The 71320-nt window shown below is 48.0% G+C and overlaps 1 protein-coding gene across 1 annotated transcript; it reads right to left on the reverse strand.

Moving 5' to 3' along the window:
• Positions 1 to 1271: 1271 nt before the first annotated feature.
• ANP32B (acidic nuclear phosphoprotein 32 family member B) lies at positions 1272 to 28377 on the reverse strand. Its single transcript, XM_062207897.1, has 7 exons — positions 28063 to 28377; positions 16524 to 16673; positions 12455 to 12577; positions 6943 to 7132; positions 3946 to 4070; positions 2647 to 2722; positions 1272 to 1717 (listed from the first exon to the last, which is right to left on the reverse strand). Exons 1-7 carry the CDS (start codon positions 28114 to 28116, stop codon positions 1650 to 1652), a joined length of 786 nt encoding a protein of 261 aa, XP_062063881.1. The 5' UTR covers positions 28117 to 28377; the 3' UTR covers positions 1272 to 1649.
• Between the last annotated feature and the right edge of the window lie 42943 nt (positions 28378 to 71320).

Genomic DNA, 71320 nt, shown 5'->3' on the forward strand with positions numbered 1-71320 from the left:
CTGCTAATGCACCTGGGAAAGCAGAAGATGGCCCAAGTGTTGAGCCCCTGCACCCAGGTGGGAGACCCGAAAGAAGCTCCTGGCTTCAGATCAGCCCAGCTCTAGCTATTGTGGCCATTTGGGGAGTTAACCAGCAGATGGAAGATCTAACTCTGCCTTTCAATTAAACAAATAAATCTTAAAAAAAAAAAAAAAAAGATATTGAAGGTTTGCTAAACGGCCTTGTAGTCAGAAAGTAAACACCGGCTAAACAGAAATTTAAGTTCAATTTTCCTTAATTTCTTTAGCAAAAAATGCAACCCAATTTAAAGCCTATGGGAAACTAAACAATGCAGGGGGCTCCATTCAGACGTTTCTGGTTATAAATTCAAATTAGATCCCTATTTTTCCATTTGGTTTTACATTCGTAAAAACCTCACCCAATCTGGTAGCTAATATTTACTAAAACACCCATCCCACCTTGGGTCACAGAACACCATAACTGACAATGTCATCATACATATATTTTCTAAGTGGTTGAACCACGGGATACAGACTGCAGAATACCCTTCCCCTCCCCCCATTAAGCTAAGAATAGAGAAACCCTCCATCCTCTGGGAAGCTGAGTTGACCTTGGGCAGTGCCCACCCATTCCTCAGTGAGGCTTTTCACATGTCACTCCTCCTTAGCACGCCTGTCTCGGTAACAAATGCAGCTCTGTTCACCTGTCAGTCACACCCAAACAGCTTCAGCCTTCGTGCAAAGCCCATTTTTTCCCTTCAGGCCTTCTTGTCAGTGAGGGTCACAGACTCTCAGTGCTGCATGAGACCTCTAAAGCCATGTGGCCACACCCCCTCAATTTAACTGACTGGCAGGCAACCAAAGGTCAACACAAGGCCACATAAGAAATCAGTGGCAGAGTCAGAATTAGAATTCAGATCCCCTGAGACCCTAGTTAAGGACTTCTCCTTTACGTTAACCTTTCCATTAATCCATGTATATCTTGAACCTAACACTATTTTACTGACTTGCAGGGGCAGTTGAACATTCAATTTTGGCCATTATCTTTTTAAAAAAAAATCACCAAAGAAAACCAGTTCTTTAATGTGTTTTAACATGAGCTTACAATTAGAGTCTAACTTAAAAATGTAAGCATACAACTTGGCTTTACCAAAGAGTAATGTGTTTATTTCACTTAAAGACTTAAAAATACTTTTTTGGCAGTTGTCATATAAAACGTCCTGATGTTAAAAAAAATCATTAAAAAAGAAAAGCATGAAAAAACAGACCCAAAATGTTAAGATTTTATTTACAAAGCTTCTTGTTGTACAGAAAGTAAAAATGCTGTTACAGTCTCGGCGTAACTGGTAGCCACGGACGGCTGACTCACCAATCACAGCTGCCCACGCTACAGCAAGTCTCACACACAAACCTAACAACGCTTACAATTTTGTTGGGGTGAGTCCCCGAGCTTGGTGGTGGGTGACCAAGAGGGACTACATGGAGGAAGGTGGAATGTCACAGGAACTATTCTTTGGCTCTTTGGGTGGGTGGGTGTCCTGGGGTCTGTATCACAGCTACCTTTTTTTTTCTTTTTAAAAAACAGCTACCAAATCCATGAGCAGTCCAACCAACGCTGAGCAGTTCTGTCTTGGCAGGTTACTGGGGCCTTAGTCATCTTCTCCTTCATCATCTGTTTCTCTCTTCCTCTTCTCACCTTTCCCGCTTTCTTCTTCCTCTGTAAAATAACAAAAATTGATCTGAGACTCCTGGAGAGGCATTTTATCCAGGCCATTGCCAATTAAGACAACAACAAACTCTTTGATGGGTGGAAAAAAAAACAAAAGAGAGACGCAAGCTTGACCACAGCAGCAGGTTGATTATGCCGCAGCCCTTCAAAGGAAGTCTAAGTGGTGACCAGAGCCAAGATGGGCAACTGCAGCGGCATCCAGGCGCACACAGCTAATCCGGTTTTCTTCCAACTACTCATTATCCTTAAACTTGCTGGCACCGACAATTAGACGTCTAGCAATCATTAAAATGTACAATAAAGATTCTGTAGTTGGCTAGCCTGTTTTTGAGCCATACTTATTTACAAATGGCCTTAAGCAAGCCACTTTAAACCTGTTTCCTCCTTTGTCAAGTGGGGACAATGGGACTTTTTTGAAGGGCATTCTAAGAATTAAATGAGATAACACCCAAGTACTTAGCATAGAACAGATTACAACTTAAACTAGCAAATAAATATTAAAAATTTATGGTCATTTTAATGAACTGAACTAAATCGACATTAAATCATGTTCTAAAAAGATCCCTGAAGGCAGTAACAGGTCCTATGTAATATATATTTAGTCCAGTGCATGGCCCATTGTAGATCCTCAGGAAGGATAAACCAGAGAGACACACCGTCAACCAGCCAGGCTACCTGAGACTTAAACACTGAGAGGATCTGTACTTTCAGAGCATGAAGTAGATAACAGGTATTGCACTAGTCTCGGCTGTGGTGGGAAAAGGAGTAACGCTGATACAACTGGGAAGATGCTATTTGTCTTGAAAAACTAAAACTCAACAGCATTTTACTTTTTTTTAGTAGTATCGCATTCTAAACATTGGGTACTTCCATCTAGTTTTTTAACCGGAGGACCAGAGTGCACGCATTAGACCCACCCTCATCCTCATCCTCATCCTCGTCCTCGTCTTCTTCATCTTCATCAACTTCTCCATCATGTCCAAACTCTTCTTCCTGAAGAACAGGAAACAGCCTAATGTCAGATCAATTCTGCCAAAATGAGACATACAAGGAAAATACACTTTGTATGTAAATAGAATATCCAGTAAAAACCTGTTATTTTTATCTATTTGATGTACTTACATCTACTGATCAAATTTTAAAATCCAAGACATGTTTGAGATACAACTTAAAATGGATAATTTAAGAAATGGTTTTAGAATCTTGAATTCTGGGCTGGCGCTGTGGCATAGCAGATAACGCTGCCGCCTGCAGTGCTGGCATCCCATATGGAAGCCGGCTGCTCCACTTCTGATCCAGCTCTCTGCTAATGGCCTGGGAAAGCAGTAGAACATGGCCCAAGTATTTGAGCTCCTGTATCCATGTGGGAGACCAGGAAGAAGCTCCAGGTTCCAAGCTTTGGACTGGCCCAGCTCTGGCTGTTGCGGCCATTGGGGAGTAGAAGCTCTCTCTCTCTTTTTCAAATAAGTAAATAAATCTTCAAATAAAAATCTTGAATTTCAATGCTGGTTTATACAGATTTCTTTCTTTATCACTCCTCAAAGACATGAAGCTTATACGAAAGGCGCAGTGGAGAGAGATTCCATCTTATGATCCACTTCCCAAAGCAACTAAGCCATCATCTACTGACGACCCGGATATAGTAGCAGAAGGCTGGATCAGTAACAAAGGTGTCTGGACCTGAATGACACTGAATGGGATGTGGACATCCCAAGAGGCTGCTTATCCTGCTGTACCACAATGACCACCCCACAGCCTTAACTGCTTTTTGTTCAAAGAATTTTCTCTTCTGCCCTTTTCCCAAACCTCCTTGAGGGTCAAAGTCAAGTCACTTCTTTCTCCTGTCCTCCGACTGCATTTGTTTCCTCGGAGACACTGTATTACTGGGTATCCCATAAACTAGACTACCTGTTTTTTCAGGGGAGGACCAAATTCCTATGTACTGAACTAACGAGTACACAAGTTCAGACCTGGTAAACATACACTCCCTCTACTACAACGAAGAAACAAACCACCGATTCTCAATGTTTTCAGTATTCTCACCCTTTTGAATACTCGACCCATCCCTTCCTCCCAAGGGTCAAGGGCCAAAACCTACCTTGCAGAGACAAGCACTGTGTCTGACTCAATAGTCTACTCAGAAGCTGTTTTCTGATCTTCACCTGCACTCCGTCTTACCTACAAACAGGAAGCAGGCAGAAAACTGGTACACTGACCTCTCCACTGACTTCATCTTCATCTTCTTCCCCTTCTACGTCTTCATCTTCGTCTTCATCCTCTTCTTCATCAAACTCTTCCTCCTCGCCATCTTCATCCTCTTCATCCTCCTCATCTTCTCCTTCTGAAAACAGTCCAAAAAGGAACCTGTTAAACACCCTAATGTGCTACAGGGCACATCTGCAAACAGGCTGGGAGCCACAGGCTGCACCCATGTCAGGGGAGGCCAGGAACCAGTCACCCTCTTCTTACCAAGTGCTCCAGCTCAAGCCCTGGTCTAAGGGAGTTACAAAGGCAGGAGAGTGTAAGTGCTAGTGCACCAGACACACTACAATTCTTACCAGTGCCTGAAATTTTTCCACAGCAGTTTCAAGAAACCATATGCTCCTTCCTTCTCTCGGGTAATGGTATCACCAGTGCCAGACCTCAAATCAAGAACCTAAGAGGCCCATAACTTCCCCTGTCCTCCACGTCACCAGGTTACTAAGGCACCGTGCCTGTTGCACCTCCTTGCCACCTCTGTGCTGCCCTGCAGCTCTCCCCATCCCAAGAGCTCACTGTGCCCTCATCTCCGCTTGGCTGACTTGGACCCACCCGAGTCTGTTAACATCACGTTCTCAGGCACTCTGGCCACACAGCTCAATCCTAGAGTAAAAGCTCTCAAATGAGCACTCAGTGCTCCTCCATTATTGCCCACTTGTCATTGTTAGTGATTTCTGATTAGCTTTTTCTTCTTCATTAAGATAGTAAGCTCCAAGAGGATCAGAACTGTGTCTGCTTTTTAAACCACTATCTCCACAGGGTCCAGCACACACAAAGTGCTCAAATATTTGCTGTCTGATTGATCTTTGCTCTTGGAAACTGCCCTTCATCCTCCAAGGAATGTCCTGAGCACCTAGACATGCAGCTGTTCCACTTGTGTAACTTACATGAGTACTAAGCGGCACTATCATTTTTGGAAATAACTGACAACCTGCAGTGGAGGAGTGAAGGATGTAAACATTTCAAGTCAGATGAGATTTCCTACTCTGTCCATTTACCATCTTCTATCTCATTGTTTCCTGTCTCAGTCTGCAGCTGGACAACACATTAAGAGTCCTCCCTGTGTATTCCATCATTGAAACACTTAAGCTGCTGGGTGGCTCTCTTCCTGCATTTTTTTTTCATTTGACAGGTGGAGTTATAGACAGTGAGAGAGAGACAGAGAGAAAGGTCTTCCTTCCGTTGGTTCACTCCCCAAATGGCTGCTACGGCCGGCGCCGCGCCAATCTGAAGCCAGGAGCCAGGTGCTTCCTCCTGGTCTCCCACCCAGGTGCAGGGACCCAAGCACTTGGGCCATCCTCTGCTGCCCTCCCGGGCCACAGCAGAGAGCTGGACTGGAAGAGGATCAACCGGGGCTAGTACCTGGCGCCCCAACCTGGGACTAGAACCCGGGGTGCCAGCGCTGCAGGTTAAGGATTAGCCAAGTGAGCCACAGCACCGGCCCCTGCATTTTCTTGACCACTTCTGTCTTGCATTAATTTGAAAGGAAAGAGATGTTTAAAACAATGCTTCAGGGTCCTGCACTGTGGTGTAGTGGGTAAAGCCGCCACCTGCAATGCTGGCATCCCATATGGGTGCTGGCTTGAGTCCCGGCTGCTCCACTTCCCATCCAGCTCCCTACTATGGCCTGGGAAAGCAGTGGAAGATGGCACAAGTCCTTGGGCCCCTGCATCTGCATGGGAGACCTGGAAGAAACTCCTGGCTCCTGCTTTCAGATTGGCCCAGCTCTGGCCATTGCGGCCATTTGGGGAGTGAACCAGTGAATGGAAGACCTCTCTGCCTCTCAAATAAATAAATATTTTTTAAAAAATGAGGGGGGGGGGGCACGATGCTTCAAATGTAACAGCACAAACTCAGCAACATCAGGACTTGTAAGACATCAAGCTTTCTTCCTGCTGATGAAGACAGAACACACTTATCAGCAGGGACACTGAGGCAGACAACTTTAAAATGGAACCTAACATAATATTTTTAAAGATTTTATTTATTTGAAAGGCAGAGTTAGATAGAGAGGAAGAGACAGAGATTTTCCATTTGCTGCACTCCCCAAAAGGCCACCCATAGCCAGGAGCCAGGAGCTTCCTCTGAAGTCTCCCTATGAATGGCAGGGACCCAAGTATCTGGGCCATCCTTCTGCTGTACCTAATGAAAGGTGCATTAGCAGGGAGCTGGATCGGAACTACAGTAGCAGCCAATATGGGATGCTGGCGCTATAGGCAGCAGGTTAACATGCTATACCAATGCTGGCCCCAACAGAAAAAATAAATAAATAAGGATTTTCAAAAGACTTATTTACTTATTCAAAAGTCAGACATATAGAGGAGAGGGAGACAGAAAGAGAAAGAGAAAAAGAGAGAGAGATCTTCATCCTTTGGTTCACTCCCCAAATAGCCAGGACTGAGCCAGGTCAAAGCCAAGAGCCTCACCTGGGTCTCCCATGTGGGTGCTGGGGCCCAAAGACTTGGGCAATCCTCCACTGGCTTCCCAGGTCACAGCAGCAGGGACCTGGATCAGAAGCAGAGCAGCTGGGACTTGAACCAGCGCCCACATGGGATTCCAGTACTGCAGGCAGTGGCTTAACCTGCTGTGCCACAATGCCGGCCCCAACAGAATACTTTCAAATCATTACTTCTTAAATTCTAGGCACATATAAAATTCAAGAAAGCCTTTATTTACACTTGACTATAACAAACATGAGCTGAGTGCCAGGCCCTGTAATAAAAAAGTCGCAAGACAGTCTCCAGCCAAGAAGATGAAAGGGTGCCCAGAGGAAGGTAGGATACAGAGTGGCAAGCCTCTCAAGAGTAAGCAAGGGGTCGTTCAGCAGGCACAGGAAACGCCTCCTGCTAATGCTGATAAAGCGGAGTTCAAGGCTTTGTGGGTGGTCACCAAGAGAAGGGACAGGCCTTGATCAGGATCTTTCACAGGGTGCCCCTGGATTTGAGCTCACACACCTTCATCTTCTTCTTCTTCATCTACACCATCCACCTCAGCATCTGAGTCAGGGGCTTCCCGGTCCTCTCGGTCGTAGCCGTCTAGGTAGGTCAGCTGGGGCAGGAGCCGGAAGACACTCTCTCGGTAGTCATTCAGGTTAGTGACCTCACAGTTAAACAGATCCAGACTTTTCAGACAATCCAACTTTTTCTGAAGAAAAGGACCAAAAAATACAACTCCTAAACCAAGGAATATAAGCAACAATCCAACTTCTGAAAGAGGTAAAATGCTAGGCTCTGCATCCAGTTAGCTGCTACCCACTCAGCCTTGCCCCTAGGAAAACATACCCCGTGCAACTTTTATATTAGGTCAGGAGACCGTAACTAGCCACTGCCTTCCTTCAGCTACTCAGAACTGTCTTTCCTAGCAGCAGAAATGTTTGAAGAAATATAAATTTGAAATAATTTCTATTAAAGCCAGACTTTTTCCACCACATGAGACAACCAGACTAATAAATTTAGTTCAAACCAAAGTTTTGATGTTTGAGTGATCAAAACACCCAATAAGAACGCTCCGGGACAGCAGCATATGGGAGAATTCAGACATTTTCATACAATCTTTAATTTCAAGGTACTTACAGCTCTATTTGGGGACATGGATATGAAACACTGGCGGATAGAACATAATAAAATGTCAAGTGTGGCACTGCAAATACATTTTCAGGAAGAAAGGAGTCAATATAGACTAGGGAAAAGGAGGGGGAACTGAAGAGTTGAAATTTAAGAGAAACATAACACCTCATTTTTTAATTTTTTGGAAAAAGATTGGCACTATTACCAGATTATTCTGATGTAAAAACCTTTTCAAGGATTCTACCAGACCTTTAGATTTTGTTGCAATACCTTGTTTGTTTGAAATCAGTTTCATCTACTAACATAGTTAAGATCTAAAAACTTGGCCCAAGAAGCTTTCCAATTAGTCAAGGTAAAAGAAAAATGTCCATACTCTTTACTCAGATCTTCCTTTGTCATTCGATCACGAGGCCCTCTATTAAGCTTTGATTAAAGGTGAGTTAGGAGATGAGGGCAGAGGTGCTGCTGCAGGCACACGGGAAGACAGTAAAGGAAGGGACAGCAGACTCACAGGTGACAGAGGGACACCTATCAACTGCACACACACAGTGTGAAGCAGGACACAGCCTGGCACCTCTCCAACAGGGCAGCAAGCTGGAGGCCGTATCTTTATAAGTCACTTTCAATGGTCCTAAATCAAGAGAAAAGGTTTGGTATTCTCTGGGGAAATGGTATTAATAAACTCAAACAAACCTTAAGAGAATCTCTGCATGAAATAAGTTCTTAAATAAATAAATATTGATGCTTTAAAGATTCTGATGCAGGAGGTGCCAGCACTATGGCTTAGCAAGTTAAGCTGCAGCCTACAGCGCCAGCATCTCATATGGCTGTCAGTTCAAGTCCTGGCTGCTCCACTTCCGATCCAGCTCCCTTCTAATGCACCTGGGAAAGCAGCATTAAGACGGCCTTAGTGCTCGCACCCCTGCAACCACCTAAGAAACCTGAAGAAACTCCTGGCTCCTGGCTCTGGCCTGGCCAGCTCTGCAGCCACCAGGGGAGTGAACCAGCAGGTGGAAGACTGTGTCACTCCCTCTCTGTAACTGCCTTTCAAATAAATAAATCTAAAAAAAAAAAGAGAGAGAGAGAGAGACATTGATGCTTTATTGGGAAAGCTCTTGCAATATTCACAAGGACCTGAGAGGAAATGCAGATAAAGTTAAAATTGTTTTCAGGATTGGGGTCCCTGTATATTTCTGGGGAGACAAAAAATGACATGGAAATCTGCTTTAGAGTGCCACAGCAGCAGTGGGAAAACCACGGTCCTCTGGCCAACTGTGGCTCACTACCTGTTTTTTTGGAGTGAGCTGCATGGGAACGCAGCCACATACATTTGTCTATGCACTGTGCATGGCTTCCCTGTGCTACAGTGGCAGAGCCAAGCAGCTGTGACAGACGGTATGGCCTACAAAGCCTGCTCCTACCTACAAGGTGGTCCTCTTGGGAAATGGGGAGTCGCCCTCTGCACTTTCAGAACCTCCACGTTTTGACCAAGGGAGAGGCTCTCACACTTGTTTAATTGTCACTGAGCAGCCCTCGAGAACACAGTGTCAGGGAAGAGACAGAGCAGGGCTATGGCAACAGCCCAGTGTCTAGCCCTCAAGACATACATGTACAAGAGTCTGCAGATCAAGTAATGTGCTTATGTAAGCCAGCTCCCACATCTCAGGAAAGCTGTCCCCAGCCCTCAGAGCTGTTTCTGTATCAGGTAACTTTCAGGTCAGACTCTGGCTTCCAGAAGCTCACGCGTGACTTCTTGCCAAAGAGGGAAAAAAGACAACAATATCACCCCAGACAACCAGCTAGCACGCTGGCCTTCTCTTCAAAGGCTGGCTCCAGACCAGCTAAGATATACCAGAAGTTAATTTCAGGCAGCTTTTCCCATGGTGGTTCATTCTAAAAATTCACTTAAAGAAAGGGGACATTTATATCTTACAATTACTTCCTGGAATGGATATACAAAAATGCAAACAACCTCTGATATTTATCTAATACTGTGCACTACCCAGAGCCCTTATTTGTACAGGGCCTCCAAGGCTCTCATGGTTCTACAACTACGTGAATCTGAGACTTTTCCCTACTTCTCGACAAAGCACTCATTATTAAAATAATTTGGGCATGCCAAACAGTATGCTAGAAACAAAATGAAAGCAAATAAACAACAACAACAAAAAATCACAAGTAACTACAGTAGTCTGAAATTGTTTAAGGTAGTAAAACTGTGCTTTTAAGGCCTAGTAGGCAAAAAGTATACTACACACAGATTATTCAGGATCCCAAAATAATGTGTAACTGCTGCTTTAAAAAAAAAAAAAAAAAAAATCACAATTTTACCACACCAGAAAACGGACCTATGCTAACAGGCTAGCCATAATAAACATTAAACATTGTATTAACAATAATTTTGCTTGCCTTCTTAGAATTTAGAAGGGCTTTGGGGGATGGTTTGGATGGCCCAGGTCTCTTAAAAAAGGTGTCCAAGGAAGTTTGAATTGATGCCTTCTTTGTCTCTCGATTAATGTCCCTGTAGCAAGTAGAGGCATTCACAATCATTGCATTGACTGTAAGAACTGGGCTCAAAAGTTGACGGTGTTCAAAATGTATGTGGTTAATGAGGATGAGGATGGTATTTTCTCCCCCACTAAAGAATACGTTTAGAAGTCACAATGGTCCCAATACTTCCCCCATGATCTTTTCCTGCAGATTTACTTCATTTCAAGTTAGAACTTTAGAAGCCAAACTAAAAATCCCCAGGAATCTCAACAGCTAGTAAAGCAGACAGGTGGTACCTCAGGTTTTTCCAAACAGCCCTGGTATGTAGTGCTGTGGCTCTCTGCCACAGGGTGTGTAATTCTGGACAAGGGATTCAGCCTCATCCAAGCCTTAGCTTCCTCAATGTAAAGCGAGGGCCATGCAACTATTTCCATCCAATCACTTACCGACACTTACTAATAGGATAACATGTATAGAGAGCCCAGTACAATGTATGGGCACAGCAGATCCTCCCAGAGTGGTAAATACAATGACGATATATTTTCATCTTTAACTGTCCCATGGAACCAAGACTACCACAGCCACCAAAGGGTTCTCAATGGATTACTGACCAGTCAGGAACACTCAAACAACTCCCACATGTTGCTTTGGTTCTGCTCTGCCTCTGCCTGTGTACCAGAATGCTGGCAAGGCCTCTGATAACCAGAAAATTCAGGCTGCCAGAAGAATCAGGCAATATGCGTCGTCTACTATGGAAAGGTGAGGGGAGGGGATTAGGAAGTCCTGTGTTCACAGAAATCCAGGACAGACAGGACTGTCGTTCACCAGTAAACAAAAGCTTAGTGTAGCCCACCTGCCTGGGAGAATGACAGCACTTTACTTAGCACTCCTGTTGCAATCCCCAGCTTAGGGAAATCTGGGTATGGAAAAATTCACAGGAAGAAAGAACAGGTCACAGGGGGCAGTAGAAAGAGCAGTGAACTTGGATTTGAACCCCTACTCTCCCACTTATCCCAGGCAATTATTTAAGTCTCAGACCAGAGTTTCTTCATATCTACAAGGAGGACAGTCATGATCTCTTCTCTAGGTTATCTGAGGATACAACGGCAAATGTTAATGTCCTTGGGCACAGCAAAATTCAGTAACACCTGCTCAACCTTTGGAAAGGGAGTTGGTTTGGAGGATAATTAAGAATGAACTAGTAAAAATGAGCAAGCTTGACTACCCAAGCATTATCTATAACAGAAAAAAAATATGGACCAATAGGCTCCTGATATTCAAGAAACTTCAGTTCTTAAATATGGTCCACTTAATGAAATGCAAAAATAAATAAAGGGACTCAATAAAAGGTAGCTAAATCTGTATTGGAGCAGAATCTGTTATTGATTAGGAGGGAAAAGACCCAATATTTCTGGCAGCAAATACTCTTTTCATTAAAAGAACACACAATTTAACCCTAACATACCTGGAAGTAAGAGCATTCTACACAAATGATACAAAATCCGCTATATTTTAATGTATTATTTCAGAAAAGGTAAGAGAAAACAGAGTTGTCTTATCCTCAAGTTCTATTCTTCTAGGTCCTAAAAAACAGCTCCTGTCTACTGCAAAATGCTTTCCCCAGCGACACCCTACCCTGCAGGAGCCCGCTTCCAATCCTGCCTGTCCAGCCCTTCCACTAGGAAGCCCCACTAAGCTTCCCAACTTACGATGCAAAGTGGATTACCTGACTGCATTCTCAGAGCCCCTAGGGGAGGTGAGTGAGGCTGAGATTACTGTCCTCCCTATTGCCTGAGTGAGGAAACTGAGGCTCAGAGAAGCAGTTTGCCCAAGGTCACAAGTCCATAACCCAAGTGGCATTTAAATTTAGCTTCCCGTAGCTTATCCCAATATACGAGACTGAGCAGACGCTTAGGGTTTCCATGCAAAACGTTAGGCAACAAGGATCTGGCAGAGCACAGATCACAAATAAAACCTAAAACTGACTAGAGCTGTCCATGGCTGCGTCATCTACAAGTCAGATGTGCCACCCAATGTCAACAGTGTTCTTCAACTATGAAAAGTACACAACAGCTCGGTCAGTTTGGGGTAAAAATTTTAAGATGTATGCTTGAGTCTTTCCTTAATGTATCAATTTTTTAAAGGACAAAACAAAAAACCTCCAAAATTTCCCTTTGAAGGAAGCCAACAACATCAGGCAGGGAAAGCAAAGTCACAGGAACACACATGAGGCCCTGATCTTTAAAACTGGGACTCCTATAAAAAGTAAAAAACAACTAGAACAAACCAAGAAACAAAAAGCCAACACTGTCTCAATCCATTATAGTCCCCAGTCATTTCCCACCCTATAAAGAAATATGAAAATGAAAATGACCAGTAAGTCCCAGTTTCCAAATTCTCAGTTACTTACCAATGGCTCCAAGGTGCTGATATCTTTCAGCTTATTTCCACTCAAGTTTAGATGTGTGAGATTTGGAAGTTTTTCTGCTAACATGTCCAGACCTCCATAGATTCTATTGTCACTGAGCTCAAGCTACAAAAGAAAACATACAAGCACATACATATAGACAAACACACTCAGTAAAGTGCTAAACACAGCAAATATAGCCCCCAAATACTTATCAAGGTCAAATACTCCTATTTCTATTAGGGTATGCATGTTCATGTTATTTTGTTTTGAGTCCAAAGTTTACAGACCCTAGCAACTCTGGGGCTGGGGCAGGCAGGACAAGGCGAGCAGCGTGTTAACCAGCTACAACTGACCTCAGTATCAGTGAACACTTTTTCTAAGAAGCTGTCATTTGCTACACTTGTCAGAAAGGGTCAACGGTCTATGCATTCTGAGCAGCTTATTTAGATGCCAAGCAGAAAGTTTCTAATACCTGCTTGAAATATAATCTGCTTCCGGACAGTGCTGACACACTGTGACTTTCCACGTCTGGAACCAATGGGGAATGGTGCTCTGAAGACCACAGGAATGAGTCTACAAAGCAGCTCCATGACTTCAGGAAAGGGACTGGGGGACACTCAGGCTCACGACAGCAGCTCCTTCTTAAATACAGCTGGCACCAGCCTTTGTAAGCACCTACCCTAACTTCTTGGCTGCAGGTCAAGAAGCAAAGGCAGGGAACTGGCACTGTGGTGCAGGAGGTTAAGCCTACTACCTGTGATGCCAATACCCCATTTGGGAGCACAGCTGAGTCCTTGCTGCTCCACTTCTGATCCAGCTGCTCGTTAATGTGACTGGGAAGACAGAGGGACATGGCCCATGCAGATGGGCTCCTTCCTTCAGCCTCACCAGGCCCCAGTCATTGTGACTGTTTGGCAGTGAACCAGTGGAATAAAAGGTTCTCTGCCTCTCCTCTGTCACTCTGGCTTTCAAATATATAAATAAATAAATAAATAAAAATTTTTAAAGATCATTTATTTGAAAGGCAGAGTGACAGAGGCAGAGATACAGAAAAGTCTTCCATTCACTAGTTCACTCCCCAAATGGCTGCAATGGCCGGAGCTGGGCCGATCCAAAACCAGGAGCTTTTTCTGGGTCTCCCATGTGGGTGCAAGGGCCCAAGGACCTGGACTGGAAGAGGAGCAACCGGCACAGAATCCGGCGCCCCAGGCGGAGGATTAGCCTAAGGCCCATCTCCCACTGCTTTCCCAGGCCAGAGCAGAGAGCTGGATTAGAAGTGGAGCAGCTAGGACTTGAACTGGCACTGCTTTACTTGAACTGGCGGCTTTACCCACTATGCAACAGCGCCAGCCACATAAATAAGTCTTTAAAAAAAAAAAAAAAAAGCAGTACCACATGCAAAGCAATGAGCTTTCACCAAGGAATATTCGAATCTCACAGTACAAGGAATCAGAGCCTAGAAAACACTATGAAAACCACTGAATTCAAGCCCTTCTGCCTGCAGATGAGAAAACAGCACAACACTGCTTGTTCCAATTAGTGCCAACAACAATGGTAGCCATCTAACCTTCACAGGGTACTGCAGTGTCAAGCACTGTCAAACCACTGGAGATAATCATTCGACCTCACAACAACCCTATGGTGTACGCAGAATCACTACCCAATTTACTGATGAAAAGGACCTACAAACAAGTTAACTTGCCTAAGACCCCAAGTCCTCCCCTCTTAGCGTGAACATATATATGCTATATATGGAAACTTCATGTAATCAAACTTTGGGCACACAATGTAACACACTGCATGATGCCAACCAACTTTATTTATTTATTTATTTTTTGACAGGCAGAGTTAGACAGTGAGAGAGACAGAGACAGAGAGAGAAAGGTCTTCCTTCTGTTGGTTCATCCCCCAAATGGCTGTTATGGCCAGTGCGCTGCGCTGATCCGAAGCCAGGAGCCAGGTGCTTCCTCCTGGTCTCCCATGTGGGTGCAGGGCCCAAGGACCTGAACTGGAAGAGGAGCAACCAGGATAGAATCCGGCGCCCCAACCGGGACTAGAACCCGGGGTGCCAGTGCCGCAGGCGGAGGATTAGCCTAGTGAGCCGCAGTACTGGCCAACCAACCAACTTTAAAATGTAATTTTTACCGGAAAAAAAATTAAGAACCAAGCCAGCTTAGTTCGTATTAAATATTTTAAAGAGGAAAATGTAACATTAAAAAAATTTTATTTGAAAATGTAACCTTTCAAAGCATTTTTCCTTTCAATGTGATATTCCAGTCATCTATCTAGTCACAGTGTGGATTTAAAAATACAAATCAAGTCAATAAAGATTCAAATGCTAGTTGCATTACTTTAGTAAGTCAAAGTGAAAACAGACTTTTCTTGGTCTGAAACAAGACCACATGTTGATTGTAATACCCCATGTAACATTTACGTCCTTTCAGTGTGAGCAGCTTATGAGATATGGATAATAAGCCAGCCCACAAAAGCATTCAGTACTATGTTTATTTTGAAATGAAATAAATGTGTTAGGAAACCTTTGACTTTTATATCAAAATTTTTTCCCCAATATTTGTTTCCTTTCAAATAAGATGGCCTGTGCTCTGTGGTTGGAAGAAAACGAAGTTCTTACTATCTATGAGAACACTTGATCTGCCTCTAGACATGACCCAGCTTCACAGGCCCTAAAAAAGGAATTACATGTTTAAAAACCTAAGGAAGACTCTATAAAGCGCTTATATAAATGATCACTGACAGGCTGACTTTCTGAATAAATCTGACGGTACACAGAACAAAGTGATTCAGAAAAATACATCAGGATGCTAGGAAAAGGAGAACACAAAACACCAACGAAGAATCTGCTAGCATCAAGTTTATGTAAATAGATGCCAAAAAGCCATTCTATGTTTAACTGGGCTAATCAGAGTTTCCAATGTCACTGACAGCCCATGCAAATATAAAAGGATCACAGTGGAATAGATACTTAAGAAAAGGAAAATTTTCTTTCTCATCAGAATGTGTCACCTAAAACCCACGAGGACTGCCTGATAAATTACCTTAGCCAGGCAAATAAAAACTTTTAGGTCAGAAGTTGCTTACCTGCTCTTTGCTAAATTTGATTATAATTTTTTTATAGTGTGCCTTTGTTAAAATATTCTACCTAAACTGGCTCATAAAGTGGATATTCTGCCAAGTTTACATAACCACACATCTTTCCCTATGTGCTGGAAAAGGTACTGGGTTAGAAGATCTGGGTGTCAGTCGTGGCTCTAACACTGACAACTGTGGGCAGCTCTAGGCACGCTATCTTGCCTTTCTAGGCTTGTTGCTAAGTCTGTAAATATGGCACTGGGCTCTGACATTCCAGGGCCCTGAAACATTTACACGTGCAAAAACAAGGGAAATGTTTTCTTCAGTGTTTTGTCCTTCTTTTGGAGGGTGGGGGTGGCATGGAAGGGGGATGGAATGAGTTGCAAGCAGACCAGTAAAGCACTAACCACAGGCTGTAAACAGGTTAGGGAAATAGGGTAGCTTAGCTACATTCGATTCTTCCAGTCAGACACAACAAACTTCAAAACTAATCATTTCAGAATTATGTAATGGTTTTTGAATTATCATGGACTATAATATAAATCTGAAAGTCTCAAATTCAACTTAATCAACAGACACAAAACAAAGAATGGGAGGGACTGTGGTTCCTGACAGAACTTACTAAGAGAAATTTCTAGTTAACATTATAGCAACAAATTTACAGCATTTAAACAAATTATTCATACTCTTTAACTACTATCTGTGATCATCTGTCATGCATTATTTCCAAACATCACTACAATTCTGCAGATCATGAGGTGTAACCAGTTTACAGGTGAGAAAACCGAGCCTTAGGGAGATTAAGCCGCCTACAGATGATCACTCATCGAAGCAATGACAGAGCTGGAATTCAATCCTAATCTGCTCAGTTCCAAAGGCCATGTGGTTTGTGCTACACTAAGTGCTTCCTTACATGTAAAACCCTACATTTTCCCTTCCCAGGATAGTTCTCTCTTATTGTTAAAGAAAACACACTTACCTTTTTCAATTTCGGTAGCTTGGGGAGATTCGAAACTGAGATCAAGCCTACATTTATTAAACTGAGAAACTCTAAATTCACAAAGTCAGCTGTGAGGCCCTCAATTTTTCCATCATTTGATTTGCAATTGTCCAGGACAAGTTCCCGAACCTGTAGATGACAAAGAAAAAAAGGGACAAGCTCTCAAAAATGTAGAAAACAAAAAAGCAGAAACTCCAACCATAAATATCCTGCAAAAACATCCACATAGGGGCAGTCTCTTATTTAGACCAACATCACAGTTATAAATATATGAGAAATGATTAAGCTATTAGTAGCAATTCACTAATAGATTCAAAGACAGAATGTTACTGCATGGCATAAATAATTGTACTTACACTCTGTAATGTCCAGAAACAGTAGCTCCAGTTATTTATTTGGGCCAGAGTTCCCATCCATCTACTGGTTCACCCTTCAATCTAGGTCTCCCATTAGGATGACAAGAACCCAACTGTTTGAGCAATCACCCCTGCCTCCCAGGGTCTCCAGTGGCAGGAAGTTATTGAAATCTGGTACTCCAGCATAAGGGATGCAGTATCTCAAATGGTGTCTAACAGCTAGGTTAAATGTCCACCCTAGAAACTGTAGTTGTTAAGATGTAGATAGCTGTCTGCTAATGCACCTGGGAAGACAGAGGAAGATGCAAGACGGCCAGTGTTTGGGCCCCTATTACCCACACAGGACACCAGGCTGAGTTCCAGGTTCCTGGCCTTGGTCTGGCCCGGGCCTGCCTGTTGCTGGCATTTGAGAAAGAGATGGGAGTATCTCTCTCATTCCTATCTCTGTCGCTCTTTCAAATAAACATTTTTACAAAACATGTAAATAAGAATTATTCCTTTCCCCAAACCTGTCTGTTCTCCCAAGGGTGGCTTCACCTGAATGCAACTGTGCCAAGATATCCCTTGAGACTGAGCCTACCTTAAGACCAAGGAGAGGACCACTGAAAAAGGGGGAAGCCTTACCTTCCTAGCAAGATAGATTCTGGCTAGATTTCTGTACTCACACACTTAAAAAAAAAAAAAAAAGATTTATTTATTTGAAAGTCAGAGTTACACAGAGAGGAGAGGCAGAGAGAGAGGTCTTCCATCCACTGGTTCACTCCCCAACTGTCCACAATGGCCAGAACTGTGCCAATCCGAAGCCAGGAGCTTCTTCCAGGTCTCCCACGTAGGTGCAGGGGCCCAATCTTCTACTACTTTTCCAGGCCATAGCAGAGAGCTGGATTGAAAGTGGAGCAGCTGGGACTCGAATTGGCACCCATATGGGATGCTGGCACTGCAGGCGGTAGCTTTCCCTGCTATGCCACAGCACTGGCCCCTAACACACTTTGTAACTCTGGTTTTATTCACCTTTACCAAGTTTATTTCCACAGTGGAATGGAATCAAGATGCAAGAGTCCTTTGTTCAGAATAAAGAACGACCTGAGCTATATGTGAGAGTCCTTTCTAGGGTAGAAAACTATTAAGACATAAAATTCAGTTTGTTTTTCAGCATCAAATCCATCCAAGGAGATCACATCTGATGACTCTAAACTAAGAACCAGTAACAGCATCTTTATCCTCCCATGCAAAATCCAACAATGCTACTCTAATAGCTACTAAGGATGGAGTACTCAGATGTTATTCTTTGTACCCCCATTCTCCTCCCCTGTTTACAAAGGAGGACAAGGTCAGCCACACCCACTCCTAACACTCACTCCCAGTCTCAGGATGCTTGTAGCCCTATGATACCATTAACTTCTTTCTCTACATACCTCTGGCACCCCCCCCCCCCCTTCTCTAACAAGCAATCAGCAAATCTGAAAAGTGCAGTTCAACTGTGTGTGAAAGAGGTGGGCTCCAAGCCTGGCTCTCACTTGAAATCTATTGACCTTGGGCAAGTCACTCAACCTTTCTGTGCCCGTTTCCTCTCAAGTGGAGAAGACGTCCGCCTCATGAAGTGGTAGCGAACAGTGCCCGGACTGTAACAGATGCTCAGAAAGACGTCCTGAGGAACAGGAGTAGGGGAGTGTCAAGGGCCTTTGTTGTCTACTTTATCCAGAGCTGTACTTTACTCAAACATTTTACAAGCGGTTATTTCTTCTGAAATGAGGGGGAAAAAAATAGATGTAAAACCAACAAAGGATTAACAACAAAAGCCAGGCCAGGTCTCCGGCACGTTAGGTCAGTTTGTGACAACCACATCCCATATAGTTTCACTCTGGTAATGGGCACTCAGGGAGGTGGCAGATGATGGCTCAAGTACTTGGGTCCCTGCCACCTACATAGAAGACCCAGACAGTTCCAGGTTCCTGGTTTCGGCCTGGCTCAGCCCTGACTACTGCAGGCGTTTGGGGGAGTGAACTGGCAGATAGACGCTCTCTCTGCCTTCCAAATAAAATGAATAAGTAAAACACTTAGGAAATTAATAGTAACCATAAAAAATAATTATTTTTCATTTTATAAGAAAAGCAGAGACATAGAGATTTCTGCAGGATTGCATATGGGTTTGTATCAGGATTGTGGGATTCCAAGATAATGAAATACAGAGAAACTTGGATTAAAGAGAACCCATTTCTGATTATAAGCATAATCACATTAATGAAAAGCATACTAACATTTAAAAGAAAATGTTACCCATTAATGTCACCACTAATATTTTGGTACATTTACGACTAAATTTTAAACATAGCTGAGAGGAAACTATAGTACTTAAAATACTTTAAAATATATGTTACCATACAATTTCCCCTATTGAACATTTCCAATTTTCCCAATTATAAATAATGTCTTTCTAAATAAAATTTCTTCTGTATTTATGATTTTTTCTCAGAATCTACTGCAAGATAAAAAAAAAAAGCATTTGAGAATCTATTATTGAATTAGGAGATCTTTATTTAAGATTCATATTTTTTTTGAGGCTACCTACCTCCTATTGTTTTTACACTAAAGTGAGGGAAAAATCAGAAGAAAAATCAACTAGAGAGAGATAAGCCATAAAATACAAGTAGTCAGTAAACATAAAACAACTGATCAACTATAACAATAAAAAAAAAAAAAGGCTGGGAAGGGTACAGATGTCAGAGTTTGCAGATGAGCCCCTGGGGAGTAAGCACAGAGCAAAGTGGGAATTACTGCATAAATGAGCCCACAGGAGGGTTCCAGGTGGGTGTGACAGGGCCTGAAAGCCCTACCAGCAGCAGTCAAGTCTGCTTCAAGTTCTAACAGGACCTTGGCTGACAGAGAAGCTGCGGCTGAGGTGCGAGAGGAACTCCTCCTCCATGGTACTCAGCTGACAAGACAGATGAACAGGAGACAGTTTACTTATGGGTGTGATGCTACACACACATTTAGTACGGAGGAACTCAAAGGGCAGTTAGAATCTGGGGCTTGCACACTCTAACTTAGGAAAGAGAGGGGAGAATAAAGGCTTTTGGGAAAAACAGGAGTTTATGGAGAACAAATGAGAAACAAGAAAGTTTATGATAAAAATCTGTCTACAAAAGATTGAGTGGCTTTTCGTCTTTTATGAGCCATAAAACTACCCCCCAGATAAGGGATTAATGGTAGCCTATACTTTGTTTCTCCTGGGAGCCCCTCCCCACAAAGAGGGAATTTACCTCAGTCCTTATTTCTCAAAAGTATTTCCTTGTAGTCAGGTAAACTTCAAGAAGGCTCCCCCCCCCCCCCCGCATCCACTGAACCTCAAATGTCTTCAGCTTTAATCTTTAGATCAACTCTGAGGCCCCTCCAGCCCTTCTCAGGAATGAGGGAACCGGACTGCGTTGCTTCAGAAGCTGGTGTTTCAGACAGCGAAGGGCACTAGCCCAACATAATCTCGCAACCTCCCCATCTAGGCCCAGAACACACCAGCAATTCTAAGAAAGAGAAGACCCTAGTTTATTAATGCTCCATACCCTCCCAGGGATGCTTTCCCCACAGAGCGAAGGCTAGACAGCCACCTGTACATTTGTATATACAATTTAGGGAGCAATTTGGTAGAACACGCTTGGCTGGTCTGTTCAAACATGGACAGTTTAACTTTTGGGGCCAAATTCTCTTTCTTTCTCATTCTCCAATTAAACTTGCTTCTTCTCAAAGTGGAATTTAAGGTAAACATTTTAAAAACTAAAACAGGAGTGAGCATTTGGTACAGATGTTAAGACGATGACTGGGACGGCTCATACTGAATTCTCTGGGTTCAAGTCCTGGCTTGGCCTCTGATCCACTTTCTCTCAATGTGCACCCTGAGAAGCAATAGTTGATGGCTCCAGTACTTGGGTTCTATCACCAATATGGGAGATCCAGATTGAGTGCTCTTGACTGGCCTGACACAGCTCTGGCTATTGCAAGCATTTGGGAAGTGAACCAGCAAACAGAAGACCTATCTCTGCCTTTCAAACAATTTAAAAAAAAAAAAAAAAAACAAACTAAAACCAATAATTCACACTACTTGCAATTTAACTAATTTGTTTTCTGTAGTTATCAGAAAAATAGTTTTCTACTTCACTGCTTTTAACTAAAAAAATCTAAACTTCAAATACATTTTTCAGAACTCAAAGATCTAACACTGATAAGCTGCTTCTACGGAAAAGGCACATTTAAGTTCTATCGTCAATGGCTCTATGGTCTGAGGCCCTTTAAAGTTAGGAGGAGTCACAAAATCCCTAATTAAAAGGGCAAATTTGGGGGCTGGTGCTGTGGCATAGAGGGTAGAGCTGCTGCCTACAGCACTGGCATCCCAAATAAGTGCCAGTTCAAGTCCAGTTGCTCCACTTTAGATCCAGCTCTCTGCCATGGCCTGGGAGAGCAATGGAAAATGGCCCAAGTCCTTGGGCCCCTGCACTCGCGTGGGAGACCTGGAAGAAGCTCCTGGCTCCTGGCTTTGCATTAGCACAGCTCTGGCCGTTGCAGCCAACTGGAGAGTGAACCAGTGGATGGAAGACCTCTCTCTCTCTCTGCCTCTCCTCTGTGTAACCCTTTCAAATAAATAAACAAATCTTAAAAAAAAAAAAAAAAAAAAAAAAAAAGGCAAATTTGGGGATTCAAGCCAGGAGCTGCAGGAGACAGAGCAATTTTTTTCCCAAGATTTCATCCTCTCCAACTTGCTCACTCCATACTCCCCCAGCTATGCTGGGGGGGGGGGGGGGAAGAAAGAAAGAAAAAGATCAATTTTACCTAACTGGTTAGGTGGCCTAAGAGCTGTCTCTGCCATGAAGGGGGAAGAGGTTTGGGAGAATTAAATATATTGAGTTGATCAATTCTTCTAATTAGAAAAGTTAACAGATTGGGGTTCATGTTGTAGAGTACAGGGTTAAGCTGTTACTTGTGATGCCTGCATCCTGTACCGGGTGCAGCTTCGGGGATCCAGCTCCCTGCTAATGCACCTGGGAAAGGGGTGAATGGTGGCCCAAGAACTTGGGTCCCTGCCACCCACGTACAGGACTCAGATGGAGCTCCAGGCTCCTGGCTTTAGCCTGGCCCAGCCCTGGCCACTGTGGCTATTTGGGGAATGATCTAGTGGATGGAAGATCTCTGTCACTCTGCCTTTCAAAACAAATAAATCTTTTTCTTTTTTTTGGCAGGCAGAGTGGATAGTGAGAGAGAGACAGACAGACAGAGAAAGGTCTTCCCTTTTGCCATTGGTTCACCCTCCAATGGCCGCTGCGGCCAGCACATCTCGCTGATCCGAAGCCAGGAGCCAGGCGCTTTTCCGGGTCTCCCATGCGGGTGCAGGGCCCAAGAACCTGGGCCATAGCAGAGAGCTGGCCTGGAAGAGGGGCAACCGGGATAGAATCCAGCGCCCCAACCGGGACCAGAACCCGGTGTGCCGGCACCGCAGGCAGAGGATTAGCCTATTGAGCCGAGGTGCCGGCTCAAAACAAATAAATCTTAACAAAACTAGCTCTTAGACGAAAAAAAGCAAAAAAAAAAAAAAAAAAAAAAAAAAAAAAGAAAGAAAAAAGAAAAAAGCGATAACATAGCAAGTGAAAAAAATGTGAATTCCTACTGTCCTTGCCAACTTCCATCCAGAGTTAACCAATGTTCAAACCAAATTCTCTATTATTTTATTTTTTGAAAAAGATTTGAAAGGTAGAGCGACAAGAGAAGGCCAGCATCCACTGTGAGTGCTGGTTTGAGTTCTGGCTGCATTTCTGATCCAGCTCCCTGCTAATGTGCTTGAGAAGGCAATGGAGGATGGAGCTGGAGATTCTGGCTTTGGACTAGCCCAGCCCAGACTCTGAGGCCATTTGGGGGAATGAACCAGGACAGGAAATCTCTTTCCTTTCAAAAAAAAAACAAAAAACAAAAAACAAAAACAACAACACACACACACAAAACCCAAACCAGCTAAAAATTATGAAATGTCACAGTTCAGTATAAAACACAGCACAGCAGCATTTCACAGGGCCATGGATTTTGAACCAAGGAAAGAACTGCTTGGCTTTCTGAATGAAAAACTCCAAAAACAGAGCAAATACTGACGAAAGCTAGCCATCCCCAGACATGCGGTTACATGTGCTCATAACTTAGCAGCAATGTTCAACGCAACAGAAGGATGAGCCCTTCACATAAGGAAGAACGAGTATTCTTTTCCAATTCTGGAATACAACTCAATCAGGTTTTTATCTTGCTAGTGTAGGTCAATGTCTTCTCACCCTACTGACAACACCACTAATTTCTTTGGTGTATGTATGTTGTATCACTGTATGTTTTATTTTCAGTAAAGTAACTGACAATATTTACAAAGCATTTCCCATTCTTACAAACACCACAAATTATTTCCCATCTTGTTTTTAAAATGTTCTTAAATGGTAACCACCATTCTTTAAAAAGATTGGTAAAATGCTATCTTAGGTCATTGCTTTTCCACCATGAAAACACACTCTTATAATGTAAGAGTTACATTTTGGATTTGGAAAAAATTAAATAGCACATCTCTTTACTTAAAAGAGAAAGAAATTCAGACACTATCTGAAAGGCAGAGTTTATAGAGGGAGAGAGAGAGATTGATTTTCTGTTTGCTGATTCACTCCCCAAATGGCCACAAAAGGCAGGAGCTGGGCTGGTCCAAGACCAGGAGCTTTTTCTGGATTGCCCGTGTGGGTAGAAAGGGTCCAAGCACTTGGGCCATCTGCTGCTGCTTTCCCAGGCACATTGGCAGGGAGCTGGATTGCAAGTGGAGCAGCCAGAATTGAACTGGCACCCATATGGGATGCTAGCGTTGCAGGTGGTGGTTTTACCTGCTATGCCCCAATTTACCCATTTATGAGTCCCCCTCTTCCCTTTGGGAAATCAGCCTACCCGTGTTTATAAGGAATAAAGGCATAATAGTAAGTGAAGTGAACCTATTACCTTGGCCCCACTTAATATGACCAAGGAACACAAGAAAGTAAACACTTAAGTGTTATCAGAGTCATCTTCAAACCCCAAAGTAACAACAAAACCAAAAAAGCCTTTTATACAATAAATGCCCATTTGGCATTTAAACAAAACATTTAAAATCAATCCCACACTCAGTTCCTCAAAAACTTAGACCTCACTTGAATTTAAGTCCCATAAGGGCCCCAAATCCTCCCAGGGATGCTATTCCCATGAAGGCCAGACTGGGCAGGCAACCCAGCTCCCTGCTAATAATGCACCGGGAAAACAGCACAAGGTGGCCCACGTGCTCAGGCCCATCACTCGTGTGGGAGTCCTGGATGGAGTTCCAGGTTCCTGGCTCAGGCTTAGCCCAGCCCCTGTTGTTGCAGCCATTTGGGGAGTTAACCAGCAGACAGAAGATCTGTCTCTCCCTCTAACTCTGCCTTTCAAATAAATCTTTAAAAACCCACTAACGTCAAACATGGGCTATACTGTTTCTATGCAGACAGTGTGTCAAGTATCTCAGAGCATCCTATCCATATTATAACCACGCATTCAGTGGGGGAATGGGCTCTTGCTTCCCCCAATGACAACAAACAGTATGCAGCGTCCCATAACTCAAGCCTGACAACAGCTGACGATACCTGTGGCTTTTATGGTGCGTTCTCGCACATGATACATAAGGTGCCATGTGATTAGCTGACTGTAAAGGAGCCATCTTGGAACCTTTCATTTATTCAAAGGATGATGTCTTTTTTTTTTTTTTTTTTAAAGACTTACTGATTTGAAAAGGAGAGATAGGCCGGCGCCACGGCTCACTAGGCTAATCCTCTGCCTGCAGCACCAGCACCCCGGGTTCTAGTACCGGTTGGGGCGCCGGATTCTATCCCGGTTGCCCCTCTTCCAGGCCAGCTCTCTGCTGTGGCCAGGGAGTGTAGTGGAGGATGGCCCAAGTCCTTGGGCCCTGCACCCCATGGGAGACCAGGAGAAGCACCTAGCTCCTGGCTTCGGATCAGCGCGGTGCGCCGGCCATGGCGGCCATTGGAGGGTGAACCAACAACAAAAAAAGGAATACCTTTCTCTCTTTCACTGTCCACTCTGCCTGTAAAAAAAAAAAAAAAAAAAGAGAGAGAGAAAGAGAGAGGTCTTCTATCCACTGGTTCACTCCCCAAATGGCTGCAACAGCCAGAGTTGGGCCAATCCGAAGCCAGGAACCAGGAGCTTCTTCCAGGTCTCCCACGCCGGTGCAGGGGTCCAAGGACTTGGGCCATCTTCCACTGGTTTCCCAGGCCACAGCAGAGAGTTGGATCAGAAGTGGAGCAGCTGGGACTCGAACCAGCGCCCACATGGGATGCCGGCACTGCAGGCGGCAGCATTACCCACTGTGCCACAGTGCAGGTCCCCAGGATGTTTTTATGAAAACCTTTTAAATTGTTTCAAAGTTTTTTCCTTCAAACTCCACAGCATTTTCTGAGAAGCCTTCAGTTTTAGGTCAAAGTCGTACTCTCCCAGCTCCCTTTCCTCTCAGTGCCCACATCAGAGCCCCAGAGGGAGCCATGCAGTTCCCTGCAATCTTGGCTGGCTCCCAGGATACTAAAGGGCTAACACCCCCGCCCTCACCCCCACTTCACAGGCACCAGTGTGGGCGCCACAGGCTCCAAGGGGCTGGAGAGAAGGCACTCTTGTCCTGCCGTGCTGGCTTCGCAGACCCCGGCGTCCTGTTGGTGGTCAACTATTCAATAAGCCAGTGGGTTGTGTGGGCCACTGCAGGCCCCTCTGGCCACTTGTTGCTCTTTGAACAGTAAAAATGGGGCAGGACCAACAACTGGCCTAATTAAAACTTTAATAGTCACATGGATCTTGGCAAGGTGGTCAAAAACTGAACTGATTACTTGAAAAAAATACTTCCACACACACACACACACACATTTTTAAAGCTATACTGCTTCATATGAGAAAGGGCACCGCGGACTGGGAACAGCAGTGGCACTTATTTAGCAGAGAAAACACTACTCGCGCCGAGCATTTCAGTAGGCCTTTGGTTTGAGCATATCGTGAAGAATCCAGAAATTTAGATTTTAAAGACCTATGTGTGGTCTATAGGCTGGTGCCACGGCTCAGGCTCACTTGGCTAATCCTCTGCCTGCGGCACCGGCACTCCAGGTTCTAGTCCCAGTTGCTCCTCTTCCAGGCCAGCTCTCTGCTGTGGCCCAGGAAGGCAGTGGAGGATGGCCCAAGTGCTTGGGCCCTGCACCCGCATGGGAGACCAGGAGGAAGCACCCGGCTCCTGGCTTCGGATCAGCGCAGCGCCGGCCGTAGCGGCCATTTGGGGGGTGTCTCTCTCACTGTCTTAACTCTGCCTGGCAAAAAAAAAAAAAAAAAAAAAAGACCTACATGTGCACCTTTCTTAGGGGGAATTTTAGCCAAATTTAGTTACTCTATTGATTCCCAACTTCCAAGCAATAATGGAAACTCAGGCGTTAAGCCCTGCAGGTGAGAACGAGCTCTTCAAGGTGTCTAACCACGCAACACGCAGCACGTGGCGGGCACAAAATGTCTGACTCGACCCCGACACCCGCCAAAGGGCCACCCGCCCAACTCGGGGTTTCAGGGCGCCACCACGCGCGCCCGCCGACCCCAAGGCCTCCAGGTAAACAGCCCGCTCGGCCGCCGATCCCACCAAGGGTGCAACTTGTTAACCACAGCCACCTGAGCACCCGCCACGCGGCCTCCCGCCGACAGCGACTCACCCGCCGCGGGCTCGGGCGGCCGCGCGCGGGCTCGCGCTCGTGGCGACCGAAGAGGCGACGCTCCCAGGCCTGGCCCGCGCACACGCAGCCGCGGCCCGAGGCCGGCCGCAGCAGGCCGCACCCTGGCACGTGCGGGGGCACAGGCCACTCACCGCCCGGCCCGAAGACCGCGCGAGCGCCCGCGCCAGGCCGGAGGCGGCCGCCTGCCGTTGCCCTTTTAAGAACGGGGGAGGGCGCCGGCAGCGCGCCCGCGAGGGGACGAGTCGGCTGCCGCCGGAGCGCGCGGCGACCGCCAGTGCGAGCCGAGCCCCGGCGGGACGGCACAGACCGAAGGCTCGGCCCGGGAAACCGCGGCGGCCGAGGGCGAGCGGGCCGCGCCGCAGCTCCGAGCCGCTCGGCCGGCCGCCTCACGCGGCGGAGGGAGACGGGCGCCCGCCAACATGGCGCTGTGGCGCGCCCGGGCTGGCGCGAGCGGCCGCCGCCCGCCCACACCGAGGGGCCAGCCTCCCGGGGCAGGGGCCCCGGCTCCGCGGCGGCGGCGGCGGCGGGGGTGGCGAGGGCCCGGCCGTCGCCCACAACGCCCGCCCGTGGCCCGCCCTGAGCGCGCCGCAGGGAGGATGGCTGAGGGCGTCTCAAAGGAGAGCGAGGGCAATGGGGGAAGAAAGTTTTATTTTTAGGCTTGAAAAATGGCGGGAACCGCGTCCTTTTTTCAAACTTGGCCTCGGCAGGGGCGGCGGTTGCGCCACCTCCGCCGCCCGGGCCCGCCCCTCCCCCGCTCCGCGCGCCAGGCCGCGCCCGCCCGGGCCCCCCAGCGCCCGAGGGGGCTTCTGGCCCCCTCCAGCCTCGCCGCCGCGGCCCCGGCCCTCGGCCGCGCCGCCGCCAGCCGCGAGGCCCGGCCGGCGCAGCCCCCGCCCTGCCCGCCGCCGGCTCCCGCGCCCGGGGCCGGGGCGTGCGGGGTCCGGCGTGGCCGGCGGCGGGCCCAGCCGGGGATGGCCGCGCGGCTCCCGGGCAGGCCCGCCTCCGCCCGGCCGCGCATCCCGGGAGGCTGCAAACATGGCTCCCAGCGTTACACAACCCCCCGCCTCCTCCTCTCGCCGCCGGCCACCCGCACACGCGCTCCCTCCGGGAGAGGACCCCGGCGGGCGAGGAGCTCAAAGTTTGCGCTCCCTCACCCCGTCGCCTTCCCCGGGCGGCCGCGAGGGCCCGCGGGCGCCAAAGAGTTAATCCCCGCGCGCTCGCTCCCCCCTCCGCCCGCGCCCGCCCGCCCGCCTTCCCCGTCCCAGCCCGCGAGCTGCGCCCTTCCCCGCGCCGGAGCCCGCGAACCCGCGGCCCGGGGCCCCGCAGGTGGCCACCATTACATGCAAGTCATCGAGGGGGAAAAGGGCGCCCGACGGGGGCTCTGCTTACAGCTGCCGGGGTCCGGTTCCTCAGCTCCAGGTGGATCCTCCTCTTCATGTCCATGTTCCCCTCTTCCCCCCTCTTCAAACTTAACTTTCCGCGGCGGGGGCGGAGGGGGGAGAGGCGTCCCGGCCTGCGCAGCGAAGGCCGTCGGAAGCGGGGGTCTGCTCGCGGCGGAGGCCGGCGGCGCGGTCCCAGGCGGCGGGCGGCGTGCGGGCAAGGCGAGCGGAGCCCCCGGAGCCAAGTTACTCACGGGAGCGGAGAGAAACCATGGAGGGAAAAGGGGGCTGGAGCGCAGCGCGGGTCTCACTACCGCCGCCCCCGGCCGCGGCCTCGCACTGCGCTTAAACCGGCGACGCGGCGCGGCGGCTGCTCGGCTCCACTCGGCCCCGCGCGGCGCCGCTCGGCTCGGCGGCCGCGGCTGCTCCGAGGACGGGGCGGGGAGGGGCGGGGGCGGGGGCGGCGCAGCCCCGGGGAGGGGAGCCACTTCCTCCCTCCCTCCGCCCGCACGTGGGGCGGCTGATGTAAGACCTCGGCCGGGGGCTCCTCCGCCTGCCGCCGGGCCGAGACCCCCGGCCCGCCTCGCCGTGCCGTGCGGTGCGGTGGGGTGGGGCAGGGCTGGCGGGGGGCCCTCCTGTGTCGGGCGTCGGGGGGTCGCGAGGGCCAAGTCGGCGCGCGGAGGCTGCCCCCGACGCCCGCGGAGGCGCGAGATGGGCAGAGAACGCGGCGCGGGGGGCTGGGGGCCGCCTTCCGTTCCACCGCCTTCCCCCCCGCCCCCGCACAATCGGGGGCCGACGGCCCGAACCCGGGCGCCTGCTGGGCCCGGTGGCGTCGGACGCGCAGCCCAGGCCCCCGGGGTGGGCGGCCTCGCGGCGGGCCCGAGCTGCAGCGCGTGGCGGCGGGCGGAGTTGGCCCCGGGCCCGGCCGCCTGCCTCAGCTCAGAGCCGCCGAGCGGCCCCGTCCCCGCGCCGCGGAGGCTCTCCCTCGCTGCTCTGACATTTTGATGCCCGAGAGGACTTCCGAAGGAAACAATGAGCATTTCCGCGGGCGGGGGCGGGGGGGGGGTCGCAGTTACACCGTTCTCCCCGCAGACGTCTAGCTCGGTTACGACCTAGGGCCCCCGGTGAGGTACGCCGAGCCTCGGTGGTCTCCATTTTGGCGACGCCTGTCAGGCCGCCTTTGTCATGCTCCGGCTCCAGGGGTCCCGCGGTTAGAGCCCCAGGTCCGGGCCGTATAGTTACACTCAGCAGAAAGTAAATAAACAGCATGGTGTGTCAAGCCGGACACCTTCTTATTTCTGGTGTGGACAAGAGGCAATTTGTTACAGAAAAACTCCATGCATTAACTGAGGTAATTTTATGGGACTGAAGCCCCTTCGCCCGTGGTTTTACCCAAGTGGCAGACTATAAATAGCCCAAACTTAGTTTTGAAGCAATTACATATCAGTTTTGATGATAATGAATTCTCATTTCAAGAGGACGTTTTAGAAGGATTACGGAAAGAGGCGGAATCTTCCCAGTTTGGAGTTTCCTCCTCGCCTTGTAGTCTCAGCCACACAAGCCATGGAAAGGGAAAGTGGAGAGGGGTGTGCTCCTTGGGAGGGCACCTGGGGAGCTGTCATTGGGGACCAGGCAATGAGGGCTTTTACCAAAAAATTACAGGCAGTTACCAAGCATCCACCTTTAAGGGCTTGCTACGTTCTTTCTCATGTTATCCCCTGACAACCCTGTCAGGCAGGTGACCCTTTCATCATGTCACCGATGGAGAAGCGAGGCCCAGGAACCGCAAGCAGTATCCCCACCAAGAGATGGAACTAGGATTTAAGCCTAGACGGGTCTGGTGGGTCAAAGCTGCACCATCAGTCTGGCTAGAGTGGAGTCCCAGGGTGGGGGCCTGCTTTGGTGTGGTAGGCTGGGGACAGTGACAGAGGGCCTTCAGGATCCAACAGCCTGCAGGTAAAGGGGAGATGTTGGCAGGGCCTTGAAGCGGTAGCTAAGAGAGAAAGTGTGGTCACCTAGTGGCTGAGGGGGAGGTGACATTGTGGCTCAGGGAGCATCAGGCAGATCTTCAGGGCCTGTCCCCTCTTTGGCCAACTGGAGGGGATGAAGGACTCTTTGCCTCTGGTCCATAGCGCCCAGGATAAATGTGTATTTTATAAGATTGAGCTACGAAGTAATTAATAAACACAGCCACAATGTGCAGCAAATAAAAAGCCAGCGAAGGAGCCAAAGGAGGAGAGACGACAGACACAGCTCTGTGCCTTCTCACACAGCCGGTGCTGGCATGCACCTCTGTGAACAAAGAGCGTGTGTTCCAGTGACATGCTTCTTTGTCAGGGGCTTCACTGCCAGAGGCATAAATAACACAGGCAGAACAGGGTGTGTCTCGCTGCCCTGCCAACATCTAGCCGCCCGCCCGCCCGAAGGGGCTGTTGTCACAGGGCCCTGGTTTTGAATATTGCTGTCCTCAGCATCATTCAGTGTGTACATCTGCATGGGAGAAGGACGCAGAATATATAATTGTATCCAATCTGCAGTTACTCTCATGCCAGTGCATTTACAGATCTGAACAAGGGCTGGAAAGCAATGAGGAAAAGCGAAGCAGCTTAGTGGGTCAGGGACACTGGACTATGGTTGTCTTCCGTTGATGTTAATGTCTGCCCAATAAATAATAAAAATATCAAGTAGTGCCGGGTTTTGGCACCTCTTGAAGTCTTAAAACTGCTTGTTAATCAGAATGTGTGTGTGTGTGTGTGTGTTTCAATAAGCTCTAAGATGTCTGCGGAGAACACTCTGAGCTAGTTTGTAACTCCTTGGACCGTTCCCCTCCCCACTGCCTGGGCAAAGGCACATTATGTGTCAACTCATCACATGATCCTAGCCTTCCACATGATCCTGCTGAGGACAGACTTTAATCAACTGGGAGATGAGAGGACACGGCACTGCCCAAGCATGGATTCAACTGGCTCTGAAACCAGTGCAGTAGAGGGAGCTGATGCACAGTACAGGATGAGAAAACCACCACTCCTGAACCCTGGGATTCTTCCCTCACCCCATACACATGTGCACGGGCTGCTAAGAATACGTCTCCCCACGTGCCTCCATCACTTGGCCAGCACACGGTAGGTGTTGAAGGATCTCACTTCTCAACCAGAATGTGAACTACAAAGGTTCCTGGATGATGGAAATGGAGGGGAGGACTGCGGGGCCTTCTTCATAACATAGTAGATACTTTGCGAATGTGTATTCTAGGGCTGGTGTTGTGGCACAGTGGGCTGTGACTCCCGGATCCCTTATGAGTGCCAGTGCAAAGTCCTGGCTGCTCCACTTCCCATGCGGCTCTCTGCTATTGTGCCTGGGAAAGCAACAGAAGATGGCTCAAGCTTAGAGGGTTGAGGCAAGGAAAAGGGAGAGACAAATGGGTGAGAATGTGTTCAGGAATGAGATCCTCTAGGTCTCCACAGGTAAGAATGGAGGAAGGGAGGGGGTCAGGAGTGTGGGCAGTTCCAGGGTGAGTATGGGTGGGGGCAAGGAAACCAGGTTCCATCTGTCCTCTGAAGCCAGCTGTGGGTGCAGGGCCTTTGTTCCCTGGAGGCAGCAAGAGGGAGCCAGGTCTAACATTAGTGTACGTTGCCTCTCCATTAATCCCGGCCACAGCTCCCTGGGACAAGACTGTAATCCACTTTTTCAGTAGTTAGGAAACAGGCTCAGTGAAGGCAGGTGGGCTTGCTGAAATTCACAGAGCTGGTAAGAAGCCGGATTTGTGTGTCATTAAGAGCTCACTGTAATTCATCCTCATTACTTTGATCCTCTAGTCCCTACAACTGCTTCTGGAAAAATAAACTTTTCCCCTCTGCTTTAAGAAGATTTACATGCTTATTGTGTGTGTGTGTGGGGGGGGGGTAGAAAACACTGAAAATAAAATTTAAAACAATTCCTAGCGTTGAGATACAGCCACCATTAAGGTATGTATCCTTGTAGCTCGCCCTCTTTTTTTTTTTTTTTTTAAGATTCATTTTCTTTATTTGAAAGAAAGATGGAGAGCTGTAGAGAGAGAGAGAGAGAATCTTCTATCCACTTGTTTCTCAACAAATGTCTGCAATAGCCAGGACTGGGCCAGGCAGAAGCTAGAAGCCTGGAACTTAATCCACATCTCCCACGTGGGTGCAGGGGCCCAACCTCCTGGGCCATCACCTGTTGCTTCCCCAGGGACATTAGCAGGGAGCTGGATAGGAAGTAGAGCAGCCAGGACTGGAACCCCTGCTCCTCTATAGGATGCTGGTGTCTTAGGCAGCAGCTTAACCTGCGGTGCCACAGTGCATCCCTCTTTCTCTCTCTCTACTGTAAATATTTCTTTAAAGAAAAACAATGTTGGGATCAGACTGAAAATTTCTTTTTTAGAAAATTGCTTTTTCTACCCTACCATTATGATACGTCTGTGCTAATGTACGTTTGTTCAGTGGTTTTCCCTGTTTAGGGAAGGACTTGGATCCCATTCCATTGTCCACAAGCTGGATGCTGTTGGGATTGAGGCTGTCGTGAGGACTAGACGTGGTCATGGGAGTGAAGCGCCTACATGGCTCAGCCCCGGCTCCCCTGCGGCTGCCAGTCCCGGCCCGTGCAATCCTATACCCTAAGCAGAGTGCCCAAGCTCGCTGGCCTCCTCCAGGGCTAGCTACTGCTGTGCCTGTCAGTTCTGCACTTCTGCTCCATGTCTGTCATATTCTGTCATTACCCTGCCCTTTCACTGAGGGGAGGAGGGCTCACCCCAAACCAATACAAGTTTTTGACTCTCAAAAGGGTTGGACTCATTTTTCTGCCTCACACAGTCCTTGATCTCTCTTGAAGAATTTGGAACATGTCCCTGAACTACACGGAACAATCTCTCTACGTCCCCTTCTCTGTGCCCTGTTCTGCTCCGTAATCAGCCAGTGTCCGTGCCATCCGGACCCTCCATTCGTCATGGGGATTTCCTTATGCACACAGGACCAACGCTGACCCGGTCTGGCTCTCACTGGCTGCATGCTGCCCTCTGCTCTCAAGCCCACCCTGCCTGCCCCTGCACAGCCAGGAGCCCTCGGTAGGCACCGGGCCAGTCCTCCCTCCCCAGACCTGGGCACCACCAGGGTGCTTCACGTGCTCCCTGACTGCTGCTATTGTCTTATTTGATAAAGGTACGGAGTCCTAAATACCCTCACATTCTTCATTCTTCCTCGGAAATCAAGGTAGGCAGGCTCCTGGCTCCTTTTTATATGTGCACCATAGCAAACCTGGAAACTATCATTAAAACAAAAGGCAGGCAAGAGAAAGCTGCGTCCACGGCTAAGCCCTGTTCCTGTTTGGGCTGTCTGTCTCTCCAGTCTGCTGTCTACACACATGCAACACTTTCTCAAGTCTCACTTGTGAGCAGCCGCATCTCATTAATAACAGCTTTTCAAAAGGCAGACGGGGGAACCCACTACATTAAATATTCAAAGCAGTTATAACAGACATGCTTATGTCGAAATCAGGAGCACCCAGGAAAACGCTGTCTATATAACAGTCAAGATTTTTTTTTTCCGGGGCCAGCATGGTGGCATAATGCTTAAAGCTGCTACCTGCGATGCTAGCATCCCATATGGGCGCCGGTTTGTATCCTGGCTGCTCCACTTCCAATGCAGCTCCCTGCTAATGGTCTGGGGAAAGCAGCAGCAGATGACATGAGTGCTTGGGTCCCTGCTATTCCCGTGGGAGACCCAGAAGAAACTCCTGGCTCCTGGCTTCATCCTTGCTCGGCTGTGGCTGTAGCAGCCACCTGGGGAGTGAACCAGCGGACAGAAGATCTCTCTCTGTCCCTCTCTCTCTGGAATTCTGACTTCCAAATAAACGAGTAAATTTAAAAATATTTTTCCCAAGAGGGTTAATGACATATCTTGCTCTCTGCTCTTTTTAGTTAACTATGTATTTTGAACAAATTTCCATGCCATTGATTCATCACCCATAATAATGTTCCTTGAGGATATTCCCCTGAAAATAAATATTTATTTTTCTGAGTGTAAGAAAAAGCAAATTTGTGGGCTGCAATAAAGCATAAAGAATAAAGTAAAAAAGCAACCCAAATCCCATTACCTACAGGCAACCACTGTTAACATTTTTATAACTACTTGCCAACCTACCGCTTTATAAATATAAATGCATATATAAAATATATACTTTTATATAAAAGGAATTCCGTAAATGGTTTTTGTAATGTGCTTTTATTTTTCACTTAGCAATGGGTCAAAGAGATTGCTCAAAGTCAATAAAAACAGATATGCCTCATCATTTTACAAGACGTGTTATTTGTTATTGTATAATGGTATATAATTTATTGATTCAGTCTCCTACTGATGGGCATGTAGGTTACTTCCAGTTATTTTCCATTATATATAACATCTGTGTACAGTTAGCTCTTAAATTACAAATTTTTAGAAATATGAGGGTACTTCAAAAAATCATCAAAATAGAATTAAGAGGAATTAATTATTTTTATTTTTTTAAAGATTTATTTATTTATTTGAAAGTCAGAGTTACACACAGAAAGAAGGAGAGACAGACAGAGAGAGAGAGGTCTTCCATGTGCTGGTTCTCTCCCCAATTGGCCACAGCAGCGAAGCTGTGCTGAGATCCGAAGCCAGGAGCCAGGAGCTTCTAATCTGGGTCTGCCACGCAGGTGCAGGGGCCCAAGCACTTGGGCCATCTTCCATTGGGCCATAGCAGAGAGCTGGATCAGAAGTGGAGCAGTCAGGACTCAAACCCAGCGCCCATATGGGTTGTCGGCACTGCAGGTGGCGGCCTCACCTGCCTCGCAGCAGCGCCAGCCCCTCAAGTATATTTATTTATTTACTTGAAACACAGAGCAACAGAGAGGAGGAGAGAGAGATTTTCCTGTGCTGGTTCACATCCCAACTACCTGCAATGACCGGGTCTGGGCCTGGTAGAAGCCAGCAGCAGGAACTCCGTCCTGGTTTCCCACACAGGTAGCAGGGACCCAAATCATTGGGTCATTGTCCACTGCTGTTTCCCAGGCTATTAGCAAGAAGATAGATAGGAAGTTGAATAGCCAGGCCTCAAACCGGCACTCCAATATAGAATGTGAGCATCACAAGCCACACCACGACACTGAGCCAAGTGCAAAAACAAAACAAAAAAAACACTGAAATTCATGTGTAGTTTTTTCATAGTCAGCATTTCCCATGAATTATCTGAAGTGCTCTCATTCAACTCTTGAATGGGAGGAATGGAAGCACACACATTTCAAATCTGCATGTGCACAGCCAGACTATCCTTCAAAGGCTGTACTGCTTTTTAACTTCCATTAACAGGGGATGGGTGTTACAGTGCCTTTTTTAAAAAACTGATTTATTGGCCGGCGCCGTGGCTTAACAGGCTAATCCTCCACCTTGCGGCGCCGGCACACCGGGTTCTAGTCCCGGTTGGGGCGCCGGATTCTATCCCGGTTGCGCCTCTTCCAGGCCAGCTCTCTGCTATGGCCCGGGAAGGCAGTGGAGGATGGCCCAAGTGCTTGGGCCCTGCACCTGCATGGGAGACCAGGAGAAGCACCTGGCTCCTGGCTTCAGATCAGCGAGATGCGCCGGCTGCAGCGGCCATTGGAGGGTGAACCAGTGGCAAAAGGAAGACCTTTCTCTCTGTCTCTCTCTCACTGTCCACTCTGCCTGTCAAAAATAAAAAAAAAATTAAAAAAAAGGAAGACCTTTCTCTCTGTCTCTCTCTCTCACTATCCACTCTGCCTATCAAAAAAACAAAAAACAAAACCAAAAAAAACCTGATTTATTTATTTGAAAGGCAGAGTTACACAGAGGAAGAGGCAGAGAGAGAGAGAGAGGTCTTCCATCCACTGGTTCACTCCCCAAATGGCCACAACGGCCAGACCTGGGCCTTTCTGAAGCCAGGAGCCAGGAGTTTCTTCTGGGTCTGCCACGTGGGTGCAGGGACCCAAGCACTTGGGCCATCCTCTACTGCTTTCCAGGCCATAGCAGAGAGCTGGATCAGAAGTGGAGCAGCTGAGGCCTGAACCGGTCCCCATATGGGGACTGCAGGCCAGGGCTTTAACCTACTAGGCCATAGCACTGGTCCCTGCAGTGCCTTTTAAATAAGTAAGTAAATCTTTATAAGTGAAAGAAAGAAAAAAACAAAGAATGTACAAGACTTCCTCTCACTCTTGCCTAAGCTAGGTACTATCTTAAAAACAAAAACAAAAACTTCAGTAAATTAGTTCCCAAAAAATGTTCCAAGATAATTCAATAAGGAAAACAACAGCCTTTTCAACAAGTCACACTTAGACAATTAGACAGCCACGTGCAAAAGACTGACTCTGGACAATGTGCTTCACACCATTTATAAAAATTAACTCAAGGGGCCAGCGCCGCGGCTCAATAGGCTAATCCTATGCCTAGCGGCGCCGGCACACCGGGTTCTAGTCCCGGTCGTGGCGCCGGATTCTGTCCCGGTTGCCCCTCTTCCAGGCCAGCTCTCTGCTGTGGCCAGGGAGTGCAGTGGAGGATGGCCCAAGTACTTGGGTCCTGCACCCCATGGGAGACCAGGAAAAGCACCTGGCTCCTGCCATCGGATCAGCGCGGTGCGCTGGCCGCAGTGCGCCAGCCGCAGCAGCCATTGGAGGGTGAACCAACGGCAAAGGAAGACCTTTCTCTCTGTCTCTCTCTCTCACTGTCCACTCTGCCTGTCAAAAAAAAAAAAAAAAATTAACTCAAGGGACCGGCGGTGTGGTGTGGTAGGTTAAGCCTGCACCCGAGGCGTCAGCATCCCATATGGGCACCAGTTCGTCTCCTGACTGCCCCACTTCTTCTTCTTTCTTTTTTTTTTTTTTTTTTTTTTTTTACAGGCAGAGTGGACAGTGAGAGAGACAGAGAAAAGGGTCTTCCTATTTCCGTTGGTTCACCCCCCAAATGGCCGCTATGGCCGGCGCGATGTGGCCGGTGTACTGCGCTGATCCGAAGCCAGAAGCCAGGTGCTTCTCCTGGTCTCCCATGTGGGTGCAGGGCCCAAGGACCTGGGCCATCCTCCACTGCCCTCCTGCTGCCCCACTTCTGATCCAGTTCCTTGTAATGGCCTGAGCAGGCACTGGAAGATGGCCCAAGTGCTCGGGCCCCTGCACCCACGTGGGAGACCGGGAAGAAGCTCCTGGCTTCGGATCAGCACAGCTCTGGCTGTTGAGGCCATTTGGGGAGTGAATCAGTGGACAGAGGATCTCTTTCTCTGCCTTTCCTTCTCTCTCTCTGTGACTCTAACTTTCAGATGAATGAATGAATCTTAAAAAACAAACAAACAAAATTAACCAAGATGGACCCTAGAACTTGCTATAGATTTTAAAATTTTTCAAATTATTTATTTATTTATTTAATATATTTGAGAGAGGGAGAGAGAGGTCTTTCATCCTGGTTCACTCCCAAAACGGCTGCAATGGCTGGGGCTAGGCAAGGCCAAAGCCAGGAGCAAGGAGCTTCTTCCAGTTCAGGGGCTCAAGGACTTGGGGCATCTTCCACTGATTTCCCAGGCACATTAGCAGGGAGCAGAATTGGAAGTGGAGCAGGTGGGACTGGAACCGGTGCCCATATGAGATGCCAGCACTGCAGACAGTGGCTCAACCCACTGTACCACAGTGTCAGTCCCCATGCTTAATTTCAACATGATTTGGCTCCCCCGATCATGCAAATATTTCAGCCCCTTGTAAGTCTTATGTTAATGGTCAATGAATTACTATTAATGGTTAATAGATTAAGGGTGAAAGTTGCATCCAATTATGGTATCTGAAGGCAGGGCCTTTGGAAGTGATTGATTAAATTAGGCTGTTGGTGTGAGCCCCATGATCAGATCACAATGGCTTTCTAAGGAGAGATTCTGACATGGAAGATGAGCATCTTCCTGTCCCTCTGCTTCTGGGCTTGGGATATGATTCCCCCATGGGTATGCCTTTTACCATCCACCATCCTCATCCGACAAATTGGGACCACTGGATCTTAGACTGTGAGCCTCCAAAATTGAGAGCTGAGCTAAACTTTCTTTCCCAAGTAGTTTCTTTCAGTGACTTTAGTTAAGTAATGAAAAGCTGACTAATACAGGCCTAGATATGAGCCCCAACTAGGGGCGAGTGTTGTGGTAGAGAGGTGAAGCCCCTGCTGGGGACATCTGCATCCCACCTTGGAATGCCAGTTTGAGTCCAGGCTACTCTTCGGATCCAGCTTCCTGCTAGTGCATCTGGGAAGGCAGAAATAATGGCCCAAGTACTTGGGTCCCTGCCACCCCCATGGGAAATCCATTTGGATTTTAGAGCAGGCACTTGGCTTTGGCCTGGCCCAACCCTGGCTGTTTCTGGCGTTTGGGAAATGAGCCAGCAGATGAAAGATCTCTCTTCCCCGCACCTTTCTGTGTCACTCTGCCTTTCAAATCAATCAAACAATCATCAATCTTTTTAAAAAAGAGCCAACACCATGAGATTCAGAAGAAAACATAGCAGTAAATCTTTGTGACCTTTAGTTAGGCAAAGACTATGTTAGATAAGACACCAAAAGCACAACAAACCAAAGAAAAAATAGCTAAGTTGCACTTCATCAAAATAAAAACTTTTGTGTATCAAATGATACCATGAAAGTAAAAAACATGGCCGGCGCTGTGGCTTAACAGGCTAATCCTCCGCCTTGCGACGCCGGCACACCAGGTTCTAGTCCCGGTTGGGGCGCCGGATTCTGTCCTGGTTGCCCCTCTTCCAGGCCAGCTCTCTGCTATGGCCCGGGAGTGCAGTAGAGGATGGCCCAAGTCCTTGTGCCCTGCACCCGCATGGGAGACCAGGAGAAGCACCTGGCTCCTGGCTTCGGATCAGCGAGATGCAGCGGCCATTGGAGGGTGAACCAATGGCAAAAAGGAAGACCTTTCTCTCTGTCTCTCTCTCACTATCCACTCTGCCTGTAAAAAAAAAAAAAAAAAAAAAAAGTAAAAAACATGAGTGAAATGGGAGAAAATATTTGCTAATCATAAATCTGACATGGGACTTATATTCAGAATATATAAGAAATTTTACAACTCAATAATAACAAGGCAAATAACCCAAACAAAAATGAGTGAAGAATTTGAATAAATATTTCACCGAAAAAGATTTATAGATGGCCAAAAACGTGTAAAAAAGATGCTCCACATCATTAATTAGGGAAAACCACAATGAGATACCATCTTACACCTTTGTGCATTGCTTACGAGAATGCAAAATGATACAGTTGCGGGGCCACCGCTGTAGCATAGTGGGTAAAGCTGCTGCCTGCAGTGCCGGCATCCCATATGGATACCGGTTTGAGTCCCGGCTATATATAGCTATAAAAATGGAAACACCCCAAATGTCCATCAACTTCAGAATGAATAAATAAAATGTGGTATATCTGTTCAATATTTGTAGCATATTTGGCCATGAAAAGGAATGAAGTATTGTCACAGGGTAAAACAAGGAAACAGGGGCCAATGCTGTGGGTTAAGTGCTACTTGTAATGCCAGCAACCTTTATGGACACCAGTTCAAGTCCTGACTGCTCCACTTCCTTAACCAGCTCCCTGCTAATGCAACTCGGAAATCAGCAGAAGATGGCCCAAATCCTTGTGGCCCTGCACCCACGTGAAGCTCCTGGTTCCTGGCATTGGCATGACTCAACCCTAGTCATTGTGGCCATCTGAGGAGTGAACCAGCAGATGAAAGATCTCTCTCTCTCTCTCTCTCTGTCTCTGTCTCTCTCTCTCTCTCTCTGACTCTCTCTCCCTCTCCCTCTTTCTCTCTCTCTCTCTCTGTAACTCTGCCTTTCAAATGAAGAAATAATAACAATAATAGCAATAATAATAAAAGATGTTTGGGGCAATGGAATTCCATATCAGCATGCCTGAGCTTGAATCCCAGCTCTGCTCTCTATTCTAGCTTCTGCTAATGTGTACCCTGGGAGGCAGCAGGTGATGGCTCAAGTGACTGAGTCCCTGCCCCTATATGGGAGACAGGTATTAAGTTTCCACCTCCCAGTTTTGGCATAGCCTAGCTCCAGCATTTTTAGCGTGAATCAGCAGATGAAAGATCTCTATCTATCTCTCAGCCCTGCAAATAAAATAAGTAAGTGATTTTTATTTATAACCTTACACATTACAGGAGGGGCCGGCGCTGTGGTGTAGCAGATACAGCTGCCACCTGCAGTGCCAGCTTCCCTTTATGGGCACTGGTTTGAGTCCTGGCTGCTCCACTTCTGATCCAGCTCTCTGCTATGGCCTGGGAAAGCAGTAGAAGATGGCCCAAGTCCTTGGCCCCCTGCACCCATGTGGGAGACCCAGAAGAAGCTCCTGGCTTACTGGCTTCAGATCTGTGCAGCTCCAGCAGTTGTGGCCAACTGGGGAGTGAACCAGTGGATAGAAGACCTCTCTCACTCTCTGCCTCTCCTTCTCTCTCTGTGTAACTTTTTTCTTTTTTTTAAAGATCTATTTTTCTATTTGCAAGTCCGAAGCCAGGAGCCTCTTCTGGGTCTCCCACATGGGTGCAGGGGCCCAAAGACTTGAGCCATCTCCCACTGCTTTCCCAGACCATAGCAGAGAGCTGGATCAGAAGTGGAGCAGCCGGGTCTCGAAGCGGCGCCCAGAGGGGATGCTGGCACTTCAGGCCAGGGCGTCAACCCGCTGTGCCACAGTGCCGTCCCTCTAACTTTCAAACAAATAAATCAACCTTAAAAAAAAAAATTATAGTTTTTGTTTTGGATTAAGCTCCTACACTGGGCCCCAACAGACCAGAGTAAAAATCAAAATGGCTATCAAGTCACGTGACCTTCCAAGAACTCAGGAGAGAAAACAGCCAAATTTCCTAATCAGGTCAGATCCAAATAGCATGATAATGAAGTTCCTTGTGCCTCAGTGCTTAGACAAAAGAGTAACCTGATGTTGACCCATCAGTTATTCTGTTGTTCCGTCTTCCTGTCTCTGCCTTACAAGGAAAGAAACCGAGAAATGACAATTCAAGTTTTGTTCTTTGTTGCTGCTTTCTCCAGCTCTTCTCTGTCTATAAAACCAACCTCTGGTTGTCTCACAAGAACACTAGCTCTAGGTTGTGGAGGAAATGTTGCCTGCTTCTAGAATTATAATTAGGTCAATTAAGATATTTAAGTTGTTGTAATTTTGTCCTTTGACAAGGGGATGGCAAGCTCTGGTGTCTATCTTTAGGCATAAACACAACACACACATGGGGGAGACAAGAATTTTCAATTTTTATCTATGGCCAAACCAATGTTTATGTCTACTGTTCTGACGTCATGCTTTGAAAGGCTTCCCTTTGGCCCATAATAATCAATAGTTACCTACATTTTCTTGTGGTGCCTCTGGTTTTATTTTTTTATGTGAAATCTTCAATCTATCTAGACCTTTATTTTAATATATGGTTTGAGGCAAAGTTCTAATTTGCTTTATTTTTAATGGTTAGCTAGTTGTCCAAGATCTTTTAGTCAATAACCATCTTTTCCATAGTCAACATGAAATATGACCTTTATCACATACTAAATCCTTATATGTTCTAAAGTCCACTTCTGGACCTTCTCTGTTCATTTATTTTTCTACCTATAGCTTTACCAGTGCCCTGGGGGAGAGTTCAGAAAATGGGAAACCAGTGGACAAAAGGCGGAAGACCTCGCAGTTTGCCTGCTGGAAGAATGGGCTGAGAGAGGAGACAGACTCGGGGACACCAGGCCCCGGAGAGGGTGGCCATGAGTCCAGGAGAGAAGGCCAGACCCAGCAGCATGCAAGGAGTTTCCACTAGCCCCAGGCAGCCCACCACATTATTCCCCACCCATCTCTTATCTCTTCCTCTCAAAGAAAATACAGTCAGGCTACTCACAGCAGAGATCAGAAGGACTTCTGGTTAGTCATGATAGACAGAACTAATACGCTTATCTCCACACCCTGCCCAAATTCCTAAAAGGATCTGAAGACAAAGTCTAGTGAGCAGCACAAGAAGATAAGGAGTTACACTGAAAGAAAAATGCAAGGTGACTTCAAAAAGTTCATGGAAAATGGCACTAAGAGATAAAATTCATGGGCAGGTGTTCGGCCTAGCAGCTGGGTTGCTGGTTAGGATGGCAGCTTCCTGGGTCAGGGTATCTGGGTTCCAATCCTGACTTTGATTCCTGACTCCAGCTTCCTGATAATGCAGCCCTGGGGAGACAGCAGGTGCTGGATCCCTGCCATCTGCGCTGAGTTCCGAACTCCTGTCTGCTGCTCCACTTCCTATCCAGCTCTCTGCTATGGCCTGGGAAAGCAGCTGCAAACATAGCCCTGGGCTAGGGCTGGCGCTGTGGCTCAACAGGCTAATCCTCCGCCTAGTGGCGCCGGCACTAGGAGAATGGCGCTGGGATTCTAGTCCCGGTCGGGGCGCCGGATTCTATCCCGGTTGCCCCTCTTCCAGGCCAGCTCTCTGCTATGGCCCGGGAGTGAGTGGAGGATGGGCCAAGTGCTTGGGCCCTGCACCCGGAACTCAGCGCAGATGGCAGGGATCCAGCACCTGCTGTCTCCCCAGGTCTGCATTAGCAGGAAGCTGGAGTCAGGAATCAAAGTCAGGATTTGAACCCAGATACTCCTGGGAGACCAGGAGAAGCACCTGGCTCCTGCCTTCGGATTGGCGCGGTGTGCCGGCCACGGCGGCCAAGGAAGACCTTTCTCTCTGTCTCTCTCTCTCTCACTGTCCACTCTGCCTGTCAGGAAAAAAAAAAAAAAAAAAGTCCTTGGGCTCCTGCACCCACGTGGGATCCTGGAAGAAGCTCCAGGTCCCTGGCTTCGAATCAGCACCGCTCTGGCCATTGTGGCCATCTGGGGAGTAAATCAGCGGATTGAAGACCTCTTTTTCTCTCTGCCTCTGCCTCTATGGAACTCTGCCTTTCAAATAAATACATAAATCATTTTTTATATAAAAAGAGTAAGTCATGGCAAAGGTCTAAAAAAATAAAACAAACAAAACACCCCCAAAATCAACAAATTGAAGAAAGAAAATAGGGGCTAGCGCTGTGGTGTAGTGGGTAAAGCTGCTGTCTGCAGTGCCGGCATCCCATATGGATGCTGGTTCGCGTCCCGACTGCTCCACTTCCGATCCAGCTCTCTGCTATGGCCTGGGAAAGCAGTAGAAGATGGCCCAAGTGCTTGGGCCCCTGCGTGGAAGACCCAGATGACGCTCCTGGCTCCTGACTTCGGATCGACACAGCTCTGGCTGTTGCAGCCAATTGGGGAGTGAACCAGTGGATGGAAGACTTCTCTCTCTCTCTCTGCCTCTCCTTTTCTCTCTGTGTAACTCTGACTTTGAAATAAATAAATAAATAAAGAAAGAAAGAAAGAAAGAGGGAGGGAGGGAGGGAGGGAGGGAGGGAGGAAGGAAGGAAGGAAGGAAGAAAGAAGACAAGAAAAAAAGTGGAGCCAGTGTTGTGGTATAGTGGGTTAAACTACCACCTGCAATGCCAGCATCCCATTTGGGCACAGGTTCAAGTTCCAGCTGTTCCACTGATCAAGCAGATAGAAGATCTTTGTCTCTCTGTCTCTTTATGTAACTCTGCCTCTCAAATAAATCTTTAAAAAAGAGAAAATTTATTTTGGTGCAAAGAAATCAAAATCTAGGCACTGTTTTTTTTCATAATATACATTTTCAGTGTACTGAAGAGGCTTATATGCTTGGATTTCAAATTTTTTTGGAACCAAAATGAACATCTTTTCAATCTGTTTTCCATGAACTTTTAAGAAAAGGTTCATTTATTTATTTGAAAGGCAGAGTGACAGAGAAAGAGGGAGCAATGGAAAGATCTTCCATCCATTTGTTTTCTCCCCAGATGGCTGCAATGCCCAGGTCTGGGCCCGGTGGAAGTCAGGAGCCAAGAACTCCGTCCTGGTCTCCCACCTGTGTGATGGGGCTCCAGTCATTGGCCATCATCTGCTGCCTTCTCAGCACATTAGCAGGAGGCTGGATCAAAAGCAGTACAGCTGGGACTCAGATTGGAGATGCTGGTGGCTTCATCCACACTGGGCCCCAACACCACTTCTCCAAGAGCTGTTTTAAGTACCCTCTCATATACATAAAATTTGAAGTTCAGTCCAGGAGGCCTGTCTTCTAACTAATCAGAGTTTAAGAAAGAGGTAAAATGGAGGGAATTTTACCAAATGGTGAGATACCTAGTGTTAGGAAAATGGCGCAGTCTTATCTATGGCGCGATCTACACCCTGACACCATCATTGGCTCTAGCCCCCGCTGCCATTGCTGGAAGCCAGGTGGCCATAGGCCCAACCGCCATTGTCAAGCCCCACCCCCATCTTAATGGGATTCGCTGCTCCTGCTTCCCTGCCCACCCTCTGGCAAAGTTTTATAAGGACCTGTTCATGAACATATGGCTGTTCCTGAACACATGGCTCCTCACCTCTTCTCTCCTCTCTCTCTCTCTCTCTTTCTCTCTCTTACTCTCTTTTTCCTTCCTCACCCCTTCCCTCCAGCCTGCTGGGTTTTTCCCCAGTAAACCCTTTCCCTTACTCTGGTGTTTGGTGTGCTTTGTGACGATCTTACACCTAGGGCTAGTGGAGCCTCCAGATTCTGAACTCCACAATGCTAACAGCAGATCTCTCCAGAGGCAGGAGATTGGACGGTTCTTTTGTGGGGCAAGTGGCTGACTTGAGACAATATCTACAAAATCTAAATTTGTTTTATTTTAACTATTTTTAATTTCCAAGGTCTCTTCTCTGTTTTTTTTTTTTTTTTTTTTTTTGACAGGCAGAGTGGATAGTGAGAGAGAGAGAGAGAGAGAGAGAAAGGTCTTCCTTTTTGCCGTTGGTTCACTCTCCAATGGCCGCTGTGGCCGGCACATCTCGCTGATCCGAAGCCAGGAGCCAAGTGCTTCTCCTGGTCTCCCATGCAGGTGCAGGGCCCAAGCACTTGGCCCATCCTCCACTGCCTTCCTGGGCCATAGCAGAGAGCTGGCCTGGAAGAGGGGCAACCGGGACAGAATCCGGCGCCCCAACCAGGATTAGAACCTGGTGTGCCGGCGCTGCAAGGCGGAGGATTAGCCTGTTAAGCCACGGCGCCGGCCTCTTCTCTGTTTTAATTTTCATTTCTCATAGTATGCTGTTTTTATTTCATCAATGTAGCATGTTTTCATCTTAAAATTTGTTTCAAAGATTTGTTTTTCTTTAACCTCTGAACTGGGAAGCTGGTGCTGCAAATGGTGGTGTAAGATGCTGTGCCACAATGCTGGCTGCCCCATGAACTTTTCTTTCTTTTTTTAAGAATTTTTTATTTGAAAGGTGGAGTTACAGAGAGGCAGAGGCAAAGACAGAGAGAGAGAGAGAGAGAGAGAGAGAGGTCTTCCATTCACTGGGTCACTCCCCAAATGGCTGCAATGGCCAGAGCTGCGCCGATCCGAACCCAGGAGCATTTTCTGGGTCAGTCTTCCACATGGGTGCAGGGCCCAAGGACTTGAGCCATCCTCTACTGCTATCCCAGGCTATAGGAGAGAGTGGGATCAGAAGAGGAGCAGCTGAGACTCGAACCGGCACCCATATGGGATGCTGGCACTGCTGACGGTGGCTTTACTCGCTACGCCACAGCATGGCTCGCTCCATGAGCTTGAAGTACCCTCTCTTATTTGTAACATTTGAAGTTCAGCCTGGGAGGCTCAGCATCTTTTCCTTGGGATTCTGGACTGAAATGGCCCAGCACAGCGTGTCACAATGGAATTTCAGAAATCGAGAGAGCCTGAAAGTGTCCTGAGAGAGAGAACAAGTCAAGATGGAAGGATCAGAAATCAAAATGGCAGAAAAACAAAGGAAAAAGCAAAAAAAATCAAAATGGTATGCGACTTCTCAACAGAACCCTGGAACCTAGAAGAAGGCTGAGCGATTACAGCTTCGCAGTTCTGAGGCAAATCATCTTCATCTTAGGACTTCTGCATGGGGCCGGCACTGTGGTACAGCAGTTAAGCTGCCACCTGCTGCACCAGCATCCCAGATGGCCACCAGTTCGAGTCCCAGCTGCTCCAATAGGATCCAGCTCTCTGCTATGGCCTGGGAAGGCAGCACGACTTGGGCCCCCGCACCCACCTGGAAGACCTGGAAGAAGCTCCGGGCTCCTGCTTCAACTTGGCCCAGCCCTGGCCATTGCACCCATTTGGGGGAGTGAACCAATGATGGAAGATGTGTCTCTCTCTTTGCCTCTCTCTCTGTAATTCTATTTTTCAAATAAATAAATAACCATAAACTGGGTGGCTTCAATAATGGATTTATTATAAAAACAAAAATCCTCTGCAGCCCAAGTGTCATGAGAGAATAGAATAAGGATGTTTTCAGACGTTCAAGGTCTCAGAACACTGACCCTCCCTGAACCCTTTTCCAAGAAGCTCTTGGACAATGTGCCCCCACAGTGGCGGCTGTGCAGCAGGCCTTGAGAACAAGCCCTTATAGGAGGGCATGAGAGGCAGGAGCCTCCAGGAGGATCATCAGAAAGTAATCACAGGGCCGGTGTTGTGGCTTAGTGGATAAAGCCACTGGCTGCGATGTCAGCATCCCATATAGGCACTGGTTTGAGGCCTGGCTGCTCTGCTTCTGATCCAGATCCAGCTCCTTGCTAGTGTGCCCAGAAAAGCAGCAGCAAATGGCCTAGATGTTCGAGCCCCTGCCACCTACGTGGACCCAGATGAGGCTCCAGGCTCCTGGCTTTGACCTGGCATAGTTCTGACCGTTGCAGCCATCTGGGGAGTGAACTAGCGATGGAAGGTCTCTTTCTCTCTGTGTGTGTGTGTGTGTCTCTCCCTCTCTCTCTGTAACTGCCTTTCAAAATAAATAAATCTTGGGGCCAGTGCTGCGGTACAGTGGGTTAAAGCCCCAGCCTGCAGCGTCAGCATCCCATATGGGTGCTGGTTCAAGTCCTGGCTGCTCCACTTCTGATCCAGCTCCCTGCTATTATGGCTGGGAAAGCAGCAGAGGATGCTCCAAGTCCTTGGGGCCCTGTACCCACATGGGAGACCCAGAAGAAGCTCCTGGCTCCTGGCTTTGGATCAGCACAGCTCCAGCCATTGTGGCTATTTGGGGAGTGAACCAGCAGATGGAAGACCTCCCTCTCTCTTCTCTCTCTGTCTCTACTTCTCTCTGTAATTCTGCCTTTAAAATAAGAAAATAAATCTTATAAAAAATAAATCTTGAAAAAAGAAAAAAGAAAATAATCAAATACCTCCTGTGCAGTCCCATGGAGAGGTGAGAGCAGCTTCACACCCCTGCTAGAATGAAAAGTTAGCAAATGAAAATGAAAAAGGGGTCACCCTTAACTCCAGGGAAAATTAGAAGTTGTATGAGCAACAAATATAATTGCATTATATCATTTCAGGCCTTATACTCCCCTGTAAACATTACCCACAAGGTCGCATTAACTTCCACAGCCACTACGGAGTGGAGAGGGAGGTCCACAATCTGTGGAGTGAGGATGAAGAGAGTGGAACTCCTGTTTTTTTATAGTACAAAGCCAGTTATTATGTCTACATTAAGTCAATGTTAATGTCTACAAGTTAAAAAACAACAACAGAGAGTAACATAGTCATAGCACTTGTGCACAAAGAGGCAGATGCCAGAAGCAAATGCCCTTGGAGGTCAGAAGCGAGGCGGGCAGGGCTGGCCCATGGACATCATGCTTGGTACCCAAGTTCGTAGTGGTCCTTTTTGATATATGATGTCCATGGGATCATCTAAGGCAAATGGAATTTAAGTTAAAAAGCAGGCAAGCGTGGGGCTGGCGCTGTAGCAGAGCAGGTAAAGCCTCCACCTGCAGTGCCGGCATCTCATATGGGTGCCCATTCAAGTCCTGGCTGCTCTAATTCTGATGCACCTCTCTGCTATAGTCTGGGAAAGCAGTAAAGGATGACCCAAGTGTTTGGGCCCCTGCACCCACGTGGGAGACCCACAAGAACCTCCTGGCTCTTGGCTTCAGATCGGCCCAGCTCTGGTCATTGTGGCCATTTGGGGAGTGAACCAGTGGATGGAAGACCTTTCTCTCTCTCTCTAACTCTGCCTTTCAAATAAATAAATAAATCTTTAAAAAAAAAAAAAAATGGAGACAAGCCGGAAGAGAAGGGTCCTGGCAGCAGGTGTGGGTGCTGGGAAAATGTGCCCTTCCCTCAGAGATGTCCCTGGGGCTGGTGTCCCAGTGCAGAGGGAGCAGATGGGGCAGGAGGGGGCAGGTAGGGAATAAGGGCCTGTGTGAAATGAGCCCAACATGCAGCTTATCCCCACGGAGCTTCAACATGTGCTTTGGAAGAACAGAGATGCCAGGAGCAGGTGTTTAGCCCAGGAGTTCAGACACCTGCATCCCACATCAGAGTGCCTGGGTTCCCTTCCCTGCTGTGGCTCCTGACAGTGATGGCTCAAGCAACTGGGTTTCTGTCACCCACGTGGGAAAACTGGATTGCATTCTTGGCTTCTAGCTTCAGCCTCAACCCAGTACCAGCTGTTGTGAGCATTTGAGGAGTGAACCAGCAAATAGAAGCTTTGTCTGTCTCTGACTTTCTCTCTCTCTGCCTTTCAAAAAAATAATTCAGGAAAAAAGAGAAAAAAAATCTCTGGCGAATAGAGATAGGACCAAGATTCTGTCAGGTTTTTTTTTTTTTTTTAAATGCTGTGTGTGTGTTGGGAGAGTTTCATTTTTTAAAAAAGATTTTATTTTATTTATTTGACAGGTAGAGTTACAGACAGTGAGAGGGAGTGACAGAGAGAAAGGTCTTCCATCTGCTGGTTCACTCCCCAAATGGTGGTGACAGCCGGAGCTGGGCCGATCCGAAGCCAGGAGCATCCAAGTTCTTTCTACAGTAATCTGAGCAGATCTCTGTCTCTCAAATTGAGAAATAATTACAAAAAAAGCACACAGGTCTCAAGCATTCAGTTGATGAGTTTTGACAGTCACAGACCTGTGTAACCAACTCCTCAATCAAGGTGGAAAATACTGCTATCGTGTTCTGTATTCCACCCACTGTCCCATCGGAATCAATTCTTATTATAAATTCTCTCTGTTGATCGGTTTGCCTTTATTTATTTATTTGTTCTTTTAAAGATTTGTTTTATTTATTTGAAAGACAGAATTACAGAGAGAGGTCGAGACAGAGAGAGGTCTTCCATCTGCTGGTTTACTCCCGCAAATGGCTGCAACAGGTGGAGCTGGGCGGATCCGAAGCCGGGAGCCAGGAGCTTCTTCCGGGTCTCCCACGTGGGTGCAGGGGCCCAAGGACTTGGGCCATCTTCTGCTTTCTCAGGCCACAGCAGAGAGCTGGATCGGAAGTGGAGTGGAGCAGCCAGGATTCAAACGAGGGCCAATATGGAATGCCAGCAATGCAGGGGGCGATTTTACCTGCTTCGCACAGGGCTGGCCCCTCCAATAGTCTTTTGTTTTGTTTTGTTTTGATTTATTTATTTTAGAGGTAAAGTTACAGACAGAGAGATCTTCCATCTGTTGCTTCACTCTCCAAGTGGCTGCAATGGCCAGAGCTGGGCTGGTCCAAAGCCAGGAGCTTCTTCCGGGTCTCCCACTCTTTTGCTTTTCCGGGCCGTCAGCTCCTGGATGGGAAGAGGAGCAGCTGAGACTCGAACCAGTGACCACATGGGATGCTGGCACCACAGTGAGAGGCTTAGCCCACTACACCACAGCGCCTGCCCTGCTCGTTTCTTTTTCTGAGGAGTAGAATTCCAATGGATGAATGTGCCACGTTTTCTGAACAAATCTCTCCTTTCTGGTAAAACCAGCATGGTTTCTGAGCTGAAGCCAGTCCTCTTTATGTGGCTTTTTAACTCACATGCTAATAGAGTTGTTTCTGCCACGTGGAGTTGAAAGTTGAAAAAAATCAGGCTTTGTACAGGACCAGCCTAATCTACACGGTCACTATGAATGGAAACCGGACGCAGAACGAACGTGCTCATTTAGGGTAAAGCTATTTCTGCCCCAGGAGGCCAGGAACAAGCCCATGGTAATCACCCACGTGTGAGCTGACTGAAGTCTGGAACAAGTTCTTTGCTGTGAGATGAGAAAGGGAGGGACAGATAGGTTCAGGCAAGAATGACAAGGGTATATGACAGACGAGGTGTGTTGGATGAAGGCGCTGGATGAATCAAGTCTCACGACAGGCAGACGCTAGCCTGTTGAGTCCCTCTTTCCTTTACAACTTGGACCAATTGGCAGGTCTGTAGGCTCTGTCCTCTTAGCAATGTAAGATCCCTCGTTTGGTGGCTCAACCCACCTTCCAGGCCCACTAAGTACATTTTTAAAAATAATTTTTATTGGCTGGCGCCGCGGCTCACTAGACTAATCCTCCGCCTTGTGGCGCCGGCACACCGGGTTCTAGTCCCGGTCGGGGCACCGATCCTGTCCCGGTTGCCCCTCTTCCAGGCCAGCTCTCTGCTGTGGCCAGGGAGTGCAGTGGAGGATGGCCCAAGTGCTTGGGCCCTGCACCCCATGGGAGACCAGGAGAAGCACCTGGCTCCTGCCATCGGAACAGCGCGGTGCGCCGGCCGCAGCGCGCTACCACGGCAGCCATTGGAGGGTGAACCAACGGCAAAAAAGGAAGACCTTTCTCTCTGTCTCCCTCTACTGTCCACTCTGCCTGTCAAAAAGAAAAAGAAAATAATTTTTATTTTCATTTTGTTTGAAAGGAAGAGCGACAGAAACAGAGGCAAAGACAAACAGAGGGACATCTTCCATCTGCTGATTCATTCTCTGTATGTCTGCAATGGGCAAGGCTGGACCAGGTCAAAAACAAAAGCTGGAAACTCACTGTGGGTCTTCGACGTGGGTGGCAAGGACACAAGTACTTGAGCAATCCCCTGCTGCTCCTCAGGGTTTTCCTATTCAGGAAACTGGGACTGAGAGTGGAGCTGGTGCTTGGATCCAGGCACTGCAACATGGGATGGGGGGACCCAAGAGGTATCTTGGCCACTGCATCTAGTACCCCCCTTCCCATGCTCCAATACCTTTCTTCTTGCTCCTACTCTGTAAGCTCTGTCCACCCATCTTGGATCTTCTTAGAGACGTGGTGGTATTTTGGGGCAGGCATTTGCAGCAGTGGTTAAGGTACTGATTGGGATGTTGAGTGCTGGAGTTTGAGATCTGACTCCGTTTCCAAACCAGCTCCCTGCTAATATGAACCCTGGGAGTCCCTGCCACACACATAGGAGACCTAGATTGATTTCTGGGCTCCTTGCTTTGGTCTGACCCAGACTTGGCTGTTGTGGGCACCTGGGGACTGAACCAATGGATAGATCTTTCTCTGTCTTTGTCTCTGTTTTTCTGCTTTTAAAATAAATTAATCAGGGCCGGCCCTGTGGCTCACTTGGTTAATTCTCCGCCTGCCGTGCCGGCATCCCATATGGGCACCAGGTTCTAGTCCCAGCTGCTCCTCTTCCAGTCCAGCTCTCTGCTATGGCCCAGGAGGGCAGTGGAGGATGGCCCAGGTGCTTGGGCCCCTGCACCCGCATGGGAGACCAGGGGAAGCACCTGGCTCCTGGCTTCAGATCGGCATAGCGCCGGCCGTAGCAGCCATTTTGGGGGTGAACCAATAGAAGGAAGACCTTTCTCTCTGTCTCTCTGTCACAGTCTATAACTCTACCTGTCAAATAAAAAATAAAATAAAATACATAAATCAGTAGATAAATAAATAGCACTGAATTTGGACTTGGTCAGTTTTTCTCCTTCTCTCACTCACTGGGGCTCCCCCAGCCTCAATATTCCACCCCATCAGATTTTTCCCACAATTAGAAAAACCAACTTCAGTTCTCTTGTAATGGTTCATAAGAAACCAAAAGAGAAATCACTTGTGGGAAGGGGTAGAAGGGATGGGGAAGAAGTGGGGAGTGAACTTTTTATTGCATACTTTTTTTTTTTTTTTAGGAGCAACCGGGACTAGTACCTGGTGCCCCAACCGGGACTAGAATCCGGGGTGCCGGCGCTGCAGGTGGAGGATTAGCCAAGTGAGCCACGGTGCCGGCCTATTGCATACTTTCTTTTTTTAAATATTTATTTTATTTATTTGAAAGAGTTACAGAGAGAGAGAGAGAGAGACAGAGAGAGAGGTCTTCCATCCGCTGGTTCACTCCCCAGATGGCCGCAATGGCTGGAGCTGTGCAGATTCAAAGCCAGGTGCAAGGAGCTTTTTCCGGGTCTCCCACGTGGGTGCAGGGGCCCAAGGACTTGGGCCATCTACTGCTAACCCAGGCCATAGCAGAGAGCTGGATCGGAAGAGGAGCAGCTGGGACTAGAACTGGTACCCATACGGGATGCCGGTGCTTCAGGCCAGGGCGTTAACCCACTGTGCCACAGCGCCGGCCCTGTATTGCATACTTTTTAATACCTAAACATAAAATTTGTTCTTAAACTTTGAACAGAATAACAACATATCTGTAAGTGTCTAGGCATTCTAGGCTGTGGAAAGGGAATGGGGTAAAGAGATAGGCTACCACTTTCTTGTGAGAAGCTCTGATTTTTTTCTTAATATTTATTTATTTGAAAGGCTGAGTGACAGGATGGGGAGGTGGGCGGAGGAACAGAGAGACAAAGGCAAAGATCTTCCATCTACTGGTTCACTCTCCAAATGGCTGTAATGGCCAGGGCTGGGCCAGACTGAAGCCAGGAAGGTGGAACTCCATCCTGGTCTCCCACGACGGTGGCAGAGGCCCAGGTAACTAGATCATCTTCTGGGGCTTTCCCAGGTGCATCAGCAGGGGGCTGGATCACAATCTGAGCAGCTGGGACTTGAACAGGGGCTCTTGAACAGGATGCCAGCATTGCAAGCTGCGGTTTAACTCGCTGTGCCACAGTGCTGGCCCCTTTATGAGAATCTTGAAGTCCGCTAGCCAGGAAGTTCTGTGGCTCCAGAGGGGGTGGGATTGTCATTTCTGCTGAATCCAAAAATGAGCTCCTTGGTCCATGTAGGAAGAACTCTGTCCCAGGCATGAAGGGCTCTGGATCTTGGCCAGGTATGACTGCAACTCAGGTGGGTCCCTCACTCCCTCTGGGTCTGCTCCTGCCAGCCAGGAGAGCCGGACTGTGTGAGTATTGGGACGCTTCCAGCTCTGACACGATAGAACGTAATGCTGACTTCTAAGCCACAGAGGTTCTCATGTTGTGTTATCTGTAGTGGAGTTGCTAGTGCTGTTCGTATTATTTATTCATTTAAATTTTATTTATTTATTTAAAAGATAGAGAGACAGACAGGGATCTCCTATCTGCTGGTTCACTTTCCAAATGTCCACAATAGCCACGGCTGGACCAGGCTAAGTTAGGAGCTGGGAGCTCAATCTGGGTCTCCCACATGGTGACAAGGACCCAGGTACTTGAGCCACCACCTGCTGCCCCCCAGGGTGTGCATTAGCAGGACATGGACTTGGGAGAAGAACTGGGATTCGAACCCCAGCACTTCAAGATGGGATGCAGGCATCCCAAATAGAGTCATAACTGCTACACCAAACACCCACCTCTGGTAGCATTTTTATATTTAAGATGAGTAGGGCAGTGAATAATGTGATCATATTTCACTTATTTCCTTTGATTGTGAAGTAAATACTTAGAAGTGATGAGTCAGGTGAAGGGGTGTGCATTCCACGAACAGGAAATGGAGCTGTGTTTTAGTAGCACAGGTGCAACCCCAAAGCTGTTTGCTATTGATGCATATCAATGATCTTTAATGAACACACAGCACTTTCTTTGGCTATCAGTGAATAGGATCTCAAGGCTCACATGGCTAGGCCTGGTGTTGTGGTGAGCGGGTTAAGCTGTATTGGACACCAGCATCCCATGTATCAGAGTGCCCGATGGATGCTGGAGGCTTTGCTTCCGATCCAGCTCTGTGCTAATGTGCACGGAAAAGCAGTAAATATGGTGCAAGTACTGGGGTCCCCGCCACCCACATGGGACATCCAGATAGAATTCTAGGCTTCTGGCTTCAGCCTGGCTCAGCCCTGGCTGTTGTGGCTATTCGAGGAATGAATCAGGGGATGGAAGATCTCTCTGTCTCCCTCTCTCTCTCTGCCACTCTGTCTTTCAAATAAATAAATAAATAAATCTACAGCCTGGGAAAGCTGTAGAAGATGGCCCAAGGGCTTGGGCTCTTGCACCCACATGGGAGACCTGGAAGAAGCTCCTGGCTCCTAATCGTCCCAGCTCTAGATGTTGCAACCATTTGGGGAGTGAACCAGTGGATGGAAGAGCGCTCTCTCTCTCTCTCTCTCTCTCCTTGCCCCCTTTTCTCTATAACTCTGCCTTTCAAATAAATAAGTAGACAATACTAATTAAAAAAAGATCACATGGCTAAATTTTAACTGGGTTGAAACAAGAACTTTGAAGCCAAGGAGTTCACCTCCCCGGAAGTGCTTCCTTTCATCTTTCTATCTGAGATTATTAGTGAATTGCTCCTTCCTTAGATTGAGCTGACTTTACTTCACACAACAGTTGGTCATAGCTGAGCTCTTTGGAATTATAAACTACATCCATGTTCTCTCTGACCAAGGCTGCAAGCTGCTGACCTTTGGGTCAGATATGTTAGCTTCTCACAGTATTGAAAAATATTAGCATTGGTTTCCCATATTTAAACAACATGAGGGTTTTTTTGTTTGTTTTTAACATAAATTGAGTTTCTGGTTTGTCTTGAAAGATCAAAAGATACATGGAGTTGCCTCCCAAATACGACTCTTCCTATTTTATTTATTTATTTATTTTACTAACAACCCAAAGTTGTTTTTTTTTTTTTTAAGATTTATTTAATTTGTTTGAAAGACAGTTACAGCAAGAGGTAGAGCCAGAGATGGGGGAGAGAGAGAGAGAGAGAGCGAGAGAGAGAGAGAGAGAGAGAGAGAGAGAGAAAGTCTTCCAGTCTTCCATCCGCTGGTTCACTCCCCAAATGACCACAACGGCCAGAGCTGAGCTGATCTGAAGCCAGGAGCCGGGAGCCAGGAGCTTCCGCTGGGTCTCCCACGCGGGTGTAGGGGCCCTAGCACTTGGGCCGTTCTCCACTGCTTTCCAGGACATAACAGAGAGCTGGATCAGAAGTGGAGCAGCCAGGATTCAAACCAGCGCCCATACGGGATGCCAGTGCTGCAGGCCAGGGCTTTCACCAGCTGCACCTTAGTGCTAACCCCAATCCAAGGCTTTGTTCCAGTCTTCCTCCTCCCTGGCACATACTGTACACCTTGAGAGGGGCTGATTACAGCCGGGGTTCTAGGCTCGGCATCCAGATCCTCCCTAACTCGTCTGCATAGTCCCACTTCTTGTGGCCTCAGAGGACGCCTAGCTGAGCACTGCTGGGCGAGGTTCCCTGGACGCAGAACCTGAACTGGAGAGTTCTGAGCAGCAGGGGTACTGAGTCGTGCTCTCACCTTTGGAGGTGAAGACGGCAGGGGTGCGTGTAGCGAGAGACTGACCAGCAGAGTGGCTGCAATGTCGTCACAAGCAACACCACAGGTGACCCCACAAGAAGCTCAAGAGCTGGGATAGCCTTGTTAGGGTTGCCTCAGATGGAAGTGTATTCCCACATCAGCCAGTCACTGGCCTCAGATGCACCCTGGGAGCGGGGGACACGGTTTCCTGGGGCAGAGAGCAGGAGTGTCCCCAGCAGCTGCAGGATGGGTGTGTCTGCGTGCGCGTGTGTGAGTGTCTGGGTGTGTGTGTGAGAGAGACCATGGAGGCAAGCAGCCCAAGTCACAGTGAAGAGGGGACACTGCTTGTCTCAGGGACTTCTCTCCCGCGCGGGTGGGGGAGGGGTCGGGATGGGCTTGGTTGCCAAGCCCTGAGGCGCCCTGTGACTTAGGGACGTGGAACGCCCCCTGTGGAGGACTCCCACCTCCCCAGCGGGAGGAGGTTTCCTAAGTGCTGGCTGAGGAATCCCCCCAGGCCGCTCCTTCTCTCTGCTGCGCTCCTTTCCCTGGCTCCTGGGAGAGCCCCTTCCCTCCTCCACGCCTCTCCCCTGACACTCCAGACCCCTGCTTCTTCCTTCCGCAGGCCTTTTCCGGAGCCTCGCTGCCCTGTTGCTAACTTTCACCAGGAGGGCGCCCATGTGCCTTCCAGCTCTGGTATTCAAGAGGCCCAGGAGTAGACTGAAACATCTTCCTATAGATCACGGAACAAGCCATAGGAATGGGCCGCTTTGATTTTGCACTGAGCACCAGCCGCGTGCTCAGCTTGATACTGAATGCTGGCCCGTGGCTTTGCCGTCATAATAGTTCAGTTTTTTTTTTTTTTTTAAAGATCTATCTATTTGAAAGGCAGAGTTACAGAGGCAGAGAGAGAGAAGAGGAGAGGAGGAGAGGAGAGGGGAGGGGAGGGAAGCAGAGGGGAGGAGAGGGGAGGGGAGGGGAGGGGAGGGAAGAGATTGATTCCATCCACTGGTTCACTACCCAAATGACCTCAATAGCCAGAGCTGGGCAGATCCGGAACCAGGAGCCAGGAGCTTCTTCTGTGTCTCCCACGCGGGGCAGGGGCCCAAGGACTTGGGCCATCTTCTACTGCTTTCCCAGGCCATAGCAGAGAGCTGGATCAGAAGAGCAGCAGGGACTCGAACTGGCACCCACATGGGATGCCTGCGTCGCAGGCGATGGCTTTCCTCGCTACACACCACAGCGCTAGACCCACTAGTTCGGCTTTTTAAACCTCTCTTCTTGACCTGAAAGTTCTTGTTTCCTTGGTTGAATTACCTACAAGATTTATGCAAGGTTAGAAGAATTAAATGAGTCAGTATTTGTAAAGGCTCTTAAAAAGTACCTAATGTATAGTTATTAATGGCACATTTGTGGGGAGATGTGTGTGTGTGTTCTGGGCATTAGACATAATAAGAAAATACATCTGTCCCGGTTGCCCCTCTTCCAGGCCAGCTCTCTGCTATGGCCCGGGAAGGCAGTGGAGGATGGCCCAAGTCCTTGGGCCCTGCACCCCATGGGAGACCAAGAGAAGCACCTGGCTCCTGCCATTGGATCAGCGCGGTGCGCCGGCCGCAGGGGCCATTGGAGGGTGAACCAACGGCAAACGAAGACCTTTCTCTCTGCCTCTCTCTCTCACTGTCCACTCTGCCTGTCAAAAAAAAAAAAAAAAAAAAAAAAAAGAAAAAGAAAGAAAGAAAGAAAATACTTCCGCTGTTCAGAGTCACCTTTAGGACAGACAGATGATCAACAATGATGTACTTTAACTGTGACACAATGTGTGTATGGTAAAATTCTCATGACAGGGGCTGGCGGTGTGGCGCTGCGGGTTAAAGCCCAGGCCTGCTTTGCCGGCATCCCATATGCACTCTGGTTCGAGTCCTGGCTGCTCCACTTCTGATCCAGATCCCTGCTATGACCTGGAAAAGCAGCAGAGGATGGCCTGGATCCTTGGGTCCCTGCATCCACGTGAGAGAACTGGAAGAAGCTCCTGGCTCCTGGCTTTGGATCAGCTCAGCTCCAGCCGATGCGGCCATTTGGGGAATCAGTGGATGGGAGACCTCTCTCTCTCTATCTCTACTTCTCCCTGTAACTCTTTCAAATAAATAAAATATCTTTTAAAAAATTCTCATGATAGAATTTTTAAAAAAGATTTATTTATTTATGTGAAAAGCAAAATTAAAGAAAGAGGGAGAGACAGAAGAGAGAGGTCTTCCATCTGCTGGTTCACTCTCCACGTGGCTGCAAAAGCGAGGGCTGGACCAAGCCAATGCCTAAAGCCAAGAACTCAATCCAGGTCTCCCATATGATTGTGGGGGACCAAGTACTTGGGCCATTGTCCACTGTTTTCCCATGCACATTAGCAAGGAGTTGGGTCAGAAGTGGGGCAGTTGGAACTCAAACTGGTACCCATATGGAATGCCAGCATTGCAAGTGCTGTACCACAATGCTGGCCCCAATAGTCACCATTTTGAAGTAAAAAATTCAGTTGCACATTCACAATGCTGTGCAAATGTCATTTCCAGAACATTCTCAACACCACAAAGGGATACCATGTCCCTTTTGGCCTCCTTGTTCCCTGGCATCCACTTACCTGCTTTCTTTCTCTTTGGAGTCGCCTGCCCTGGATAATTCATTTAAATGGAACATCCAGGGGCCAGCACTGTGGTGTAGCACATGTGATAGAGACCTGGATGAAGCTCCTGGCTTCTAGTTTTGGACTGTCCCAGTTCCAGCCATTGCAGCCATTTGTGGAGTGAACCTGCAGATGGAAGGTTTCTCTCTGTCTCTTCCTCTCTCTCTCTCTCTGACTCTGAATTTAAAATAAATATTTATTTTATTTTATTTATTTGAGAAGTAGAGTTACAGACAGAGAGAGGGAGAGACAGAGACAAAGGTCCTCTATCTGCTGGTTCACTCCCTAAGTGGCTGTAATGGCTGGGGCAGGGCCAGGCCAAAGCCAAGAGCCTGGAACTCCACCTGGGTCTCCCACATGGGTGCAGGGGCCCAAGGACTTGGGCCATCTTCTACTGCTTTCCCAGACCGTAGCAGAGCGTGAACCAGCACCTGCATGGGATGCTGGTGCCACAGGTGGAGGCTTATCCTGCAATGCCACAGCATCTTAATACACAAATCTAAAATAAATAAATAAATAAATAACTGGAACATACAACAAGTGGTTTTTCAATACTGTGAAAAAGTCACTTAATATCTTAATTTTATTATAAAATAATCTTGACCTATGGGCCTGCTGAAAGAGCATCAGGATCCTGAGGGATGTGTGGGCTTTGAGGACTGCAGGTCCAGGCCATCCACACCTGCGTTCCTATTCTGTCTCTGCGCCAGCACAAGGTGACATCATGTGTCTGTGTCCAGGCTGAGGCCTGCCCATCCCAGCTTCTCATCTCCGGTGATGGCTGTCAGCCATTCCAAGTTGAGATTCTAGGACCAGTGCAGATTTTAAATTTCTCAAAGAAACCAAGCAAGCAAATGGGGACACATTGTTATTGCTGGTAAATCTGAATGTGGGGGCTGGTGCTGTGGCATAGTGGGTTAAGCTGCCGCCTGCAGTGCTGGCATCCCATATGGGCGCCGGTTCGAGACCCGGCTGCTCCATTTTTGATCCAGCTCTCTGCTATGGTCTGGGAAAGCAGTAGAAGATGGCACAAGTCCTTGGACCCCTGTACCCATGTGGAAGACCTGGAAGAAGCTCCTGACTCCTGGCTTCAGATCGGCATAGCTCCGGCCATTACGGTCCATTGGGGAGTGAACCAGCGGAAGGAAGACCTTTCTCTCTGTCTCTGCCTCTCCTTCTCTCTCTGTGTAACTCTGACTTTCAAATAAATAATAAATCTTTTAAAAAAATCTGAATGTGATGGGGAAGAAAACTGTATCACAAAGTTATTTCCAATAAAATCCAGATCACTGGCCCAAGTCCTTGAGCCCCTATATCCATGTGGGAGACCCGGAAGAAGCCTCTGGTTTTGGATCAGCTCAGCTCCAGCCGTTGCAGCCACTTGGGGAGTGAACCAGCAGATGGAAAACCTCTCTCTCTGTCTCTACTTCCCTCTGTAACTCCGTCTTTCAAATACATAAAAATAAGTCTTTTTAAAGAATCCAGATCGCTACCTGCCGCTGCCATTATGTCTAATTGCAACGATTCCCCTTTTCCTGCGATGAGAGCCATCGCATACTTGTGAGCATCCAGCAGCAGCCCGTGCCATAAATTGCTAACCTCTTTCTCCTCTAATCATCATGGCTTATTTTATGCCTCAAGTATTCTTCTCAGAGTAATTAGCACGCTTATTATACAGCATATTCAAATGTTAATGTGCACACTGTACTGATGCTATTGTGAGACTCGTTTTGCTCAGGAGCTAAAATTATGTTGCCATTCTGCTTGGTGCTAGGGGCTCTGTGCTTGAAACCTGTTCCCCACATGCAAGGAGCCAGCGTTAGTTAATGAGAATGCTGAGCTAGAATGAGAAGGGTCTGACACCCAGTGCGGAACCTGTAAGCTAACCAGGGCCAGCAAGCACGGGCGCCGTGCACTGTGAATCAGCACTCCATCGCCGTGGAGACAATCGATATTTGAGCACGCTGGCTCTGGGTCGTGTTTGGCATGCCTCCTGCAGGGTCTCCACCAAACCCTGCCTCTGCAGGTTAGGTTGCCAGAAATCACGATTCTGGCCACCGGAACCATTTTTCTCGAACTAACCTGAAATCTGCCTGACTTTTTCACTTTGGCACCCTCCGTGATGACCCCTTGGTCTTCCAAGGCTCGCTTGTCCCAGGCCCTAGTGTAGGCAGGCAGTGTACCAGCCCCTTCCCCATCATAGTGAGTCCCTCTGTCTGAGTTTGTCAATATTCTTTTTTTTGGGGGGGGGGGATGGGGAGCACTCAGAATCTGCAATAATGAACCAATGAGCAGGTGTTGTGATGCAGCAAGTTAAGCTGCTACTTGTGAAGCCCACATCCCATATCAGAGTGCTGGTCTGAGTCCTGGGTACTCCTCTTCTATCCTGGGAAAGTACCTGGGCCCTTGCCACCCATACAGGAGGCTTGGATAGAGTTCTTGGCTACTGGCTTCAGACTGGCATTTGGGGAGTAAACCAGTGGATGGAAAAGCTCTCTCTCTGTCACTCCGTCTTTCAAGTAGATGAAAAGAAACATTTAAAAACATTAGACAATGAACTAGGCATGGTCTTATCAGTGTGGAAATAAGCAGGCCCATCGTCTGTCTGTTGGATAACATTCTGCTGGTGCTTTCCAAGAGTATATTGACTTTCTTTTATCCACTACTGATTCATGAACAGCTAAAACCACCACCCAGTGGTCTAAGCCATATATTGTCCCTTAGGCAATTGGCCCCTTAGATCCAATACAAGATGGGAAATTTGTCATCAGTACATAGCACCATGTTAAATCTGGCCCAGTGCTTTGGCCTGTCAAGAACCTTTCGAGAATAGGTTTTTAACTTAGTGGTTATGAGGTCCACATTCTTATTGGAGCGACAGATTCAAGTCTTAGCTCTGCCCCTGATTCCAGACTTCTGTGCATGCACACTGTGGGAGGCAGCAGGTGGTGGTTCAAGTTCTTGGGTCCCTGCTACCCATGTGGGACACACAAATTGAGTTCCTAGCTCCTGGAGCTATTGGAGGCATTTAAAGAAAGAACAAATGGATGAGAGTTCTCTTTGTCTGTCTCTTTTCCTATGTGTATTCCTGCCTCTCAAATTAAAAAAAAAAATTAAGTTAAAATCTCTGCTTGGGACTCCTATATCCCATTTTAGAATGTCTGGTTTGTCTTGGCTCCTCTTCATTTTTTAAAATATTTGTTTTATTTATTTAAAAAGGAAGAATTAAAGAGAGAAAAGGAGAGCTGGAGAAGATAGAGACAGAGATGGATGGAGAGAGAGAGAGAGCGAGAGATCTTCCATCCACTGGTTCACTTCCCAAATGGCGCGACGATGGGCTGGGTCAGGGCAAAACCAGAAGCCAGGAGATTCTTATGGGCCTCCCATACGGGTACAGAGGTCCAAGGACTTGGGCAATCCTCTGATGCTTTCCCAGGTGCATTAGCAGGGAGGTAGATTGGAAGTGAAGCAGCTGGGATTCGAATCGAAGCAGCCTGTATGGGATGGGGTGCTGTAGGCTGTGGCTTAACCCGCTTTGCCACAGCATTGGCCTCATGCTTTTTCCACTTACAATTCAGCTTCCTGCTAATGTGCCCCCTGGAAGGAAGTGGTGATAGTTCAAGTACATAAGTTCCTGCCACCCATGTGGGAGACCTGGTTTGAATTCTAGTCTCCTAGCTTTGGCCTGGCCCAGCTCTGGTTGTTGAGGGCATTTGGGGAATGAATCAGCAGATGGAAAATTTCTGTCTTTCAGCCCTCTCTGCCTTTCAAATAAAATGAAACTAAGCAAATACAAATGTTTAAAAAAAAAAAAAAGAGCTTTTGGTATCCTAAACCCATCTTTTCCATTCACAAATGAAATCAACCTATCACAAAGTTAGAATGCCCAATAGAAAAGGCTTCGGGGATGTAGCTCTTCATAAGCTACCAAATCAAGGTGCTCATGCAACCAATTACACACACACTGTTTACACACATCTCCATCCTCTAACTCAAGGTGTCAGGGAGGGAAAACATCCAAGACTATTCCAAGTTTCTAGCTGGTTGGTTAAAGCAGCCAGGAGGAGGAGGAGGCTGTGTATAAGGTCTAATGTATGAGGAGGAGGGAGTGTATAAGGTCTAATGGAAGCTCAACTATGGCAGCACAGGATTCTGGGATGCAACTTTACCACGGCTCCCACACCAGCACAGGTTGAGGAGGTAGCGAGGCTGAGTCAAATGGAAGACAGTCTGGGGTTCTGCTGAGATGATAGACAGGAAGTCAATAGCCGGGAAACAGAGCCAATGTTGGAGGCTGGAAGGTGTCCAATTAGTACATCAAGCTGCAGGGACAAAGCCAAAGAGAACAGAGACAGGCGAGAGCCGCAGGAGGGTGAAGCCAGGGCCAAGCATGTGAAGCAGAACTGGGTTGCAGCGTGGGCCCCAGCACCGCGTTGTCCAATACAGCAGCTACAAGCTAGTGTAGTCTCTTACATTCAGGTGGACTAAAATGAAACAAGGTAAAAAGTTCAGTGCCTCTCTGTGTTAGCTTTTTGTTACTTTAAAATGCTTAGGAGGAACTTCTTAGGATGGAGGAAGGATTATTTTAGCTCGCAGTTTGGAGGTTCACAGCCTAAGATCGGGCAGCCCGGTTAGTCTGGCGTTTGATGAGCGTGGCAGTTCTTAGTGGTAATATATCTACATAGGACTTAATATGGAGCCTGCAGCTATGTGTCAACCCTTTACCTTCCTCAATCTGGGGAAGGCATCTCTCTTGACAATGCAGTCAGTTTTGGGGCTAAGTCACAGTGGGCAGGAGTGGCGTTTGACCCACTGACCACCACCTTTGTGTCGGCCATCATGAGCAGGCAGCCCAGAAGTTGAAACCGAGGACTTGATGTGGGGTATCTTGTCATCTCACTGCAGCTCGCGCACTGAATTTCCAGTCTGTCTTCTCTCCCTTTTAATTTCCCGTCGCAGGAGCGCTTAGAATCTCTAATAAGAAATCCTGCTTCTCAGCCTCTCTAGACGCTGCCCTTCCTCTGGTGCTCTGGGGTCTTCGCTCACCTCCCTCCAGACCCACCCAGCCCCCACGCGATGTTCCTAGAACCTTACCTGGATTCTTGTCCTGAGCAGTTCAGTGGCTCCCCGTGACCTCATAAAGGCCAGCCCCCACCACCTCTGCTGGTCCAGATGTGTCCATCCTCTGCTGGGAAGCATCACGGGTGCCACGCTCAGGACCAGGAAGCCCTTTCCCGGCCCCGTGCCTCCGCCCCCGCCCCTGCCCCTTAATCCTGATGGAGGCACTCCATCAGCTGTGCCCAGAGACTGCAGGCTCCGGTCGCCGTCACACATCCTGTGTGTGACCCTCGTGAGTCTGTTTCTCCCACTAAGCCGTGAGGTCTCCAGCAAGCCTGACTCATCTCCCATCCCCAGTGGCTAGTACGGGACCTGACCTATAAGAAACACACACAAAATGCCCAGTGGGACAGACAACAATCTGGGCCATTATTGAGCGTCTCCTGTGACTGAAGGCACTGGCTATGGGAGCCCTCTGTGTGGCTTGCTGTTCCCTGGTGCTGAGAGAGGCCTGCGGACAAGTGGCCCTGGAGGCTGAGGATGTGGGGAGAGGCAAAGAGAGGCCTGCAGCTGTTCCCCGTGAAAGCCTCACTGTCTGGGGCCGGCCCCCCCGCACAAGTGCATGCCTTGTTTCTCGTGAGAAAACACAGGACCTCTTGAAGCATGCCTTAGAGCGCCCTGTCTGGGGCTGACTCCACGGGGGAGCATTTTGGGTAAGAGGGAGGAATCTCTTAGTAGCGTGGAGAGGGATGCACACTGCTACTCTTGCAGAGTTGGCGGGTGCCCCTGGCTAGGGAAGGAGGGTGCTAAGAGAGACAGCTTACTGGGGTAACTATTTATAGACAAGGAAACACCTAGAGAGCTAAAGTGACTGGCCCAAGGTCTCATCTGTTAGAGGCAAAGACTCACAAAAGAGAAGTCAGTTTCCTAGGTCACAATCAAAACTGTAACAATATGATTTTTTTTTTTTCTCTCTGGGGCCAGCATTGTGGTGCAGCAGGTAAAGCCACTGCCTATGATGCTGTCATCCTGTATGGACACTGGTTCTTGTCCCACCTGCTCCACTTCCAGTCCAGCTTCCTGCTAATGGCCTGGGAAAGCAGCAGAAGAAGACCCAAGTGTTTGGATCCCTGTCACTCACGTGGGGGACCAGAAGAAGCTCCTGGCTTCTGTCTTTGGCCGGGTTCAGCCCTGGCCATTGGGGCCATCTGGGGAGTGAACCAGCAGATAGAAGATTTTTCTCTCCCTCTCTGTAGCTCTTTCAATAAATAAATAAATAAATTTTTTTGAAGAAAAAGTCTTTGGGGGCTGGCGTTGTGGTGAAGTGGCTTGAGCTGCAATGTGCGACACTGGCATCTCATACTGGAGTACTGGTTCAAGGGCTGCCTGCTCAGCTTCTGGTCCAGCTCCCTGCTAATGCACCTGGAGAAGCAGTGGGAGGTGACCCAAGCCCTGCTACCCATGTGGGAAATCCAGATGGAGTTCTAGGCTCCTGGCTTTGGCTTGGCCCAGCCTCTGATTTTAGTCATTTAGGGAGTGAACCTGTGGATGGAAGATGTATGTGTGTGTGTGTGTGTGTGTTTCTTTGTTACTCTGCATTTCAAATAACTAAATAAATAAATCTTAAAAAAAAGAAATTAAATCTTTGCTGAATTGTCTTGCTAATAAAATGCTTAAATTCAGAAACATTTTCTAGCCAAGTTATCTGCAGAGAGCTTTGAAACATCACTTGGGAAATCTGACTAGATGACATTGAAGATTTCTTTCAGCTAGGAAATTCTATAAAATTGAGTGTGTACTCTGTCCCAGATTCATACAGCTCCAGAAATGATCAGCTTTCGAGTCATTTCCAAAATTAAGTTGCTCTCTGGACCAGCCCAGCTCCCTCTCTGGGGTGGCAAGGAATTTCAAGGCCAGCATTTACTTAGCCTGTCACTTCCTGATCAGTCTCTCCAGCCCTCCTCCCTGCAACAGGCCAGCTCCGTTACTCCATCCGTCTTTCCTTCCTCTATCAGCGATAACTGAGATCTACAGCTTGAGGAGTAATTTCTGTAGAAGACTGGAGAGCAGAACTATCATCATGCATTATGGAGAACTTCATTTAATTCCCATTAAAGGGGCACTCAATTGACTGCATCGGTGGGGGTGACTCTATTCATTCCTTCTCTGGGAGGTGAGCACTAGATGCTGTATTAGGTAGTGGGATACGAGAAGGGGTTTTGGAAGGTCAGGGTGCGTGCATGGTTTTCTGGAAAGGGCGGTCTGTCTTGCTTAGAAGGACCGAGTTCTTTAAGTTCTCTCTGACACGATTCCCCCTGCATGAGAACAAAATCTTGTGCATCCACATGAACTGGGTGAGAACGCAAGTTCCTAGCAGCTTGGTGGAAACAGAGACTCTGCCTGTCTTCTGACTGTGGAGTCCAGGCTCTACCCACGGCACACATGCTCTTCAGCGCGACACCTGCTCCTGCTAGCTGGTGCTTTCTGAGCAGTAGCAGTAGCCGTAGCAGGCAGTCTCTAGTTTAACAATACAACCTCTCTCTGTGTAATGCACAACATCCAATTTTCCTTTTCATCAAGAAGTCCGAGGCCCTTCACATGGAAGAATTATGAGTAATTCCTGGTGTTGCCGCAGTCTCTGAGGAGGGCTATTCTATCTGGCTTTGTTATAATTTCCCTCTTGATTACCAAGAACATTCTGACATTTAAACATAAGAAGATGTGCTTCTGGCTGACGGGGGATCCTCTTTGCAAAGTTCTCTGCCAGACCTGCCACCTCCTCTGCTTCGGCGGAGCATCCGCCTTTGCCACGTAAATCCCACCCAGGTGTTTGCAGTGGCTGAGCAAGGCTGTCCTCTTTAGAAGAATACGAACGTGTTGGCAACACGGGGCGACAACACAGACGCACAAAGATGCACAAAAGGATGCTTCACACTCCCACTGAATTTGCCCAGGATGTATGCTGATAAAATCAGATCTGATCATATCCTGAGCCCCGTCTGTTAGAGGTGCTCACGACGCCTGGGAGGCTGCCAGGCGACAAAGACCTGGTGGTGTATTTCCTGCCTGTTAAAGTCGCTCCTCTGCTTCCCCCTCCTCAACCTGGCTAAAAATACAACCGGAAGTGTCACTAAATAATAGCAAAAATACAAGAAACTCTAACATTCGCTGAGCAGATTGTGACAGAATATCAATTAGTCAAGTGTGTTGGGTGCAAACATCCCCAATGCTAACTCACCAAGGGGAGGCCTTGAAGGAGGGGGCTGGGGGGGACCAGAATGTCCGAGAATGTCCCTCCAAGGACACAGTGCTGGAGTCAGAGCTCACCACCTGGTGGACAGGTCAGATCGGTGCAGTTGCCGCATATGTCCACCTAGTGGCAGCAGTTGTAGCCCGAGGCAACAAGCTGATGCTCAGTGGATTCGGCCAGTGACCATATACTGAATGTATGCCGCGCACCTGACTGACTGGCAGGTCCCATTTGGAAGCTTGCAATTCGCCAGCAGCAGCCACTGCCTGATTTAGAGTATTCCAACTCTAAACTCCAAGTCCAGAGGTTAGGATCTGCCAGAAGCAGGATCGAAGCTTCTAAACAGATTAGGCTATGCACAGTGTAAGGTTCTAGTCTAGGCCAGGGAAGCTAAAACTCAAGAGGAGAAGAAGTTAAAGTGGAAGAAGCCAGTGTTCAATGAGAGACCCCATGGAGAGTAGTGGATATGAGTGACAGTGGGTCAGTCCCACAACCCCAGGCCAAGGAGCGAGTTGGGTCCTCTCCCTTCTACACAAACCAGCCACTGCCAACGGAAGTTGGCTTGGAGAACAGATTTGGCCGTGATCCAGAAGTTTTTTGAAAGGAAAAGAATTTGGCGATTGATTTCATAGGCCGGTATCATCTGACATGTGACATGCAGACCACTTGGGGCAGTGAAGAGGATTTTAGATGAAACACCTTTTATTTTAATAGCTCAGTATTTATTTTAATGTGTCTTGGAGGAAATAATTTGCTATACAAACCTGTGGTTTCACAGGTGATGTTGGTTTTCTACTTACAAGAGTGATTAAAAAATTTCATTTTAAATATTGAGTAAAAATGAGTTCTTTTGAAAAAAAATTAAGTGCATTATAACACAGGAGATGTTTTACAACAATATGGCAAAAATAAAAAAAGAAAGATGGTGTATAAACCACTGGAAAGATTGGAAACTACTTTATTCAGCCTGGGTTTGAGGTGGATCGGCTGTAGCCCAGTGAGTTCAGAAAGCCAAGAGAGGTAAGGAAAAGCAGCAGAACGGTCAGGGGGTCTGGATTCCACTTCCCAGCAGAGTGTCTCACAGCGGTGTGACACTGACCTCTCTCTGGGTGGTGAAGTCGCTGTGTGAGATGCCAGCCTCCCACAACAGTGTGCAGTTTGAGTCCCAGCTCCTCTGGTTCTGAGCCAGCTCCTGCTAGTGTGTACTCTGGGAGGCAGCAGTGACGTCTCAAGTCATTGGGTCCCTGCCATTCACGTCGCAGAGCCTGATGGTGTTCCACATTCCTGGCTTCAGCCAGCCCGGCCCAATCCTGGCTTTTGAGGGCATCTAGGGAATGAACCAGAGGATGGAAGACCTCTCTCTTTCCCTGCCTTTCAAATAAAACAAAGATAAGCAAGCCGCCTTCTTCTTTTTTAAAAGAAGTATTGGGGCTGGTGCTGTGGCATAGTGGGTAAAGCTGCCGCCTGCAGTGCCAGCATCTCCTATGGGCACCAGTTTGGGTACTGGCTGCTCCAATTCCAATGCAGCTCTCTGCTATGGCCTGGGAAGGCAGTAAAGGATGGCCCAAATTCCTGGGCCCCTGCATGCATTTGGGAGACCTGGAAGAAGCTCCTGGCTTCTGGCTTTGGATCGGTGCAGCTCCAGCTGTTGTGGCCATCTGGGGAGTGAACCAGCAGATGGAAGACTTCTCTTTCTCTCTCTGCCTCTGCCTCTCTGTAACTCTGCCTTATCAAATAAATAAATAAATCTTTTTTAAAAAGTTACAAAAAGAGAGGCAGAGAGAGAGAGAGAGAGAGAGAGAGAGAGAGAGAGAGAGAGATCGGTCTTCCATCTGCTGGTTTACTCCCCAAATGGCTGCAATGACCAGGGCTGGGCCAGGTCAAAGCTAGGAGCCAGGAATCTCATCTGGGTCTTTCACGTAGGTGTAGGGATCCAAGCACTTGAACTATCCTCCACTGCTCATAAACAGAGAGCTGGATCGGAAGTGGAGCTGCTGGGACTTCAACTGGTGCCCATATGGAATGCTGGCACTGCAGGCGGAGGCTTAACCTTCTACGCCACAGTGCTGGCCCCAGAACATCTCCTTAAAAATAAAACAAAATGACACTATTGGACTTCTTAGCTCTATTGTTTGATGTTCATTTATTACTGAGATTATGAACAATCATCGCAGCAGCCAGCACTTGAGGGTCTGCTTTGTGCCAGGCACTGGGCTGGGTACTTTCCGTAATTGATCGTTCTCAGTTCACATAACAACTTTGGAAGGTAAGCACTGTACTGCCCATTCTAGTAGAGGCTGGGAGATGTCAAGGAGCATGCCCAAGGTCACCAAGAACCTGAACTGAATGGACTTAGAGAGGACCCCAGAGCCTGTGTGTGCTCCGCTGGCTGTGTCCTAGTGGTTAATTCCTATTTGTTCTTCGAAACTAACCTCGAGACCATCTCTTCCAGGAAGGCTTCTTGGACATCATGACTTCATCTTGTATAGCTGCCCCCCACCTCTGTGTTCCTTAATTTTCTACATGTGCAGTTTTAAACATTTGCCTTTGCATCTCCAGCACCGTACATAAGTCTGGGTCCAAAGCAGGCGTCAACAAATGATTGGCAGACAGAGGGAGACCGTGAAGAAGAGGGACATAGGGAAGAAAGGAGGCAGAAGGCATTGGAACAGAAAATATATGGACACCTTACTAACTGCTAAAGAAGTAAAGTTGAGGTCTCTCACAGGGCCTGAGAGGTGCCAGCCCCTCCCCTAGGGGACCGGTCCAAGGTCACCGCGTGTGACCACAGGGTGGTGATCAGAAATACTAACAGGCCAGGAGAGATGCAGGAGGACTCGGCAGAGTACGTGTCCGGGGTGCTGGAGAACCTAACAAAGAAAGCTACATTGCGGCCCTTATCATGAGTACAACCCCACCTGCACTGCATTGTGGGTAGTTATGTGACACGTGACACTGAGCACCTCCTCGACTTCTCCCTGGGCCGAGGTGTTAGTTCTTGTATTTGAATCTGGTTAAAAGCAGGGACACAAAGTCAGTTACCCATCCAAAAACAAGCCTGGCAGCCTCCATTCCCGGCCCAGAGACTGAATCTCCAGCCTTGCTAAGGGAACACCTCAGTCTCCGAGCTGTCCCTGTGCTCTGTACAGGGTAGTACTGCTCTGCTGTGGCTGTAGAACTGTTAGCCAAACAGTTCCCATTTGCATTTAGTTTCTATTCCATCCGTGTCTGTCCCCTTGTTTTTTTTCTCTCTCAAGCCATTCCTTTAAAAAAAGAAATGTGTTGGAGATGTGAAAAATAAAAATAAGGAAGTAGAGTTGAGAGGAAGAGCCAGGTGGTTAAGCCTATGAACTCTTGAACCAAACCACTCAGCGTTGCCACTTCCCTGGGGGTGTGGCTTGGGGCACGGACGTACTTCCTGGCTTCAGTTGTGTCTTCAATCAGCAGTGTGGCCTTATGGGATCTTGTAAAGATGGCCCGACTCTCGATGGAAAGTGCTCAGAACACTGCCTGGGATGTAGTAAGATAACTATTGACTATTATTATTTCTGTGGAACACAAGTGAACAACTTAGCACTACTATAAAGTGAAAGAGGTAACACCATCATACACTTGCAGAGCGCCTTCATTTCTCCAGCGCTCATTGTGGAATTGATGCTGGGAACATCCAGGCAGCTATGAATGAAGAGAACTGTGTCACGCGTTGCACAATGCACTCTCGTGTCTCCAGTCCTGCGGTGGCAGCAGCAAGCACTCCATCTCTACTCCTGGGACATGTAGAAATGTTGGTACGACCATTGTCACACTCTATTATATTCGGAATCCAGGTTTACTTGTTGCCTATCGCCCTCAATTAAGCTGTGAATTCCTTGAATGAAAGATTGCTGTTTAATTTCTCTCAAATTCTTAGCAAAGGGGTTGGCAAGAAGTAAATGCTCAACAGGTGTTGGCTGAAAGAACATGGTAGGAAAGATGTGAGTACATGACCAATAAAATAATGTGATATTGGGGCCGGCACTGTGGCGTAGCAGGTAAAGCCACCGCATGCAGTGCCGGCATCCCGTATGGGCGTTTGTTCAAGTCCCAGCTACTCCAGTTCTGATCCAGCCCTCTGCCGTGGCCTGGGAAAATAGTAGAAGATGGCCCAAGTGCTTGAGCCTCTGCACCCATGTGGTAGATCTAGAAGAAGCTCCTGGCTTCAGATCAGTGCAGCTCCAGCCATTGCAGCCATTTGGGGAGTGAACCAGTGGATGGAAGACCTGTCTCTGTCTCTGTCTCTGCCTCTGCCTCTCTGTAACTCCGCCTTTCAAATAAATAAATAAATCTTAAAAAAGGTGATATTTAGCATAGAAGAGGCTCAAATCAAGTACGATTATAACTCCGAAAGGAGAGATCACCTCTTGGTAGGAAAAGGCCATAGAACAGAATGGTTAAATCTGTGAACTTGAGAGTCAGACAGGGATTCTGAGGCTTGACTTTGTCATGTGTGAGCTTATGTGATGTAGGGATGTAACTTACATTTCTTGAAACCACAATTGAAGCCATAGTGTCCTTCTCAGTGGAGGAGGGTGGCATTCACTGGGAGGACCAAGTGAAATCATGTGTGTAGTGTCAGGCTCCCATTATGAGTTTGCAGAGTGGCTGAATGTCATCAGCTCACCACACTCATTGTCGTCATCAGCGTCAACGTCACTGTGACGGAGGCACTGCTCTCTGGGTGGGCAGACCTGGAGAAGAGCACTGGCCAACCAGAAGGTACGAACTCAGGCTCTGTGGGTGTCGGGGGCTCGGGGCCCACAGGGAGGGCACGTGCTCGATGTACTTGCTACACTGGTCAGTTGCAGGAGAGCAAGGGGTGAGGAAGTTGGGGAGTGGG

Source organism: Lepus europaeus, chromosome 12 (assembly GCF_033115175.1).
Source record: "Lepus europaeus isolate LE1 chromosome 12, mLepTim1.pri, whole genome shotgun sequence".
In the NCBI taxonomy this organism is placed as follows: Eukaryota; Metazoa; Chordata; class Mammalia; order Lagomorpha; family Leporidae; genus Lepus; species Lepus europaeus.

Bases quoted from the DNA above. Each gene is read 5' to 3' on its own strand.
- ANP32B (XM_062207897.1), bottom strand. From the start codon at position 28,116: ATGGACATGAAGAGGAGGATCCACCTGGAGCTGAGGAACCGGACCCCG. The intron at 7,133-12,454 runs GTAAGTAACTGA...CCTTTTCTTCAG, and splicing joins TCAGCACCTTGGAGCCATTG to AAAAAGTTGGATTGTCTGAA. The intron at 1,718-2,646 runs GTGGGTCTAATG...GTTATTTTACAG, and splicing joins GGATGAGGATGAGGATGAGG to AGGAAGAAGAAAGCGGGAAA.